Genomic DNA, 71,488 nt, shown 5'->3' with positions numbered 1-71,488 from the left:
GCTGCTGTGGCAGCAGGAGCCTCTCCTGATCGGGACTGATTGGGCGAGAGCCCACGGCAGGCACAGTGGAGCTGGGATGAGCAGGAGTGGAAGCAGCAGGTAGGAGCTGCAGGCGGCGTTGGACTGTGGGTTTCGGCCCGATCCCTGCAGGCCACTCAGAGAGACCCCACCCTTGCACGAATTTGTGCACTGGGCCTCTAGTTTAAGAATAAATGATTTACACTTCTCCCCAACCAGAGGGTAAATAGCTTAAATCACCCTACTCAGGGAGACAGCAGAAATCTAATTAGTGCCATTTGCCAACCATACCCAAGGACACATGAAGTTAAGAGAATAGCCCTGGCTGGTTTTCTCAGTGGTTAGAGCATTGGCCCACTGACCTAAGGGTTGCAGTATGATTCCTGATCAAGGGCAGCACCTCGGTTGCAGGCTTGATCCCCTGCCTTGGTCAGGGCAAGTATGGGAGGCAACCAATTGATGTGCCCCCAGCCCTTTCTTCTTTCACTGTCCCCAGCTTTAATGTCACCTGGACTCATGTTGTGAAATTTTCTGCAGGAAATCAAGAACCCACACACTACCCGCTGGCCCTAGGCAAACCCATTTAGGGCCAGGTTCCCTTACCAGTAACAACTCTACCTTAAATATTTTTCTAGACTTCAGTGTTGTAATCTTTTAAAAAAAGAAGTCAGATTCTAGCTTTAAAAATATTGTGCTAATGCCTGGCCAGTGTGGTTCAGTGTTTGAGCCATGACCCATGAACCTGTCATCTGTTCAATTCCTGGTCAGGGCACATGTCCAGGATGCGGGATCCCCAGTAGGGGGCATGCCAGAGGCAGTCAATTGATCTCTGTCTGTCCTCCCTTGCTCTCACTAAACTCAATGCAAAAAAAACATATTAAAAAATATGCTATTTACTGAAGATGACTCCTATACTCTGGACTCCCAAATTAGAAAGAATTGGGAAATACCTTCTAAAGATATTTAAGAAAGGCAATACAGTCATCCCTCAGTAGCCACGGTGGGTAAGGGGATGTTGGCTCTGTAGTAGGCAGTTAGACATGACCAGTATGGGAGGTCCCATACCTAGCAAGGGACAATTACAAGGTGAGATGTCTCCTCCAGGGTGACCTTTCCTCCCCTAGCATACCGCTGGTCATGTGATTTAGACACCCCCCCCCCCCCCCCCACACGCACCTTTCATATAGCTGGTCCCGGAGAATAGCCTCCTACTACTTCCATACAAGCCCTTGCACTAGCACTCCCTTAAGCGTTAAGCCTTAAAGATAACATCTAGATGCCAATTGTGTTTCAGCTCCAGACCCAGAAATGCAGCAAGGCCAGGCAGGGCAATGCCATGGCTGCCATAGGACTGGCTGCCAGCAGGACTGGCTGCCATGACGAATGACCCCTTGCCCCGGCACCTACCAGTCGGAGACCAGGACCCTGAAAGGACACCCCTGGAAAGCTGATGAATATTCTATTGAGATCCTCCCCTGGGACCGCCAGATAAAAACCCTCAAGACACGTAAGAAACATTCAAACCTGTGAAGAATTTTTTGTGAGTTTGTTTGAGCCACACTGTCAGCAAATGCTGGGAAGCAGAATCTCAATGGATTGAGATAATGCTCTGGAGAATGGCAGTTTTGCACTTGTTTTATAACTACAATCAAAAGAGGAGATGTAGGTGGGTTACATGAAATCCACTGGTTATCACCAGATTAGGGAAGCGAGAGAAAGCAAAGCAGGAGGGGCGAGGGGGGAACCTCTGGGGTTGGGTGAAAAGTAAAATGATAGCACATACTTCAATGAGGGGATGTGTGGTCTCTGCAGAGTGGTGCCTGTGCTTTGAGGGGTCCAGTAAAAGAAAAATTACTTTGACATTCCAACGATATGTTATTGTAGATGCAAACAGACAATAGACAGCCCTAGCTGGTTTGGCTCAGTGGATAGAGTGTCTGGGGACTGAAGGGTCCCAGGTTCGATTCCGGTCAAGGGCACATGCCCGGGTTGCAGGCTCGCTGCAGCCTATCAATGATTTTCCTTATAAATCGATTTCTATTTCAATCTCTCTTTCTCTCTCTCCCCCTTCCTATCTGAAATCAGTAAAAATATATTAAAAAAATAAAAAAGACAATAGACAGGCTCAGTTAAAATAAAGATTGACCTTTGTCAGGGAAGATACTGGCCTAGGACATGACTACTTGCCATAAATTGCTTTTAATTAAAAAGTTTTAATTTTAGACTATTCTTGTGGTTACTTCAGGTCTCTGAGTTTGCAAGGCCACCAGGAAGGCCTTCCCTGAGCTAGTCAGCATGTGGCCCATTTGGTCCACAAGACAAAGGTCTCCTTCTGGCACATACCTTTCCCCACCACCTTCTTTCTCCAGGCTAGAGCTCTCTCTGGACCAAGCTGGGATCTTTCTCCCTCTCCTTCCCCCAGGCGCATTTTCCTTGCCTTTCTTTCTCCTAAGCCCCAAGGACCCTTCTTTAGCCTCTGCGACTTGCTTCCTGAGTCCAGGCAGCCTAATTGGCTCACTTCTTCCCTGGCTCACTTCAACATTGTGACTTTCTAGATAAACTTTCACTTGTATTTGAGTTCCTTGGCTCTGGATTGTTTTCTTAGCCAAACTCAAGGACGGAAGTCTAATATCTGGTCCTCATCGCTGCCAACAGTTTCAGGACTCCCAAGGACACCAACGTCCACAGATGCTCAATTTTCTTATATGAAGTGGTGTAATATTTGCATATAACCTATGTACAACCACTCATATACCTTAAATCATCTTTATGTTACTTATACCTACTACAATGTAAATGCTGTGTAAATAGTTGTTATACTGTATTGTTTAGGGAATAATGATAAGAAAACAAGGTCTGTACTTGTTCAGTACAGATGACCATTGTAGGCCTAACTACATAGTATGTTTCAGCAACAACGTAACATCCCCTCCCCCCATATATTTGATATGTTTGAATTTACGGATGTGAATGAAGAACTGGAGATACAGAAGGCCAGCTACAATGGTATCTTAGTTTTAGGTACAGCTCTCTCTGGAGGTGAGGGAGGAGCCTCACTTAAAAATTATCTCTCAGTGCCCATATTCTGCTACTTGGTGATTAGTCAGGGTCTGGGTCCTGTCTTCCAGCTGAGTCTGAACTCCACAATTTTGAAGGCTGACACCCATCTCTTCCATGGTCCTTGTTAGTCTTAAAAAAAAAAAATCCTTGCTTATTCTCATAGTGAAAAAGTATGAAATGATTTTATTTTTCAACAGTCTTATTCTTGGCAAGGAATAAGATTTAATAGTGAAGATCAAGCAAAGCTAGTTTTTCTCTTCTTATATTACTGTTTCCACTAGCCCCACCCCTGCCTCTTAGAGTTGCATTGAGTTAATGCCTTCAGCTTTAACGCTTTTGTCTGCAGTGAACATTCTGCAGTGTAATATTTAAATGCCAGAGATATGTCCTGACAGGGAGGAAATTCAAATCATAGATGTTCATGCACTCATTGTAAAGCTTGCTAAGGCCAGGACTTGAAAAGCACTATAAATGGTGTAATTCCTGAGTTTCCCCTGTGTTCCCCAACTCAATCCCATTATCTTGTTCTGGTCACTCTGTCTGACCTGGCAATATTTAAATAATCAAATTGTACTTTAAAACCTCTGTTTTAATCAGATGAACCATTAATTCCTGGAAATGCACTGGGATGCATGGCATTTGGAGATATTTGTGCTAGCTATTTTTATTTGGAAGGATTTTATTAGTGTTTTGAAGTTTCTGTAATTTCTGTCCCCCCCTTTCTTTCTCAGCCCTGTTCTCTTTCTCTGCATTGTTCATTAGCAAGGGCATGAAACTGTGCTCCTTGTGACTCATTATTACTCACTATATTAATCTATTCTTCCTTGTGAGACTAAATTTGGAAGATGCTTGAGTTGCCATTCCTGAGGAAAGCCAGTCCTAAGAGCACATCCTGTTAACTCTCAACTCTCCATGCTAATGCCAGGAATCAGTGATAGAAATCACAGGAAATGGAATAGCTGCTGCATTTGATTCTGGCTAAGCCTAGAATTACCCCAGAAAGACTTTCTACAGTCAACAAAGCCAGGGGTTTGATTGAAAAAAAAAAAAGGAACTCTAGATTGTAGGGCCCCAATGCACAAAGCAAAAAAGTCAAACTATATTTATATAGCCCTTTACAGTTCATAAAGTATTTTGTGCTGCACTAACTGGTGCCCTTCATGACCAGTATCAGAAGCAGGTAAAGCAGCTGTTGTTATATTCATTTTGCATGTGAGGAAGCTGCAGCGGTGTGGTAACTTATCCAACACCACCAGTTTTTGAGAACTCCCCATCATCCACACCACTGTTCTGTGATGTGTGCTTGTTCACCCTTGAAGTTAGTGTGTCCTGTCCAGGCCCCGGTGCTGTGCTAGGTCTGAACAGGGAGCATATTAGCAGTCACCACCACAGTAGACCTACATTCGACGTAAATCACCCCCCTCCAACTGAGTGGCTCAGCTCATCTGCCACTCAATTGATCTCTCAGTGTCCGTGTTCTGCAAGTTGGCACTCAGTCAGGGTCTGGGTTCTGACCTTTTACTGTGTCTGAACTCCCACAGTTTTGAGGGCTGACACCCATCTCCTCCATTGCTGAGTCTCAAACCCAGTAGTCCCTGGCTCTCTAGCTGGTTCCTTGATCCCGGCTGCCTGATCTCAGTTATGTACCTCTACCCTCCTGTCCCCACCAGCCATCCCTCCTGGACAATGCTGCTTACTCCTGCTTTGCCAGTGTTAATTACTCCTGTCTCTCATCTTTTGAGATTCTGAAGCCAACTGATCTATTTAATAATAATCTTAGCTACCTCCTGGACTTTCTAGACCCTTTTTACTTCCTGTTGGACTCTGAACCTGAAACTCCTAAGAACCTCTTATCTGTTGTGTAGACCAGGCAAATGATAGATATAGGCCCTTTCTACTTACCTGTCAGTCCCCTGTAATCTATATGAAATTCATACTTTTTAATATTTCGTTGCTTAGAATTTCAAATTCTATTGACCTTCTAAGCCTGTGTTTTCTTGTCCCACACAATCATTGATTGCCATAGGTTCTACCCTAGTTGAAATAGGATATCTAAAAGCACTTTGTTTAAGCCATAACCCTTGTACAAATATACTCTACTGCTGTTATTATTAGGCAATTCAAGCCAAATGTGACCTTTTTTAACCTTCCTGGTGGAGGGGAAAAGGCCGTTAGCTGAAGTAGGACCTTTACAATTATTGTCCAAAGCCCAAATAAGACAAGTATAACAACAACAAAAAGTGTAATAACTATGATACTACCACAACTGGTTGAATTATGTAGACTATTCCTTCTGAGAAGGTCCCCACCCTAGGCTTTTAAGATGTGTCATAGGAAACAAATATTCTAGGCGATTCTAAAGGCATCAGAACCTTTCTTCCAATCAACTTGAAGATACTGAGTTTTCAGATGGTATCTACCCTGATTGGCAATAATTCTATAGCATTTAAAAATATGTTTTTATTGATTTTAGAGAGAGGAAGGGAGAGGGAGAGGGAGAGGGAGAGAGAGAGAGAGAGAGAGAGAGAGAGAGAAACATGGATGGGAGAGCAAAACATTGATTGGCTCACCACCACCTGGGGATCAAACCTGCATCCTGATATGCCCTGACCGGGAATCAAACCAGTGACCTTTCAGTGCACTAGATGATGCTCCAACCAACTGAGCCACACAGGCCAGGGCTATACAGCATCTTACGTCATAAAAAAAATATTGTGGGGAAAGTAATTTCATCATTTAAAATTTTTAGATGGGACGACTGAGGCCAGAGATCTTAATTAACTTGCCCAAGTGCACTAAGTGAGTTGGGGATATCTTGTATCGAACTCAGGTTTTTCTGACTCCCAAATGAACTGCTCTTTCATTTCTCTGGTCCATGTATCTCAGAACGGTAATATTTCTGGGGAAGGAAACTGCCCATATATTTCACAAGTAAGTGAAGCTATAAAAACAGGCATCCACTCAATAGATCACAGAATATGCCACTGAGGGGTATGTTCAAGAACCTGGCCCCACCCGGTTTTCAATAATTGTACAATGCTGCCATCTTGTGGATATGCTCATTTGGCGTTACTACTTTGGCCCGCTTCTGTAACTAGATGCATGGCCAGAATTGCCTAGTTGAATCTGAACGGTCAAGTGGTAAATGCCCAGGAAAGGGCTGGAGTCAGGGAACTTAGAATAATATTTGAGGGGCTCCCCAATTTAACTGTGGAATTTCCCACTCCCTCCTGCAACGGATACTCTTGGCAGCCTACTCAACAGCATTCCCCCCTGTCCTTCCTCTTTCCCAACAAGACTCTAATTTTGTTAAGGCTACATGATTATATGCTTCAGAGGGAGGCTGGCTCAATGTTAGGTCTTCATCTATGCAAGCCAGTCAGTGATTGGTTTAGATATGGTTAGGTATGGTCGATGGGACTGGAGGAAGAGATGATCTTTTTGGTCTTTGGTCTTCTAATGGACATTATCATTTCTGGGTGAGTTGGATTTCTGGCACTGGGATCAAAGGAGTACTTACTAATCAATGATTATGGTAAAAGCAAAGAAGTTCCCCTAAACTGGGCTAAAAAGTCATGATGGTAACAGGTTGTTGGGTTGCAACTTCTTCCAGAGAGAGAGAAACATCAACAATGAGAGGTATAATCTGAAACCAGCCCCCATGCATAGAGAACAGGGAGAGACTGAAGAAAAAGGCAGATCACTCCACATTGGTAGGTGGCAGGTTTAATAAGCAAGTAAATTTATGAGGCTTATCTTAGGTGACTACAAGACTAAGAGTTTTCTGTATCTGCCCACTAAATATTTTTTTAAATTTATTGGAGAGAGAGAGAGAGCGAGAGAGAGAGGGAGAGAGAGAGAGAGAGAGAGAGAGAGAGAGAGAGAAAGGAGGGGGGAGAGAAAAAACCCATTTATTTGTTATTCTACTTATTGATGCATTCATTGGTTGGTTCTTGTATGTGCCCAATTAGGGATTGAACCCCAACCTTGATGTATTGGGATGACATTCTAACCAACTGAGCTATCTGGCCAGGTCCCATCACCAAATCTTAGAAGTTTATGTGAAGACCTTAACTGGGGTCAATCATGTACACAGGAGGCCTTAACAGAGTTTAGTCATGTACCCAGTCTAGATAGTCTCATCACCACATTACTATCTCAAGGCTGTGTCCTTGGGCAGCTTCTCTCTAGCTCAGGGAAGGCAAGTAGAGTGCACAGGGCGGGGAGTGGGGAGCCTCCAATTGCAGGTCCAGCTCATAGGTCAAACTAGTGGTCATGTCTTCTTGATGACCTTAAAGCTGAATGCTAGAACAGAGGCATTTATTCAGTAATGGAGTTCCAGCAAAGTAAACTTAGAGGGAATCTCCTAAACTTCAGAACTAAGGCATGTAGTAACTAGTATCTATTTTTATTACTGTAGAAATTAGAGTGGTAGATTTCACAGAGTTGCATGAAAAAATAGATATGATCCCAAGATTGAGACTCTAAAAGAGGTAGGCAGTTGTTTTTATTTCAGAGAGAGGTAGAGAGAGAAAGAAACATCAACAATGAGAGATAATCATAGATCGGCTGCCTCCTGCACGCCCCCCATCGGGGATTAAGCATGTGCTGTGACTGGGAATCTAACTGTGACCTGAAAAGCTCAATTCCTGAGCCACACCAGCTGGGTAAGGTAGACAGTTCTCATTTTTATTTTTTAAAATATATTTTTATTGATTTCAGAGATGAAGGGAGATGGAGAAAGAGATAGAAACATCAATGATGAGAGAGAATCATTGATCGGCTGCCTTCTGCATGCCCCCTACTGGGGATCGAGCCCACAACCCAGGCATGTGCTCTTGACTGGAATTGAACCTGGGACTTTTTTAAAAAAAATATATTTCATTGATTTTCCACAGAGAAGAAGGGAAAGGGACAGAGAGTTAGAAACATCGATGAGAGAGATCGATCAGCTGCCTCCTGCACGCCCCCCACCGGGGATGTGCCCGCAACCAGAGTACATGCCCCTGACTGGAATCGAACCCGGGACCCTTGAGTCTGCAGGCCGACGCTCTATCCACTGAGCCAAACCGGCTCCGCAAACCTGGGACTTTTTAATCCATAGGCTGACACTCTATCCACTGAGCCAAACCAGCTAGGGCAAGGGAGGCAGTTTTTAAAAAAATTTATTAGAAAACAAGTTGGATTCTTTAGTCTCATGCCCTGCCCCCCTATTGTTCTGCTAAGTACACATTTGGCACAATTTACCTCTTTCTTCTCCACTTTTCTTTGCTCTACTCTGCAATTGTAAGTGATTCCAACAGGAAAGAAAAGGAGAGGCTTGGGAAGAAAATATTGGTGTAAAGAAGTTCTTAATGAGCTAAAAATTTTAAAGAGTGAGTAATAACCAAGATAGGCATTCCCTCGTTTTGTTGTTGTTGTGTTTTGTTTTTTAATCATCACCTGAGGATATGTTCATTGATTTGAGAGAGAGGGAGAGAAAGACAGAGAGAAACATTGATTGGCTGCCTCTAGTAAGTGCCTGACTGGGGATCAAATCTGCAATCTAGGTATGTGCTCAGGCCAGGAATCAAACCCGATGACAACGTTCCAACCAACTGAGCCACCCAGCTGGGCACCTTCTGGTTTAGAGAGTTCAGGTCAGGTATTGTATTAAGTACTTTATATAGATTATACTCTTTTTTAAAATATTTTTTTTATTGATTTCAGAGAGGAAGGGAGAGGGAGAGAGAGATAGAAACATCAATAATGAGAGAGAATCAGTGATCGTCAGCTTCCTGGACACCCCCTACTGGGGATCGAGCCTGCAACCTGGCCATGTGCCCTTGACTGGAATCGAACCTGGGACCTTTCAGTCCACAGGCGATGCTCTATTCACTGAGCCAAACCAGCTAGGGCTAGATTATACTCTTTAATTCTTTCTGTATGGGGCCTATAAATTATTAGAAGACTAATAGCCCCGTGCACGAATTCGTGCACATTCAAAGGAAATTAATTAGAGGAAATATTTTAATATCACTATTCACCCTTTCTCTATAATAGAAATGTCAACCAAATTCACGATCGACAATGACAGATGGAAATAGACATGTGTGATTGGTGCCAGCAAAAGCTTTATATGTATCTCGCATGGTCGAGTCAACTTAACTTTTTATATATATAGAATAAACTTGCTTATTAGACCTGCTTTCTGATTTAGCTAATCTTTTTCCAGCCCAGTAAAGCACCCCAACTTCTCTTTCGGGTAATTGTCAGAAACACAGCAGTAAATATCAACATGAAGCAGATTATTATTGTAGATCACACAAGGAGAACAAAGGGTAAAATATTTAACTGCAGCAGTGTTTGACTATATTCTGCACAGTGAGGAAACCGGAAATCATTTTCAAGGTCCACCATTTCTTCTTTTCAGTCTGGCCAAGTTTCTAAGCTTTCTATATCTCCATTTTCCAGCTAATGAAAAGGAAATAGGATTCCACTGAGTCTCTTATCTACCTACTCCAGGACTTCTGTGAGGATCATATGAGATGAAGCATGGGAAAATGCTTCACAGACATTTGGTTACAGTGTAAAGTGTTTGCACCTGCTATAAAGCAAGTCGTGTTCCTGGGCTGAAGAAACTGCTAGGGAGAGGAAGCCAGATGTTGCTATGTGACATCATCACCCGGTGCCCACAGCGAGCGTTTCTGGGCTGGCCATGGGGTCTCAGCAGTGTTGGCTGTGATTTGGTGGGCTGTTGCTCTGGGGTGGTGGCAGGGCCTGTGTCGCACTTAGGGGAAGCCCAGTGTTGCTTTGTTGGCCAGGTCCGTACTGCTGTTTCACTGTAAATGGCAAGTGTGTGTCACAGCAGCTCCTATGTTGAGTGTCTGCCCCCCTGGTGGTCAGTGTGCATCATAGTGACCGGTCAAAAAGTAGGAAGGACACTTAGCATATTAGCCTTTTCTATAAATAGATGACTGCATAGTGGGCATTTGTCATATTTCTGGTTCCCCAGCCCCCAAATTTCCTTTAGAAGTTTGAGGAATAGGCCACTGTGTGAAGCAGGACCCTGGTATCAGTTTTTCATGATCACTGACTGTTTGGGACTCACGCATGACTAGTGAGCCAATCCCTCCTGGATTGTGATGCTGGAGATAGGAGTCGAGAAAAGCAGGCAATGTGTAAAATTTATGCTGGTAGCAGTGACATCCAGTATCCTGTAGTAGTGACAGCAGCTGGGTCAGCTATGGCACTCAGTCCCCAGGGCATTGCTAGTGTCCAACAGTAGTATCTCATGGCATGGTTTCCTCTGTGGGTCTGGCCACCCAGCCTCCCTTGCTGCCTGCCTGTATTCCTAGCCTGGCTCTCTAGCCTTTTCATTGATTCTTTGAGCTCCCACTACTCTTTAAAAAAATTTATTTTCTGCTTTAGTTAACTAGCTTCAATTTTTGTTGCTTGCAACCAAAAGACTAACACATAGTCTGGCTAACACATAGTCTTTAAATAATTTTCAACCCAAAAGAGTATGATGCTACTGGATAAAGCCATGGTCAAATTTGCAACTGGGCCCTGGCCGGTATGGCTCAGTTGGTTGGGGTTCGTCCTGTGCAGCAAAGGTTGCTGGTTCGATTCCTGGTCAGGCCATATGCCTGGGTTTCTGGCTTGATCCCGGGTGGAGGGTGTGCAGCAAAGCAGCTGATTGATGTTTCACTTTCACATCGATGTTTCTTTCTCTCTCTAAAAATCAATAAAAAATATTTTTAAAATTTGCAACTGGTCTGGGAGTTTTGCCTGAGCTTCCTTTAAACTCATGCTCCTCAGATAAAATATCTGCTGCCCCACCCTACACCACCTCTTTCTCTGTCTTCCACAACTTCTTAATTCACACTCACTCAATAAACACTTATTCAGCACCTACTGTATACAAGGCAATATGCCAGGCACTGAGAGGACTCCAAGGCCAATAAGCTGTAGCTCTGACAATACTTTCAAATTTGAACCGGGTAAATATACTTTCTTTTCAAAAAGTAAATTTAAACATTGACCTCTCTGTTGAGAGTAGAAGTGACAGGGAACTCTTTTTATCTTTGAGTTAGTGTCACTGGGGGCAAGATGATGTCCATTTCTTTGTAAACGTTCCAGAAATAAATCCCAAAAGGCAACTGGATTCCTTTATTAGGTGTTTCCAGTAGAAAAGAAACAAGTAGTTCTCTAGAGCACCGAGAAAAGAATACATTTAAAAAAAATTGCTTTTAGAGAGAGAAAGAGAGACATCGACCAGCCACCTCCCTTATGTGCCATGACTGGGGATCAAACCAGTAACCAAGATATGTGTCCTGACCAGGAATCGAACCTGCAACCTCTTGGTGTAAGGGACACACACTAATCAACTGAGCCACCAGCCAGATAAAATACGCCTCTTCTGAAGTTGACAACTAGATTGCTGCTCATCAAAATATTTGTGATGAGGATGAGAGATGGGGAATTAGTGCCCGTGCATTAGAAATTTAACTCCAGGTAATGCAGAGTCCTAACACAGAATCAAAGAAACATCAGTTTCACATACAAATACTACCCAGTTTGTCTCCTTTTCCTTAAATTACCAAATATTTCTCCAGGGAAGTGGGGACCCTGTTACCCCTGGGACCTCTTATAATACAGGAATTTTGCAGGAGGGTTGACACTTGTATCTGAAAACAGAACACTCAGCACAATCCAGGAAGAAGGGCACACATTACTAATGTAAAGCGGGTAAAGCAGGTGTTCCCACACATCCAAGAAAAGCCTGGTCACAAACACCACACTGACTTTACAGGAGCTTACACCAGACCCTCACCCACAAACAGGAAGTTTGATCTAGAAGTCAGACTTTGTTTGGGGATCAGGTCTGCACTCCTTGGGTGACTTTGTTTTTTGTTTTTTTTTTATTTTATTAAATCTTTATTGTTCAGATTACATTGGTTCCTCTGCCCCCCCCCCCCCATAACTCCCCTCCTTCCAGCTCCCGCCCCACCCTCCGCCCTCACTCCCCACCCACTGTCCTCATCCATAGGTGCACGATTTTTGTCCAGTCTCTTCCCGAATCTCCCATTCCCCTTTCCCCCCCAAGAATAGTCAGTCCATTCCCTTTCTATGTCCCTGATTCATTATAATCACCAGTTCATTCTGTACATCAGATTATTTATTCACTTGATTCTTAGATTCACTTGTTGATAGATGCATGTTTGTTGTTCACAATTTGTATGTTTACCTTTTTCTTCTTCCTCTTCTTAAAGGATACCTTTCAGCATTTCGTATAATACTGGTTTAGTGGTGATGAACTCCTTTAGCTTTTCCTTATCTGTGAAGCTCTTTTATCTGACCTTCAATTCTGAATGATAGCTTTGCTGGATAAAGTAATCTTGGTTGTAGGTTCTTGGTATTCAGCACTTTGAATATTTCTTGCCATTCCCTTCTGGCCTGCAAAGTTTCTGTTGAGAAATCAGCTGACAGTCGTATGGGTATTCCCTTGTAGGTAATTGAGTCTCTTTCTCTTGCTGCTTTTAAGATTCTCTCTTTGTCTTTTGCTCTTGGCATTTTAATGATGATGTGTCTTGGTGTGGTCCTCTTTGGATTCCTTTTGTTTGGGGTTCTCTGCACTTCTTGGACCTGTAAGTCCATTTCTTTCACCAGGTGGGGGAAGTTTTCTGCCATTATTTCTTCAAATAGTGCCGGAGGCTGGTCCATCCTTGCTGCTTGATGCAGTCACTACAGGAAAGAGGCATCTGCACAGCATGTGTTTCAGTGGACCTGGCGTATGTAGCATACAGTTTTTAATATGTTTGCTCCCTTTAGCGCCATGTGTTTTAACCAAGGTCACCTCTCCGAGAAAGGTTGTTTCCCCAGGTGGGGATGTTTCCCTGAGGTTAGGGAGGGGATACAACCCCTTAATTAAGTGCCAGGCGGGTAATTAAGCTACATGGTCTTTACTCCCTGGAATGGAGATGAGAAACACCTTAACCCTTGTAATAGAAATTGACGGGATTGGAATCGGCTGGTATAAATACAGATGTAATAAGACAATAAACGTCAGATCCTCATCAGTTCCTGACCAGAACTCCAACCAGAACTTTGGCTGGAGATCCTGGCTATAGGTCCTGACTAGGCTGCTGACCAACTGAAGGCTGTCTTTGTGTCATTCCTTCTTCGCTGACTCCGTCCACACCTTTGGGGACCCCTGGACCTGCTGGGATTGGACCCCAGCAAAATAGGTTTTCAATATCTTGCTGTCTCTCATCTTCTGGCACTCCTATAATTTTGATATTAGTGCGCTTGAAGCTGTCCCAGAGGCTCCTTACACTATCTTCACACTTTCGGATTCTTTTTTCATTTTGCTCTTCCGGTTGGGTGTTTTTTGCTTCTTCGCATTTCAAATCTTTGGCTTGATTCTTGTGCTCCTCTGCTCTGCTATTGGGTATAATATTCTTTATTTCAGTCCGTGTATGCTTAATTTCTAGTTTCTTTATCATAGCATCGAGGGTCTCATTAGTTTTCGTGAGGCTCTCCTCAAGTTTATTGCAAGCCCTCAAAATTGCGTTTTTTAGCTCTATATCCTCCATTTCTGTCATGTTTTTTTGTCTCCGCATTTTTTATGCTTTCTTGGTGCACCCCCTTGTGGTCTTTGTGCGCAGTCTTGTTCTAGTTAAGCCTTGATTGTTGTAGTTAATACTAGAGGGATTTGACCACCAGGCCGACTGGCTGTGGGAATCAGCTGTGGGAAAACTTCTGTCCTCTGGGGAGGTGCTAATCTAGCCTTTGCCTGAGGCGATCCGGAAAATGGCTCTGCGTAGGGCTTGGGTGGGGCGGGGTCAAAAGGGCGGGCGGAGGGAGCAGTTATGGCTGCTCTCAGTCCGTCCCCAGGGGCTCTGCCTCTCTGTTCCAGCAACCGCTGCAAACGTCGGAGGGACCGTAGCCAGACAGTCCTGCTTCTCCCGTTTGAGTCTGGGTCCCTAGAGACTCACCAGATCTGGAGCTCAGAGTCTGAGACTCCCTCCTGATTGAAAACGACAACCGCGCCCTCAGCCACCAGCCCGCTTTGCGCGCGCACCTCCGTACCTTTAAATTTTCCACACTGCGCCTCCTCTGAGCCTCGGAATGCTGTTGTCTTTCCTTCTAGTTGAAGAGTCTCTCCTCAGCCAGCCTTCCTGTGGTTCTGGGTGATGTCCGTTCCGTCTTTTAGTTGTATTTTTGAAGTGGTTGTTTGCGGCAGCAGTCTCCGGTGTTTACCTATGCCACCATCTTGGTGGTCTCCAGTCAGTCCCTTGGGTGACTTTGGACAAGTCATTTAACCACTATAGGACTCAATTTCCCTTCATACTTCCTTCCGAATTGGAAGGAAACTTGGAGACGATCTAAATCAGTCCTTAACTTTTACTTGACTTTTCTTTGAAGCATCCCCAACCTGCTTGAATGCTGACATTTATTAAATGTGACAGATGTCAATTTTGAAATGCTCTGATTGTTAGAGAAGTTCTTCCTCACATATTTGCAATGTGTCTCCCTATAGCTTTCTTCATGGTGGTAATCTCTAAGGTCAAGGCTAATCCGTGGACAGTTCTTTAAGAAAGCTCTCAAATTCCTTTGCTTTTCTCCTCTACAGGCTACAACCACCCCCTCCTCTTCCGTTGTTCTCATCCATCACATTCAAGATAACACCACCACTCTGGGCTTCATATTTTTATGGATATGGAGTAGAGGTTCAGCACTCTGAGGCCTCAGACAGTCGGGATTTGCATACTGATCCTGTCACTTAACTATTTGACAGTGGGCAAATTACTTTCATTTCTCTAGCCTGATTTTCTCTCTAAAAGGAGGATAATAAAAAAGATAATAAGCAGCAGCACCATACCTATCTCTTAGGGAAGTTGTTAAAGAGATAAATGAAAAAAACACAAGTAAAATGCTTAGTATAGTACCTGGCAATATTACTGCTGCTGTCACTAATAATAATAAATATATAAGCTCTAATAATGAAAATAAGAATAAATGTTAGAACCCAGAGGATTTAGAAATGTTAATCTAGCCTAGCCGGTGTGGTTCAGTGGTTGAGCGTAGATTTATGAACCAGGAGGTTACCTTTAGATTCCCAGTCAGGCAGGGCACATGTCCAGGTTGTCTGTGATCCCCACTAAGGGACATTCAGGAGGCAGCTGATCAATGATCCTCATCATTGATGTTTCTCTCTCTCCCTCTCCCTTCCTCTCTGAAATCAATAAAAAAAAATTTTTTTTAAAAGAAAAGAAATGTGAATCTATTCAATTCATGACTCCATAAATAAGGTTTGGCTGCTCTGATATGAAACTTCCCATACATTTCATAGTAATTATCACTTTCAGTTGTGTCTTCAATGTCTGACCCATCCCCAAGAGGGCGAGTTGACTGCTGAATACTTAGTTTCCAGAACAGTATCCCATTCACAGAGAATGGACACCTTCATATCATAGAAAAGGAAAATGGGGGGCAAGGTGGGCTGGCAGATTTGTCTAAGATTGTGCATAGGGCTCCCAGGAGAGCTGGGACAAGAACCAGAGGTACTGAGCAGGTGGCGCGCAGAATTAAATTAAGGTCCAGCCCTAACGTTTGGCAATTCGGGCAAGAGAACAGATATCTAGTGATCCAGGCATCAAGTGCCCGCCCCTGTTTTGGGGGTGACGACCAAAAAAAAAAACAAAAACACCCAACGACAAGGCTGCTTAATGAGAAGCCATGGGTGGGTGTGCCCCAGGGCGCGGCGGTAACACCCACTTGCAATGCCGCTGGCCGCTCAGGGGTGTTGCTGCTGCAGCTGGGCCATCTCAGCTGAGCCAACTCTCAGGAGCCGGAGAGGAAAACAACCTGGGTGCACTTAGACAATTAACAAAGGCGGGGGACCGGGCCGCCCCTTCCTGCCGCACGCACGCGCGCAGCGTGGGCAGAGCTGTGTCGGCCCGCGCCCTCCGTGGGGACAGCGCTCAGAGGCCCGGCGTGGCGGGGTCCCGGCAGCCTGACGCCCCTTCCGCCCTGGCTGCGCAGTCACCCGGGCGGCCGAGCTCCGCGCGCGTGAGCTCCGGCACCTGGCACGCGCGGTGAGTCTGCCTGGCAAGCACGGGGCCCGGGAGGGGTGCGGGCGAACAGCTGCTGTCAGATCTGAGAAGGGTGGTGGGGGAGCGCGGGAGCTACGACGCCCAGTCCCAGGTGGCTGTGAAGTTAGCTTTGTGTCTTGAGCCTTAGGTAGCGCGAGCCACCTGATCCATGCGACCCAACCGAGTCACTTTCCAGGTGGCAAACTGAGGCCCTAGACAGGGAAGCTGGTCTAGAAAAGACTCATCATTCCTTGTTTCTGTTGATCCCTGCCTACTTCAGTAGGATATGGGCCGACTTTTAGTAAGAACCCATGGAATAATACAGACAATGCTAAGGAATCCCTGCCAAGGGAAGTATAATTATAAATAGACCGGCAAGGCCAGGGGACAAGCGAACGGGAAATCTGATGTTCACTGGGTGAGTTGCCTTGGCCAAGGGCCTTCAGAAAAATAGTGCCAGCGCTGGGACTGGAAGCCAGAACGCCGGGCACTAGCCCCTGGACCTTAGAGGGGAAGGGAGAAGTGAGCCTGCCCAGGCACTGGTTTTTAACCTTGGGATCACTGACCCCTTAGAAATCGGGGTGCCCTCTCCCCAGAGGGACTCACACATAACTTTGCACACAATTTCAGACTTGACATGAAGCGTTCCTGCTGTCAGGAATAGCTAAAGGCTGTCACTCAGCTGCCCAGTTTCAGAACAGTTTATCTTCTCCTTTAAGGGGAAGCAGCTGGTTACAGAGTATCTGCTGTGAGCCCAGACAGCGTCCTGGTGTCACCAGCTGTGTAATCTTGGACATATAGTTTATACTCTCCAAGGCCCAGTTTTCTCTGTAAAATGGAGATAAGATTGTCCGCTTTATACTTCCAGCTACCGACAGACTTAAGAATGAATGCAGAGTACTGAGCTCGTAGTAAGTGCCCATCGCCCTGTGAATCACAGCTGTGCCATTTGGAAAGGGTGATGACCTGGAGAAAATTGGTCTGTATCCAAAATAAAATAAACTTGAAAACGTTATAAACCTGCGAACACAAAGTCAACCTTGTTATGACTTACAAATGGCAGCACATACGTTGGTGGTAGTAATCTAAATGAGAGTGCACTTATTTAGGATAATGCAGTAGACTTAATATTTGACCCAAGGTCACATGCTGAAAGTAGAAACTACCAGACATTAAAAAGAAAGAGAGGAAACAAAAGAAAAGAAAACAAACAAAAAACCCATGAAGCTACCAGACATTCTAACAAGGACTGTTTATCGGGCCCCACTTCCCTCTGTGAATGGGTCAGCACTTATAATTATTAAATGAGAGGAAAGAGAAAGACATAGGTGGGAACCTGGGTAATACCCAGTCTTGCCCGGCAGTGAATGTTCAGCGGAGTTCCTGCCAGGATACAGGAGTTGCTGGCATTTGGCTCACATCCCTTTTGGGTCAGCTGCTTGCTATGGAAAACAGTGCTTTGGTTGATTCCCTTCTAGATCAAATAAATGGCTTTTTATTTAACTAATGGGAGGGGGGTGTCTGTGGATGTTGCAACTGAGGCAAACTGGCATTTGTTGACCATGATTTTCCCAAGTCTATAGCTTGTTTATTGACAAGCTTAAGAATTTAAAAATCTGTGGATCCAAAATTGTGGGCACAGGGCCTGGGCAGGCCTATCTATAAAAAGAACGGCTTTTACTAAATGCAGTGTTGTTTCTTTTCTCTACCATTTTAGGCCTCATAATTATAGCCAGGGAAAGCTGGCTTAGGGCAAATAGCTAGGGATAAGAATGTGTATGCCTAATAAGTGCTCCTGGTGATTCCTGTACACCTTTGGTTACATGTGTTGGGCAGTGGGGATTAGTAGTGGGATACTATTAATTCTTTTAAATTTCTGTATTCTTTGTCTAGTTATGTAATGAGTGAGAGCCTCTTTTGTAATTTCAACTAACAAATAAGCAAACCGCCCATGATGTCCAGTGAAGATGTATGGGTAGCAAATAAGTACTTGAAAAGATGCTCAAGATCATGAATCATTGGGGAAACACACACTAAATTTATGATGAGATATCACTTCATACCTATTAGGTATGGCTAAAATTAAAAAGACTGACTGCACCAAATGTTAATGAGGTTGTGAAAGAACTGGAACTCATACACTGTTGGTGGGAATGTAAAATGGCACCACCACTTTAAAAAGTTTTATATTTTCTCCTTGGTTGGTGTGGCTCAGTTGGTTGGAGTGTCATCTTAGGTTGCGGGTTTGATCCTTAGTCAGGGCACATGCCGGGGGGGGGCGGGGCAACTGATTGATGTTTCTTTCTCACATTGATGTTTCTCTCTCTCCCTCTGCTTTCTTCTCTCTCTCTCTCAAATCAATAAAAACATATCCTCAGGTGAGGTATGAAAAAAAGTTTTACATTTTCTTAAAAAGTTAAATATGCACCTATCATGTGACACAGACATTCCATTCCTAGGTCCAGCTTTATTGTAAAAGAGAAATGGGAAACGACCAGTGGATAAACAAACTGTGGTATATCCATATAATGAAACTGCTCAGCAGTAAAAAGTAATGAACTATTGATACATCCTACAATATGGATGAGGATGATCCTCAAAATAATTTTTTTGAAAGAAGCCAGGCCAAAAAAATAAAAGAGTATATGCTGTACAATTCCATTTATATAAAATTGACTTCAAACTTTTGGTGGCTTTCAAGAGTTATGTGTATGATCATATTAGTCTAACTCCACTTGTAATAGTGTCATTGGCAATTTAATCATTATTCTGCCAAATGTTTATCCATTTTGTTCATGTATTAATTCAACTAGTTTAGCACATACTATGTGCTAAAGCTATAGTAGACACTAGGTAATGTGTTGATGAATAAAAGAGACATGATCCCTGGCCTTGTGACCTTACATTCTACTGAATGAACCAGTAAAACAAGTAAAACAAGAAAAGTAACTATTGATGGAAAGGAGTAGTTCTTTGGAAGGGGAATGGGAGTCAAGGAAGACTTGTCTGGGTTTCCAGCAGAGAAGTAAAGCAAGCAGTTCCATGTTTTTGAATGACCACTCCACGCTTGGGCTGTGCATTCAGTCAGGAGAAAGGTGATAGAGGTTTAGACTCAGGTGGTCTTAGAGATAGAAAGCACTAAGGGATATCCTTAATAACACAGGGCAGATCCCAGAGGTTGATACTGATCAATGCTCTTTGAATTTGGTAGTTTTATCCACTAGTCCACATTACTGTCCTATTGCCTCTTCCACCTTCAGCCTTCTTTTCCTTATTCCTTATTCATAAGGATGCCAGGAGAAACTGACGTCAACACCTTGCTGGTCCAGTTACACTAGCTTACAGCATTCCTTTGATCTACTGATCTAGTTAACTTTAAGTAAAGAAATCAGGATAGCTTAGCATGACCTGTTTTTGTTGTTGTTATCCGCTATGCTGGCTTCAAGGGCTCTGTTTCCTTTTCCAAAGGTTGACAGACCATCTGTTTTAATTAGGTGACCAAAACCCAACTCAGCATGGATTACATCAAAGCAGGGTGGGGGATGAAAATATTAAAAAAAATCCAAAGGGAATCAGATTTCATCGTGGCTGGACTGAGTAATGCCATCAGGGCTCAGTCTCATGGTCCCTCTATCTCTCAGCTCCATTTCTTTGGTGTCAGCTGTGTTCTCAGTCAGGCTCTGGTGTGTCGTTTTTATTATTATCGTCATGATTACCTGTTCTCACCATCTGCTTCAACATGATCAGTCAAGTGTCCTTAAACAGCTTCTTCATTCATCTGATCCATGGTAATGTAATGGTTTCCAATCTCTATATAAAACCCAGTGACTGGAATGCCGGAAAACCAGAATGACCAAAACGACTGGTTGCTATGATGCCCACTGCAGAGGGCCAACCTCCCGTGGCCCCTCCCCCAAGCTGGCCCAACTCCCAATTGCCCCCCCCCCACCCCGATGGGGCGGGGGGGCTGGCCGGCCAACCACCTGTGGCCCCTCCCCCCAACTAGCCCAGCCCCAATCGGCCACCATCCAGGCAGGCTGGCTGGACCCCACCTGTGCATAAATTTGTGCACCGGGCCTCTAGTTTAACAATAATAGCAAAAGCAACAGTTACTATTATTGACAGCTTACAATGTCCTGGGCACTCTGTTAGATGCTTTACATGTATTATCTAATTATAAGATAGGTTATATAATTATCCCAGCCAGCCAATTGATTAAAGAATCCGAATTTGAAATCAGGGTTTCAGGCTCCAGGATCTGGGCTCCAAACCTTCGCAGTGCCTCCTGCTATCATGATGCTTGAACTTTATTTTTGACAGCCTTCCCTAATCCCTAGAGTCTCAACCTGCAGGGGGGTGGGGGGGTACTTCCTTTATTCCCTCTTAAATGTTTAAATTGACCTACCTCTAAAACTTGAGGTAGGAGGATGGATGTTCAACTTTCTTTGCCATGACATTTTACTTTCTAAAAGAACTTCAAGATGATGGTTTCACTTCTCCATGTAGATCCTCTTACTTTCATTTCTCCAGTTCTTCCAACTGGTTAGAATTGGGTTAGGAGTATTACTTTCCCGTTACTTCCTTTGTCTTGAAGGGATGAAATAATCAGGATGTCCATTCTATTTATTTGGTTCCTCTTCTTTCAGAGGAGTGAAACATGGAACAAATAGACAGATATTTTAAATGGTTACACCTTTAAGGATTTATTGTAAAGTCATTGTTTTTTTGATCTTTGTATCCTCAGAATCTAGGACAGGGGTGGGCAACCCCTGGCACGCGTGCCAAACATGGCATGCCAGTAACTTTTGCTGGCACGCGAAACCCTCTCTTATAATCTTCCATTTACAATTTTTTTCTTAATATGAACTTTTTTATTTTTCAGATAAATTCAGTGTAGGTGCATCTTAGGTAAATAAATAATTTTACATAACAAGTTATCTTACAGACCATAGGCATGGATTCATGAGAGAGGGGAAGAGCAATTTCAATAGTGTTGAAAACGAACTATTGAGGACTTGGAATGCCATTCCAGAAAATTTTTTCTGTTTAAAAAACTTTGCAACAGCGTTACTCTCCATGTTTCCATCCACATCCACCTGTGAATCTTTGTTCTCAGTGATGAATTTTTTTTTTTTTTTTTTTTTTTTTTTTTTTATATCTTTTTTTTTTTTTTTTTTTTTTTTTTTTTTATTTTCCTCTTAAAGTATTACAAAGGGTATTACATAAGTATCCTTTCCCCCCCCCCCCCCGCCCTTGACAAACCACTACCCTCCCTTACCCCCCAGTGTCTTATGTCCATTAGTTATGCTTATATGCATGCATACAAGTCCTTCGGTTGATCTCTTACTCCCCTCCCTCCTGCCCCCCAACTCTCTCTGGCCTTCCCACTGCAGTTTGACAATCAGTTTGAGGCAGCTCTGCCTCTGTATCTATTATTGTTCAAAAGTTTGTAATGGTCTTTATTATCCATGAATGAGTGAGATCATGTGGTATTTTTTCTTCATTGACTGGCTTGTTTCACTTAGCATAATGCTCTCCAGTTCCATCCATGATGTTGCAAATGGTAGGAGTTCCTTCTTTTTAACAGCAGCATAGTATTCCATCGTGTAGATGTACCACAGTTTTCTAATCCATTCATCTACTGATGGGCACTTAGGCTGTTTCCAGATCTTAGCTATGGTGAATTGTGCTGCTATGAACATCTGGGTGCATATATCCTTTCTGATAGGTGTTTCTGGTTTCTTGGGATATATTCCTAGTAGTGGGATCACAGGGTCAAATGGGAGTTCCATTTCCAATTTTTTGAGGAACCTCCATACTGCCTTCCATAGTGGCTGCACCAGTCCTCAGTGATGAATTTTGTTAAGTCTCGTAATAGGAGTAGCCTAAAGGATGAAAGTAGTAGCTTGTGCATATCTCTGAAGGTCACAAAATATAAACCTGATGTAAAATCTCTGTCATCAGTGATGCAGCAGCAAAAGTCCCACTGATAATATCAAAAGGAGTCATAAAGTTTTCTGTCGGACTATCAGTGTATATGTATACATTAAAAAATAAATGTATTTTTCATCATCATATACTGTGTTTTTGTCGCTCGAATGAATTTTATTATTTCTTCAAGGTTCTTCACATACGTACACCTTAAGAGATATCAAGTAGGCGTAACATGTTCTCAAAAAATTAGGGTTGGCACGCAGAAGAATTTTGAGTCAGAGATTTTGCTGGTTTTGGCACGCACTCACAAAAAGGTTGCCCACCCCTGATCTAGGAGAATGCTTGGCATCAAGTAGCTGCTCCAAATATTTGTTGTGAATGCCCAAATTCTTCTGTGCCAGTGTGGACAGAGGAGAAGCCAGAGGAGGAGGGAGTTAATTGTTTTATCCTGTCTTAGAGTCAATAGCAGTTGCTGCCAGGCTGATTTTAGTTCCTGTTTGGCTCTCACAGGGCATCAGGGAGATCTCAGGATGGCGCATGGACCGGACTATAGGGAAAGATGCGTTTCCCTGAGTGTGTTCTCCAAGGCAAGCCTCCTTACCAGGCCACCAGGAAAACGAACAAGGGCACCCAGCCTGCTCTCCCGGGCTTTTAAGCTGCATTTGTCCTGAGAATGTTGTAAAGATAGTGGATCACTTAAGCTATATACGATTCTGTTTATTTTTAACTTCTTTTGAAACAGTTTTAGATTGACAGGAAGTTGTAAGGCTGGTACAGTGAGATTCTGTGTACTCTTCAGCAGCTTCCTCCAATGGTTACAATTTAACTATAGCACAATATCAAAACCAGGAAATTGGTATTGGTGTACTATATGGGTATGATGGTTCTATGACATTTTATCACGTGTGTAGATTTGTGTAACCATCACCTCAGTTAAGAGAATAGATCTGCTCTATCATCACAAAGTCCACTCTGGCGCTGTTTTTTAATAGAATAGTTACCTGCCCTTCACCCTCATCCCTAACCAGATGGTCACTAAGCTGTTCTCAGTCTCTATAATTTTGTACATTATATGTATGGAGTCACACAATATGTAGCCATTTCTGACTGGTTTGTTTCAGGCAGCATGATACCCTCAAGAGCCACCCACATTGTTGCTGTGTATCAATAGTTCACTTTACCTCTGGGTATTCAGTGATACTGGATATATCACATTTAAAAAAACAACCACCATTCACCTATTACATTTATCTATAAAAACATTTTGTTGTTTCTAGTTCTTGGCCACACCGGCCAGGGTGGCTGTACCATTTTACATGCCCACCAACAATGTATGAGAGAGCCAGTTTCTCCGTATCCTTGCCAGCAGAGAATAATTTTTTGGTAACAGCTTTATTGCAATATAATTCACATCCTATAATTCACCCATTTATAGTGTACAAATCAGTGGTTATTAGTATAGACACTGAGTTGTGCACCATCACCACAAGAGATTTAGAACATTTTTATCATCCCCAAAAGAAACCCTGCACCAAGTAGCCACCATGCCTTAAGCCCCTATCCCTTCTGCCTGGAAACCACTGATCTACTTTCTGTGTTTTTAAAAACGAATAAAGCATTTCTAGAAAATGTCTGGACTAGGCAATTCTATAAAACAGAGCTGCTATGGAGAGCTTTTGCCAGACCTGCTTGAGGGTCTAGCTTGCAATTAACCTAACTACAAATTAATGCTATTTTTAGTATTTAGAAGTTCCCTATAAAGTATTATGTATGTTTTTTGTTTATTTAGCACCAGTTATGAATAGTGGGATCTGAGTAGTTCTCCTGAAATCCTATTGGGATCTTTCTAGAGAAGCTGGGCATGGGGTGGTGAATGCCAGTGTTTCAGGCCAGGGACAGGTCAGCAGACCACAGGCAGTGTTCAGGAGCTGGAATAGATCTGTGCAGCAGACAGATGTGTTCCCGGACCTTTCTAGGCCCTTTGCCTTCTGAACAACCTCGCTGTCCCCAAACACTCACTTTACATATTTTCTGATCCATGGGTCAGTGTTTATGGCACAGGACAGAAACTTCTGCTACTAATGCATCCAAAAGGACCATTTATGTATGCAAATATGTAGTATCACAAGGCACAGAGGAGGACACAAGATGAATTGGTGCTCATCTTGTCTCTCAGAGCTTAGTGTCTAGCCAGGAAGGTGAGGCGTAGCCTTAAATAACCCAAGTACAAGGCTGAATGGGATGCATGCCACTTTAAATATTAGGGAATATTTTAACTATCAAGAAAAGAACAAAGAACAATAAACAAACGCTTATGGTCTCCCCACCTAGCTTTGTTTAATTTTAACATTTTTGCCATATTTACTTTAGTTTTTAAAAAACTAATAAAACATCTTAGATGCTCAGCAATAAAAAGGAACTATTGATACACCCAACAACTGATTTAATAAAGTCAGTCCCAAAGGCTCCATACTGTGTGGTTCATATATACATACTGTATGATTACGTACATTCTTGAAATGCAGAAATGAAGAATAGATTCCTGATTGCCAGGGGTAAAAGGGTGGCGTGGGGCTGGAGCCAAGGGTGAAAGGCAACATTAAGGATCTTTGTGATGGAACTGTACTGTATTTTGACCATCAATGTCAATCTTCTGGTTGTGATATTGTCTTTTTAAAATAGTGTGTTATTTTTCAAGTACAATTGACATATAATATTATATTAGCTTCGTGTATACAATAGTGATTAGACATTTATATACCTTATGAAGTGATCACTCTGATAAGTCTAATACCCATCTGACTCCATACATAGTTATGACAATATTATTGACTATATTCCTGTAGCTGTACTTTACATCCCTGTGACTGTTATCATAACTGGCAATTTGCATAGCTTAATCTCTTATTTTCAGCCAGACCCCTAGCCCCCTTCCCATCTGACAACTTTAAAAATGTTCTCTGTGTCTTTGTTTCTGTTTATTTATGCATTTATTTTCTACATAAAAATGAAATCATATGGCATTTGTCTTTTTCTGTCTGATTTCTTCCACTTAACATAATACCCTCTAGATCCATTCATGTCGTCACAAATGGCGAGATTTCATTCTTTTCTATGGCTGAGTAATATTTTATTGTGCGTATGTACTACATCTATCAATGGACACTTGGGTGGCTTCCATATCTTGGCTATTGTAAATAATGCTGCAATGCACATAGGGATGCATATGTCTTTTCAAATCAGTGTTTTGGGTTTCTTCAGATAAGTACCCAGAAGTAGAAATGCTGGGTCCTTCTTTGTCTCTTGTTATATAGTCTTTGTTTTAAAGTCTATTTTGTCCGATACAGGTATTGCTACCCCTGACAGTGTGTGCATTTTATGGATAGTGCCAATTTGCTCTTTAGAGTAGTGTAACAATTTACACTATCATCTCAGTATATGAGACTTCTCACCACTGTCAGGCCAAGGAGTTCTACTCCTAGATATAGCTTGCCTTCAAGAAACTTCTCCAGAGTTAAACAAAGAAGATACAAGAAATGGTAGCAATGTTGATAATGACAGAAAATTAGAAACAACTTTAATGTCCCCAGGGGAGTGGATAAATAACTTGTGGTATAGCCATGTAATGGAATTCTGAACAATAGTGAAAATGAATTCATGAATACTGTATTCATGTATCAACATGGATATACTCATAAACATTGCAAAGAGAGAAAAAAACAAAAACCAAGTCCCAGAGGGGTACATAGAGTATGATACTATTTTTTGAAGTTTTAAATATGCAAAACAATGCTACTTATTGTTTAGTGATATATACGTGCAGCACAGGCATTAATTTCTTTGTAAAAATTCAGGATAGTAGTAACTTCTGGAAAAGGTGACAGAGGAATGGGATTAGGGAGAGTATCAAAGGGGATTTAGTGGTATCTGAGGCTTTTTAAAATTTTAATTTGGGGATACTTATAGACACATATGTTGATGCAAGAAATAATACAGAGGTTCCATGTACCCTTCAACCAATTTTTCCATCTACAGTCTCACCAACATTTTATTTTTATATTTTGCCAATTTGATGGGAGTGAAATAGTATCTTGTTGTGGTTTTAATTATTTATATTTGTCTAGTTATTAGTGAATTGAGTATATTTTCAGCTGTGTGTTAGCCATTTAAGTTTTTTCTTTTATGTATTACCTGTTCTTACCTGTACTAATCAGGGTTTAGCTGGAGAGAACACAAACCATTCTATTTTTAACCAGAAAGGGGTTTACCGGAGGGCATTACGTGTTTACCAAATTAGTGAGGAGCTGGAGGAGCAGGCCACAGAGTGGGCCTCTAGGAGTGAACCCCAGAGCAGTACTACAGGAAGGGCCTGTGTGGGTGGGGGGATGGTTGTTGTTGTTGTTTCAGATCCACCATTTCACCGGAGTCCTTGGGGACCCCAGTTCTGTGAAGGAGACTATCTCCCGATCCTGTCTGGGCACTACTGCCCGAGTCCCCGCTTCAGTGAGCTCAGCTATGCCCTCTGCCCTGCCCACTCCAGCCACTGGGACAGCTGCACGGCTCAGCTCTCCTGCTCTGGTTTTCAGTTCCCTCTGTTTGGGGGCCCTGCTGATTTCCTTTACTCTCTTAAGCCCTGCCATGCAGTGATAAGGGAACTTGTTATAGCTGATCTAGCATTTTGATATTTTGTGGTAGGGAGGATTTTCAGGCCATCTTGTCGATTGCCATTTGTATTTTTTAAACTTTGAGATAAAGAAGGTACATCTGGCTGGGAAGATCAGGAAAGGCCTCAGAGAAGATGAGTGTTGGAGGATAGGGACACAGGAGGGCGCCCAGCAGGTGCAAAAGCAGAGGCCAGAAGTGACCATGCAGGTATGGAGAAATGCATGTAACTTTTCACTGGAGTGGTCCAGGAAGGGGAAAATGAGGTTGGAGCGGGACCCTGAGCCACAGGGGGCATCTCACAGCAGAGACTACTGTAGTCACAAGCTTGCTTTCAGGAAATTTAAACTGGAACCATGTCCAGGATGAACGAGTGTGGGTGGCAGCAGGTGGGAGAGGGGTTTGGATTTAGGAAGTTGATCTTGGAGGCTGTGGAAATAGCCCAGATGACATGTAGTATGGCCTGAAAGGGGAAGACAGGGGTCAGAGAGAAGAGGGAACCACTGGGGGTATGGGTGGAGGGGAGAGAGAGAGAGAGAGAGAGAGAGAGAGAGAGAGAGACACTGACTGACTCAGCTGAACCAGATACAGAAATCTGGGTCAAGAGCTGGGGCAAAAATAGAAGAAAAGCCAGACAAGCACGTTGTCCTGGGCTATGAATTTAAAATGTCAACAATTTCCTGAGTTGTGTTCTACCTTTTAAGGTTGTTCAGATCCCACCCACAAATGCTAATACACGGTTCATCTTGACTCTGAATGCAGCTAAAGATGTTTTCTGGCTGCTGGGTGAATAGTTACCTTTGGATTAGGGACAGCCTGTCCCAGTAGAGCCCTTGGCAATGAGTTGGCATGTGCTTGTCTTCCCCAGAACCTGCTGGCATGGCCGATCGTGGGGCCGATGAGCCATCCTCCAGGACGGAGAGTCCGGATGGAGAAAGTCGGGTCTCTGAGGACAGGTGGTCGCTCCATCAGAGGCTGGCCATCAGGGAGCTCATTGACACCGAGGTCTCCTACTTGCACATGCTCCGGCTCTGCGCCTTGGACATCAGGGGCCGCCTGAAGCAGGTACCTGGGCGGAGCCGCACACAGCCTGTCTTTCTAGGGGCAAAATGGGTCCTAGGTTCTCACATTGGCTTCTGGAACAGGCTTGATGGACGGAAAGTCATAGTGGATGTGAAGTCACCTGGATGTAAGCCCTGTACTTCCATTTATTGGCCATGTAACCTTCAGCAAGGCCTGGAGCCTTAGTGTGTTCATCTGCTGGATGGGGAGAGGGGTAATCACCTCAGGGATTAAGTGAGCTGATGGGTAAAATAGCCCTTTATCAAGTTTAGAGCAGATACTTAAACTGACCTACATTCTCATTGTCTCATTTGGGGGATGGTGGAAGGGAGAGGTTATTACTATGATAGCTTTCTATTTTAGTACTCATTTTTATGCCTTTTTTCTCCCTGACTGCAGAAATAATACAAGCTTTCTCTATAAAACTTCAAGAATTCCCTAACATGTAAGCTCCTTGAGAACAAAGACCATTTAGTTCAATATATCCCAGTTCTTTTTAAAAAAATATTTTTATTGATTTCAGAGAAGGAAGGGAGAGGGAGAGAGAGATAGAAACATCAATGATGAGAGAGAATCATTGATTGGCTGCCTCCTGCACCCCCCTACTGGGGATAGAGCCCGCAATGGGGCATGTGCTCTTGACCGGAATCGAATTTGGGATCCTTCAGTCCATAGGCCGATGCTCTATCCACTGAACTAAATGAACTAGTGCAATATATCCCAGTTCTTGACATATATATAATGGGCTACAATTAGTGTTTCTTAAATGAATGAAATACTAAAGTAGGTAATATAGAAGGTGAAAATTCTCTCATATTTTACTCTCCAGAAATTAAGATTTTTTTCTGTAGGCATTAAACAAACAAGAATAGATTGTTACTTATTTTAACAAAAATAAGAGCATACTCTAGGTATTTTTCTATAGTTCGTTTTTCCCACTTGGTCCTGCATCCAGGACATCTCATCTCTTTCTACATATCTATCTCCTGTGTATATCCCTGCACATAAATACAGGATATCCCCCAAAATGTACACACACTTTAATAGCTGAGAGCTCAACTTTTAAAATGAAATGTATTTTAATAAACACTGCCTTTATAATTATTCAAAGTGTGTATACATATTGTTGGGACACCCTATAGATGTCCAGCATCCTTTTTAAAAAATTCTCACATAAGGATATTTTTCCACTGATTTTCAGAGAGTGGAAGGAGAGAGGAGGGAGAGAGAGAGAAACATCGATGTGAGAGAGAGACAGACATCGATTGGTTGCCTCTCTGCACGTGCCCCCACTGGGAATTGAATCTGAGACTGTTTGGTCTGAGAGTAGATGCTCCAACCATTGAGCCAATTTGGCCAGGGCCCCACATCCTTTTTAACAGTGGTATAGCCTAGTTAATAGGGGCTGGAGTTCAGAATACATCTCAAGGTCACGATGGAAGGTGTCATGTATATCAGAGCTGGAAAGAAACCCAACTTTCCACCCTTTTATGACAGATGGGGAAACTGGGGGAAGAAAAATGATAGTTGGCAGCAGACTTAGGGTAAAACCCCAGCTTAGCTTTCCATTGTAGAATAATGGAAATAACCTAATTTATAAAATTTCAAAGTCCTTGCAAACATTCCACTGGGGCAATCTTCCCAAGAGTGATGGGCCCCTGGGGGCATGAGTGTTCTGGACTGTTCCCCAAAGCCTACAAATCAAGTCACGCCACTGACCTCCCAGCAACCTCCCATGGCTTCTTTGTTCCTCCCAGCTGCCACAGGGAGATCTGGATGTCTTGTTCTCAAACATTGATGACATCATCAAGGTGAACAGCAGATTTCTTCAGGATCTTCAGGGGACAGACGCCATGGAAGAGAAACAAGTGCAGCTAATTGGTAAGCAAAAGACAGGGCAGCTGTCAGCCTTAGATTCCTGTGGAGTTGTCCTCAGCATGGGGTCCTTACTGAACTGTGTCCAGGGTTCCAGGGAAATGCAGCTTAATGGGAGCCTGGGTTTGGGACCCTTGGAACCTAGCATGTCAGAGCTGGCAGGACCCTCCAATAATATCTAGTCCAACCCACCATTTTACAAAATGGAGAGTACAAGTACCTAACATGTAGTAGCCCTTTTCATTCTCATGACACCATTACTTATTGATGATTATTATCCCTATTTTACTAAAGAAAAACCCAAGGCTCTGAGAGGTTAAGTAACTTTCCCGGGGCCACACAGCTTGACCAGGGAGAGTGAGGATTTGAACCCAGCTCTTCCGGACTCTAGAACCCTAGCTCTTGACCATCCTGCCTCCCTTACTCTTCTTTTTCACTAATCCCAGCTACAGGTCGAGTACCCTTTGACACTGGGAGTAACTTCTTTGTTGCTGTTACTCCTTTACAATCTGTAACTGGAGAAAGACAAGAGGAAAGGAAATAAGTCTTTACTTTGTTGTCCTGGGCATTCCTGCTACTTTGGACAGTCCTACTCTCTGAGAGTTTGTCTTCCTCTGCCCCTCAGTTACTGGCATGCCCCTGTCCCTGGCCATGCTGATAGGATACAGTTCCTTTGGCATCAGTCACATTCCTGTGGAAGCATCCATGTTGGGGAGAATGTGGGAGCTCCCTAGGTCTCACGGCTACACCCAAGTTGTCTCTTAGTGGAGATCTCTGGTAAAAAGGCTTCCTGGGAGCCTTCCCTAGATAGATCTCCACCACTCTCCAAGGCTTTTCCTGGCTTTGTCTTGGTTCATGGCACTCATCACTACCTGGCATATGTATGATATTTACTTATTGTCTGTCTTCTTCTAGAACAGCGGTTCTCAACCTGTGGGTCGCGACCCCTTTGGGGGTTGAATGACCCTTTCACAGGGGTCGCCTAAGACCATCGGAAAACACATATATAATTACATATTGTTTTTGTGATGAATCACTATGCTTTAATTATGTTCAATTTGTAACAATGAAAATACATCCTGCATATCAGATATTTACATTACAATTCATAACAGTAGCAAAATTACAGTTATGAAGTAGCAATGAAAGTAATTTTATGGTTGGGGGTCACCACAACATGAGGAACTGTATTAAAGGGTCGTGGCATTAGGAAGGTTGAGAACCACTGTTCTAGAATATAAGTCCCATGAGGCAGGGGTTTTGTTTCATTCACAGAGCTTAGAATAGTTCTGGGCATATAGTCAATAAATAAGCAGTTGGTAAATATTTGGTGAATGAAATTTGTGTAAAATGCTTTACATGCATTATTTCATTTAATCCTCATTAAAAAAAACACTTGGAGTTGAGTACTATTTTTAAATTTAAAAAAATTCATTGATTTTAGAGAGAGGGTGTGTGTGGGGAGAGAAAGAAAGGGAGAGAGCGAGAGCGAGAGTGAGAGAGAGAGAGAGAGAGAGAAAGAGAAAATGAGAGAGAGAGGGAGAGAGAGAAACAGTGATTTGCCACTCCACTTATTCATGCATTCATTGGTTGATTCCTACATGTGCCCTGACCGGGGATGGAGCCCACAACCTTGGCGTATTAGGACGAGCTCTAACCAACTGAGTTACCCAGCCAGGGCATGAGTACTATTTCTATTCCAATCTATAGATGGGAAAATGGAGGCTTGCCCCAGGTTGCACAACTGGGAAAGGGTTGACTGGAAATCTGGCCTTAGTTCTCCCTGAGCCTGAAACCCATCCATGCCTGTCACTTCCTGGGCTGTGCTATAGCATGTGTGTGCTGCATAGCATGCTTATTGGGTTAGTGGTTGTACTTGGCACACACAGTCACTGTAAAGACATAACATGAACACATTTTGTCAACTGTAAAGCACTGTACAAATATGAGCCTTATCAATACTATTGCTCTAATTATAGCTACCATTTATTAAGTACTCATAGTGCATTAGCCTGAGCTCTACATCATTCTGTCACCCAGTCCTTCTGGCAAAATGATGGGAGTAAAATGAAACAAATGGAAACTCAGGAAGATGAGGTAACTTGCCCAAGGCGAGAAAGTGGATTAAGCTGGCAGTTGTCTTCCTCACTACCTCCCTGTCCCAAGCAAGGGGCCATACAGACATGCCTTTGTGAACTCCTTATTGCTTTCCCACTGTCAGGTAACTTATTCCTGGAATTCCAAGAGGAATTGGAGCGAGTCTATAAGGTCTACTGTGCCAACTATGACCAGGCCTTGCTGCTGGTGGAGTCGTACCGAAGGGAGCCAGAGCTGCAGCGGGAGATCCAGGCCATCATTGAGGCAGTGGTGTGAGTAGAATGACCAGTGAGAATTTGCTCCTGGTGCATGGACCCCAAGGTCAGGGACTGTTGAGGTCTCACCTCCATTTGGTGCTGTTCACACAGCTTCAGGAGTGTCGCAGCAAGGGCTATGCTAGGCTATGCTACAGAAACAAACAACTCCCAATTCTCAGTGGCTTCAGACCACAAAAGTTTATACCTTCCTTTTCCTCCTTGCAGGGTGACTTGGGGCTCTTTGCACTATCCTCACTCTGGGATCCAAGCTGACAGTAGCCAATGGTCAGAATTTTGTCACTAATTGTGGCAAGATATGCATCGCTTCTCATAATTCATGGGCCAGAACTATTCCCATGGCTTTATCCAAGTACCAGGAGGCCAGGATGTGCTATCCTGCACATGTGTCTAGGAGTGGAGAAGCAGAGACATTTGGTGAACAGCTTTGATGACTAGCATAGGAAGGGCAGTGAGGTCGGGGGGAACCACATGCTGTCAGCAACAGTGTTAGGAGGCAGGTGTGTAACACCTGGGGAGGCCTCTCTACAGATGGCTGAAGTTCTGCCCCATGGAAAAGGCTCAGAACTGCCCCAGGTGGCATCACAGCCAGAGCTGGCACTGGTGGGTGGAAGTCCAGGTAGATATATGTAGAGAACAAATTTTTAAATTGAAATTTTGAATGGGTAACATAGTTACATGGTTCAAAAATCTTTAAAACACCCAATTTTATACAATAAAAACGATCTTCCCAACCTTGCTCCTTTATTTGCTCAATTACAACTACAATCCCCAAGGTTAAGGTAACCACTTAAAAATTCTAATGGATCTTTGCATAATTCCTTTATGCATATATAAGCAAATTTATATATATATATACATATATATATACATATATACATATATATACATATATATATATACATATATATATACATATATATATTTAATAGCTGCATAGAGTTGTTTTCCAGGGCAGGTTTATGGTTTATTTAACCATTGTCCTGTTGGTAGATATTTGGGTTGTTACCAAATTTTTATTGTCATAAATGTAGTTGCTGAATAACTTCTACCTTGCTCACCTGAGTTGATATTTATGTGGGTAGATTACTAGAGTAGGACTGATGGAACAAAGGGTTTGTACATTTCACATACTGCCAAACTGCTATCCAAAGAGGTATCACCAATTGATACTCCCACCAAGAGGGTCTGTTTCCTCCCATTCCCCTAGTTCTGGGTATTATCTTGTCATTTTTGTTGCCTATCTGAAAGGCTGCATACAAATTTTTCTCCCAATTACCTTAGAAAGGCCATACAGGTAAGAGGCTGCTGTTACTCTGCAGTGACAGGGTTACTTGATAATTGTGGAGAAGAGATCTGATCTTCTCTTTGAAGACCCCCTGCCTCTGATTCGTGACTTGACAGTTGTCCCCATGAGCAGTTGGCCCCTTCCTGTGGAAAATAAGCCCAGAGGACAGATTTTGCCAAAATCTGGCAATTGCTTCCACCTTCCTTGGTCAGCCAAGCACTAGGAAACCTTTGGTGAGAGCAGATGGTCGGCGTAGGTGTGTCCTGAAGGTTTGATCCTAGCCCTGCCTGCCCACTCCCTGCAGGGGGTGGAGGGGTTCTCACCTGCTCTGCCTATTTTTAGCCTCATGGCTGATCTTTCCTGGCCATTTAGTCTGGAGCTTTTTCCTTAGGAAAAAGAGCAAGAGGCTAGGATCTCATAGAGAGGGGGGCCGGAGAGTGGTCATGAGCAGCACTCATGTGAGTCTTCATGGAGGAGGCGTTCTTGGACATTGAAGTTTGGAACTCTCTTGGGTTTCTCGAAAGCCAGGGCTGAGGGCTACGGGTCATGGTCAAGGAAGGACTGTTGGAGATTACCTAGATGTCCCAGTCATGAACCAGGGCTCTAGAAGGGACCTTGACACTATTAGTTCCTGTGCTTTATTTTTTACTTTTTTTTTATGACAAATGTCAAACATATAGAAAGATAGAAGAATGGAATGAACACTCACACACCCACTACCTGAAATGAACCAGTGTTAATCTTTTGCTGTTTGCTTCATCTATTTTTATGCTAAATGATTTAAAGGAAGATACAGATGTTATGACTTTTTTCCTTACATACTAAATACTTCAAATGCATCTCTAAACATTAAGCTCCCATAATTTTAAAGCTTTTCTGTTGCGAAGTAGCAGAACCATTTTATTAACTGAAATATCATGTGGATGCCCAATATAGAGAGTCGTGCTTGGGACATATCCAAGTGAGATATTAAATAGGCCATGGGCGTCTGGAACTCCGGACAGAAGTAGAAAATGAAGATCTGAGTTTTGGATGTGTTTAAAGCCATAGGACTAAATGAAGTCAGTAAGAGAGTGGGTGAAGAGCGAGGAGAGGAGGCCCCAGAGCACCCAGCATTGGAGAGAGGCCAGCAGAATCGGCCAAGAGAGCGGTCTGTGGAGTAGGAGACGGACAGAGGGAGTCTCTGAGGCCAAATAAAGAAAAGTGTTTCGGTAAAGAGGGAGAGGTCTTCTGTGTTTGCTGTTGGGTGAATGAATAAGCTGAGGGCATAAAACTGATCATTGGGTTTGGTACAGATGGGGAACCAAGGTCCATAAAGGGGGTAAAATGAGAACTAGCAGCTTCCATCTAACTTCTAGACCTCACACATTACAGATGAGGAAACTGAGAGCCACAGAAGGAGGTGACTTGCCTGAGATCACTCAGTGAGTTCAATGACAGGCCCCCTGGTGTCCCCAAGGGTGGCCTTTCCTACCTAATACCAGCCTTCTCCCTCAGGCCACAAGCTGGACCCTCGGGCCTCAGTTTCTTACTGGTCATCCCTCTGCAGAGGATTACTAAGTACCCACTGCTGCTGCAGAAAATTCTGGAGAACACACTTCCCGATGCCAGTGCCTATTCTGTCCTCCAGAGGGCTACTTCTGCCCTCCAGGACGTGAACACCAACATCAACGAGTACAAGAGGCGCAAGGAAGTGGGTAAGGACTTGGTTAATTTAGAGGATACATCAGTGAGCATACTTCCAGTTATAAAAAGCTCATATCAGATTGGCTTCACCAATGAAGGAGAGGTAGTAGCTCATGTAACCACAAGTCCAGAGGTAGGTGGCCTTTGGGTAGGGTTTGATCAGGTTGCTGGGTCAGCTTCCCTATAATTCTCTTGTCTCTGTTCTTTACTGTGTGTCACCTTCATCTTCATACAGCCTCCCTCATAGTACTACATGGCTGTTGCTATTTCAAGATACACATCTGCATACCACACCCCTCAAGATAAGACAGGGTCTTTTTCCTCTTAGCCATCAAAATTAAACTGGAGCTTCACTCTGATAGGACCCACTTGGGTCATGTGCTCACCCTGAACCAATCACTATGGTTAGGGGAATGCCATGAGCTGATTGGCTTAGTTCTTTGAACCAATCACTGTCACGAGGGGGATGGGATTATATGGATTGGTTTATAGCATTTAGCACCCACCCCTTGAACTAAAGTGGGAGCGGTTCCATCCAAACCACATGGCTGCTATACTGTGGAGGAGAAATGATGGCAGGGGGAGGGGATGGTGGTGAGGAGGGCGGGGAGGCAAAGGGCTGTTTATATACCTCGGCAGGGAAGGGGGATAAGTGGGGATCCTGCCTCTCAGATTGTTAAAACAGAAAGGTTTAGGGGAAAAAATAAAGCAATGTCCCAAGGAGAGAGAAACTGATTTGCACAACCGAGACAGTATAATAACGATAATTTAGCTAATGTTTATTACTAAGAGCTAACTAGGACGTGTTTTTCATTTACTATCTTGTTTGATCCTCTGAGGCTGGCACTGCTAGTCCTATTTCACAGTTGGGTAAACTGGAAGCATTAGTCATTTGCTCCAGGTCACAGAGCTGATAAGGGACAGAGCCAGGTTTAAAACTCAGGCTTGGGGTCAGGCAATCAGTAAGAAGTTCTGAGCCCAGTTTGGCCTGGTAACAGTGACTGAGGGACCGCAGGCAAATCACCTCTCACTTGGGTTCTTTAGAAAGTAGATCTGGACCTATCATCTTAGGTGATCCTCCCAGCAATCCCACGAGCTGGCTGGCCTCATTTACAGATGAGGAAACTGAGACCTGAGAGGGGCGACTTATTCAAGTCAAGCAGGCTGTTCAGCCGGGGCTCACACCTGGGAGTGAGGGCTCAGCCCTGTGCCTGCGCTCCCTGACTCACCACCTCTCTCATGGGGGTGACCCTGACGTTGAGAAGAGGGCCCACTCAGGTGCCTAGCCAGCTGTGCTGGATGCTGGCTCTCCTGGGTCAGCTTCTGTCCCCACGCCCTCCCTCTCTGTCGGCGCAGCTTCCAAGTACACCAAAGTGGAGCAGCTCACCCTCCGGGAGCGGCTGGCCCGCATCAACACGCACACCCTCTCCAAGAAGACCACCCGGCTGAGCCAGCTGCTGAAGCAGGAGGCGGGGCTCGTGTTGAGGGTGAGCATGGGCAGGGGGAAGGGTCACATCTCAAGGGACAAGCAAGACTGTGCAGGGGTGGGCCAGGGTGCTTAGACTGCCTTCGGAGATGAGGCTCAGGGAGGGAAGTGGTTCCCAGCAGTGATAGCGGGCACAGGCGGAGTCGGCAACCCACTTGATTCTGTGGAGCCTGGGGAGGGCTTTCTCCGCTGCACCTTGTGCCACTTTCTCTCTGGGACCTCTTTACACAGATAGCAGAGCTAATCTCTGGGTCTGGGCACGGACCCAGCTTTGATTGATGGCTACCAATAGCAGCTCAGGCTGATTAAGTACTTACTGTGAACCAGGCACTACTTGGTCCACACAATGAAGTTGGTGTTCCTATTCCTCTCCCCCCCCCCCCCCCCGCCCCTTTTGCAGATGAGAGGCTCAGAGAGGGTCAAACACTTGCCCAAGGTCACACAGCTTAGAAGCAGGGGAACCAGGACTCATATGCTTGTGTATTTGATTCTGTGGTCTGAATACAAAACCACTAAGTTGCACTCCCTGCCTCTAATTGTCCCACTCAGCTTTGGGGCAGATCTGAGGAAAGGTGGTCCCCAGTGAAGACTTGGGGATGCAGGTATATGGTGCACACTGCCCCCTTGTGGATTTTCATGGCTCTCACGAGAATAACTTGACTCTCAGACAGAAGACAAGGAATTTGATGACTTAGAAGAGAGGTTCCACTGGGTGTCGCTGTGTGTGACTGAGCTGAAGAACAATGTGGCAGCTTACCTGGACAATCTGGAGGTGAGGATCCTGCAGTTAATAGTGGGTGGGGCTGGGTTGGGCTCCCTGGGCAGAAGACGTGCAGGGCCCATCTGACAAGCTGGCAAAAATACCAGCTGCAGGAACCAAATGGAAGAGGTCTTCCCTGGCTGCAGGCCAGAAGAGGGCCCTGGGGCAGGCACTCCTCGGCCGACAGGCCATAGGACAGGGGCAGCTTCTGAGCCCATTGAGCTCTCAGGGGTTGGGGTTCCAACTGGGCAGGATAAAAATTCACTGGGGTCAGAACCCTCAGAAGAACCCTGTCAGACTGGCACCCAGGGCAGGGGCGGCAAACTCGGGTGCTTAAAGGGGCCAAGTAGGTAGCATTACTGAGTGAAATGTCCATGTATACAAAGCCTAATGTCTGTTTATGAGACCTTTTTGGTAATTAAATCAACATGTAATAATATTTGGAATTTGAATGACTTGAATGAATGAATGAATGAATGAATAAAATCTAAAGGGGCAGTTATTACTTGACTCAGGGGAGTGGTTGCTGTGGGCCCTGGTCAGCCAGTTCTGATTTTAAGGGGAAAAAAAGAAGACTGGAAATTCAGACTTTTAGGTGAAATCTCACAATGTGCCCATGAGAACAGCTAATGAAATGAAAATTTAAGTGTTATTCAGGACCAAGGAAATATATTTCTATAAACTGAATTCAGCCTACAGGAACAGCAGCTTGCATTCCCATCCAGCATGTTATTTTCCTTGTGCCAAAATCCCCTGCTCATTCTTGTCATCGATGCTGACTCATTCCATCTACTGTGTCCCTCTTACGTGGCTTTGTTCTCAGGCATGTCCATTTGCGCAAACCCAGCTTTGGTCACACGATAATGGGCTATTTGGATAATGGGACTTGGAGTGGCATTACCGGAAGTACGTACAAGGAGGGGGGTGGTCGTTTCAGACTCCTCTGTAGACACATATCCCTGCTTGTTCCTGCTTCATCCTGGCCCCCCAGTGGAAGGATCTGAGCAGCACAGGGAGAAGGAAGGGAAAACACTCTGGCCATGAGGGAAGAAGCCAGAGGCACAGGAGAGACGCTCTGGCTTTGTCGAGGAGGGTGATGTTTGGAGGCTTTCAGGCTGCATTTTCCTAGAGGCAGGACTTACAGGACAGATCCAGTGTTACATGGAATCCCACAGGGACAGAGTGGTTCCCTCTGTTCATCCTCTGAGTCCAGGAAAAGCCTCTTTGGCTGGCAGGCTGCTAACATGGCAGAGGCAGTCTTGGGCTAGGAGCCTTCAGCAGGCAGTGACATCAAGGCAGAACTTAATGATTTTGTTTTCACAGCAATTATTCTTCCATGACTATTTATGGCAGTTATTACTGGCTTTCCCTTTATGGTAGTGTCATAAGATATTTGTTTTTTTAAATGCATTGTTTTAAGTAGGAATGCTTAGTTGATTTAAAGAAAAGTTTTAATAGAACACGTGGAATATAGACATGGCAAAAAACTCCTAAGGGAGGAATGCAGATGTGTGAATTTGGGAAGCGCTGGAATAGGGAGAAAGATGTCGGTTTAGTATCTCTATTTTTTAAAAATATATTCTTATTGATTTCAGGGAGGAAGGGAGAAGGAAAGTGAGATAGGAACATCAATGATGAGAGAGAATCATTGATCGGCTGCCTCTTGCATGCCCCCTACTGGGGATCGATCCTGCAACCTGGACATGTGCCCTGACTGGTAATTGAACTGTGACCTCCTGGTTCATAGGTCGACGCTCAACCACTGAGCCACGAGAGCTGGGCTCAGCTTAGACAGTGGTTGGCAAACTGCGGCTTGGCAAACCTCGGCTCGCGAGCCACATGTGACTCTTTGGCCCCTTGAGTGTGACTCTTCCACAAAATACTGGCTTTTCCACAAAATACCGACTTCTGCGCATGGGCCACGAAGTTTCAATTACACTGTACGTGTGCACCCGCACGTGGTATTTTGTGGAAGAGCCACACTCAAGGGGCCAAAGAGCCCCATGTGGCTCGAGAGCCACGGTTTGCCGACCACGGGAGGAGGAACTGTCTAATCAACCAAGGTGTCCAAGGACAGAATAGGATGTGCTTCCCTGTCACAGGGGATGTGCAGGCGGCCTGGACAGCCTCTTCAGGGGTCTGCTGCAGGGGATGCTGGTGTGAGATGTCCATGACGGGCCATGATTTTCTGTCTCTCATTTGTCCTGGTCCAGGCTTTCCTCCGCTTCCGGCCGCAGCAATATGACCTGGACATGCCCGCGGGGCCTGTGGGGCAGTACTGTAACCTGGCAAGAGACCTTCAGCTCCAGGCCTTTCCTGAGTTTGTGAGTGGAATTTCTCCCTTCCTCTTTCTTTTTTGGGCAGGTGACAGAACCTATAAGGATAATATTTAGGTGCCAGGTCCTTCACACATTGTCACATCCATAACTACCCTGGGTAGTCAGCAAGGCAGAGATTATTTTTAGTGTTTTACCGATAAAAATAGCCCCAGCTAATGTTTACTGAGCCTCACTGTCTGCCAGGCACTGAGCTAAGCACTTCGAATTCTTCACCTCATTTAATCCTCACAGCACTGTTTACGGGCGTAGGGGCAGGTACTATTAATAGCCCCTTCTGCAAATGACAGCTGAGGCTCAGAGGGGCTGGCCACCCACGTTATTCTGATGGTCGGTGGCAAGCTTGGATCTGAGCCTCAAAGTCTATGCTTTTGACCACCACTCTATACCACATCTTTTTCATTATCCAAGCACAGTAACGATATTAAGAAGCGACATATTAGCCCTGGCTGGTTTGGCTCAGTGGATAGCGCATCAGCCTGCGGACTGAAAGGTCTCAGGTTCAATTCCAATCAAGGGCACATACCCGGGTTTCAGGCTTAATCCCCAGTAGGGGGCGTGCAGGAGGCAGCCAATCAATGATTCTCTCTCATCATTGATGATTCCCCCCTCCCTCCTCCTCCTCCTCCTCCTCCTCCTCCTCCTCCTCCTCTCCCTCCTCTTCTTCTTCTTCTTCTTCTTCTTCTTCTTCTTCTTCTTCTTCTTCTTCTCCTTCTTCTTCTTCTCTCACTCTCTCTCTCTCTATCTCTCTCTCTCCCCCCCTTCCTCTCTGAAACCAATTCAAATCTATTTTTTAAAAAAAGAAGTGACATATTAAATACCTATTCTGTTCCAGGCACTCTGCTAACCTCATTACCAGCACTGTCCCCATTTTCCAGATGGGCACACTGAGACCCAGAAAGGTTAGATAGCGTGCTAGAGGTCACAGCTAGTCAGTGGGGGCAGGACTGGAGCCCAGGCCTGCCTACCTTCAAAGCTCCCTTTCCCCGGTGCCCACCCGCTGCCACCTCTTTCCTGGGCTCTCAAGCTCCCCTCTCCCACAGAAGCAGCGGCTGGAAGGCCTGGTGGGGCAGCCGCTGTGCAGCCTGGCCAAAGCCCTGGCCGGTCCTCAGAACCTGATCAAGAAACGTCTGGACAAACTACTGGACTTTGAGCGGCTGGAAGAGAAGCTGCTGGAGGAGGGCAGCGTGACCTACGAGGAGGAGGAGGCCCGGCACACGTACCAGGCACTCAATTCCCTGCTGGTGGCTGAGCTCCCGCAGTTTAACCAGTTGGCCGTGCAGTGGCTGGGCCAGATCCTGGGCACATTCATGGCTCTCCAGAGGGACCTTGCGAAGCAAGTGTTGCAGAGGGCAGAGAGCAGCCTGGCCCAGGTAAGGCCTCCAGGACGGGGGGCACCTCTGGGGAATAGCCAGGCAAGGCCATGCAGCCCCTTCAGCCATCTTTTGCAGGAGCAGAGAGGGAGTTTGGGCCTTCCAAACAGGCCATCAGGTGCTGAGGAGGAGGCTGTGTGGACCTTCTTGATCTCTCTCATGCCTGTTTTCCTTCCATTAGTAGAGTCAGATCATAAAAGCAAGGATGAAGCTGGAACTCCAGGCCATTTCCAGGCTCTGGAGCTCAGAAGCAGAGGCTCTGCTGGGAGACTAGCACTTTATAGAGCCTGCCTCCTGGGGTGATGGGTACAGCTGTTTCTCCTCTTTGAGGGGGGCTGGGACTATAGGCTTTTCTTCGTTTTGGCCCTCACAGCATTTAGTACAGAGTTCTCTCTCAGACACTCCTTTTGAATTGAATTAGGCCTGAACCAACTGCAGGAAGAAGCATTTATCTTTCCTAAAGGCAGAGGGGAAATCTGATTAGAGGATATTTTCATTCTCCTCCCACCCTCTAGGGTTCTCTCCAGACACCGTTGTATTAGGCTAGGATGTGCCGGGCTGGGGAGTGTTACAGATGCCGGTAGGGGAGGTCAACTCTATGAAAGCAGAAAGAGGGCACGTCTTGGTGGGTCCTGTAACGTAGAATGTTAGGGCCTGTCAGTGATTGATGGGCTCATCCATGGAGCTTGGGAAAGACCTGCATGGTAGAAACTCAGTCTGTCTGCATCCTGGGGACAGGGGAAAGGAGGCACTAAATCAGAATCAAGAGCAACGAGTTTGTTAACAGAGAGGACGTGTCTTTGTTAGCTGCGGGGTCTCACTCACTCCTCGGTTATCTGATCAGAGTGCAGGAGATGCCTAACAGGGCCAAAGTCTCTGGACAGAGTGTTAGTCAGAACCCCTTGAGTTCAAGACCAGGCCAGGTGTAAAGAAGAATGTATTGTCTTGCATAACTGGGAGACCATGAGGGGACGGAGCTGGAGACTCAGCTGCATTCAGTACGAATTCAGTACCCAGCAGGGCTCGACTTCACTCCACCCCTCACTCTGTCCCCTCTGGATTGGCTCTGTTCTCAGGCAGGCCTCTCTCTGTGCGGTGGGAGAGGTGGCTCCTAACAGCTCCAAGCTCTTACCTTCCCATCTCAGAATCCAAAGGAAGAATGACCTTCTCATTCCCAGCCTTCACGGCCTAAATCTGATGGGAGGACTCCGATTGGCCCCACTTGGATCCATTGTCCGATCCTTGGACCAATCATGGGGCCTAGGAGAGGGGGTGCCGTGACTGCCACTTCTGTGGCTAGAGCACCACGATGGGCAGTTCTGCTGGACCCCCAGTGAAGGACACTTCCTCAAAGGAAAGTGGGGCGCTAGGCAGACAAAAACGACAGCTGACCAGGACACAGAGGCCCATCGTAACGCACCTGGGTTTACTGTGGGCTGACGGTGTCTGTCCCTACCCAGCTGCCCCACCACCACCTCTCGGAGCCGGCCTTCAGGAAGCTGGTGGAGGACGCACTGGGCCAGACCGGTCACCAGCTTCGCTCCTTTCAAGAGAACTTCGAGAAAGTGCAGACACCGCCCACTGTTCAAGTAAGTGACCTCCTTGACCCTCTGTAAGGGGGTGAGGCTCAAGCCCCTTCTTCCTCCCCCTTTTATAGTTTCAGTGTTTCCTGTTATCCAGGGACACATTCTCCCTTTCCCTCTCTCCTTTCTCTCTCAGAGCTGGGGTGGGTGTGGGAGGGATTCACATTCCCATCCACACATGCTCTTCAAGGCCAATAAGCATCAGAGAACAGAACTCATGGGTCAAGAGTAAGAAAGCCCAAACATTTTGCGATTAAGTGAAATTAGGAATAATAATGAGCAAGTGGCATTTAACACCTCAAAACCTGGAACTTCTTCAAAATTTTCATAAAAATTTACCATGTCCTTATCACCTTCTCACTGAACCTGCTTCAAATACGAGCATTCAGAATGAGTAAAAAGTTTAAATAAGAAGTCATTTAAGTCCTGGCCAGTGTAGCTCAGTTGGTTGGAGCATCGTCCTGGATACTGAAAGGTCAAGGGTTCGATTCCCAGTCAGAGCATATGCCCAGGTTGCAGGTTTGACCCTTTGTCAGAGTGCATGCGGGAGGTAACCAATCCAGGTTTGCCTCTCTTTTTCTCCCTCTCCCTTCCTCTCTTTCTAAAATTAATAAAAATATCCTCAGGCAAGGATTAAAAAAAAGAAAATTTACAAAAAATTAAGACATTTAAATTTTCTTTTCACTATGGAATTTCTTAAAAATTAAAGTATAGTTGCTCTCGCCAGTTTCGCTGAGTGGGTAGAGCATCAGCCACAAACTGAAGGGTCTCGGGCCTGATCCGGTCAAGGGCACATACCTCGGTTGCAGGCTCGATCCCCAGCCTCAGTTGGGGTGTGTGCAGGCGGCAACCAATCGATATGTCTCTATCACATCAATGTTTCTCTCTCTGTCTCTCCCCATCCCTTCCACTCTCTCTAAAAATCAATGGAAAAATATCCTCTAGTGAGGATTAAAAAAAAAATTAAAGTATAGTTGACATACAATATTATATTAGTGTCTGGTGTATTCAAAATATACATACCTTAAGATATAATCACCATGGTAAGACCATCTGTCAGGGTACAAAGTTATTATGATACTATTGAGTATATTCTCTGTGTTGTACATTACATCCTGTGACTTATTTTAAATGCAGTTTGTATGCTCCATAATGGTTCACAAAACTTTGGATGGCCAAGTGCTGTTTTGGTAAAGTATGTTTCTCTAAAATATGAGGAAAGGGTATCTTTCAGTCAGTCCACTTGACTATACCCACGTAGTGTATGTTTTAAAAGTAACGGAAGTAGCTGAAGGGATACGGGGCTCCCAGGGTTTCAGAAAATGGAAACTGTGTGTTCAATCACATGTGAGATGTGAAGCGAAGGGTCAGGAGACACCCAAGGTTCCCCAGGAGGAAGAGGGGGCCCGGAGACACAGAGAGACGAGGAAAGGGGCCCAGCAGCGCTGGCCGATGCCGGCAGCCTTCGCACCTGTCCACAGGGCAGAGACCGTCAAAGACCATCGGAGATGCGAGTCCGCTCCGAAGGGTTGGGGCCGATACTCCTCAGACCACAGCTGTCCCCCCTCCACCCCCCCGCCCCACACACACTGGGGCTGCCCCAGCAGAGGTCTCTTGGGGGGTGACATGGGCCCTGCAACTCGAGGAGAAGAAGTGTGCAGAAAAGAAAGAATAGAGCAGCCCTCGATGGAGTCACAGGAACCTCCCCCCTCTTTCTACTTAAAACAAAATGACAGGTGAGTGAGTGTGTGTGTGTGTGTGTGTTTACTGGAAAAGCAATCCATGCTAATTGCCCAAAAAAAGAGAAGACTTGGAAAAACAAAAGGAAGAAAGAAATGGGAACATAATAATACCAGTGTGCGTGTTGAAAAGCGCGCACACACACACACACACACACACACACACACACACCCTCCTGTAAATTCCTGCCTTATTTGGCTAAGGGAACAGAGCCCACGGAAGTGAGGTGGCCCATCCGGGGACAGCTGCTGTCCTCTACACAGGTAGGCGCTGCCAGACTTGAGAAAGAAGGCACGTATTTGCTACCCCACTGGCTTTCACACTCAGGTTAGCACCACCCGTCTGAAATAAGAGGCCCCATCGCCACACTTCCGTTTTAGGGCCTGTTTGAAACATTGGGTTCTCCTGGTTCTTGATCCTGACTCAGTGAACCCATTGGAGTATGGGCAGTGGCAGAGTCTGTGCCCAAATGTCCCCGAGGGCATCTCTGTCGATCTCCCTATACCCAGCACCTCCCTACCCAGAAATAACTAACCACAGAAACATGGTGAGTGTAAATACATCCATATGTATATAGTAAGAGAAAGAGAATACACTGTAAACCTATATGCAACATTTTCCCTTTCTTCTTTGTTTTATAAAAAGGGATAGTCACCCCAATCCCCTCTTGTTGATACTTTTGCTGGAAGCAGTGAATGAAAAACAAAGGTCCTGCCAGGAGATTGTGGGATGAGCTGAGTCGTTCTCCCAGCGAGGTGGCAGCCCATCGCTCCTGTGTTTCTGCTGCACCATTCACAAGGCTCACCGTGCCCAGTAAACACGTGTAGGGCCCAGTAAATACTGGTGGACTGAAAAGTCACGGGGTAAAGGGCCGCATTCCTTCCGCCCCACGTGTGGGAGGGCTCCCTGTGCCTGCCCTGTGCTGGCTGAGGTGCCCGATGAGTAAGATCTGGTGCCGCATGAAGCTCACCATCAAATGGGTTGAAAGATCCATACCAGGCACCTCCCTGAGGGTCAACTTAGCCTGGTGCTAGGGGCAGGATTTAGAGCACCTAAACTGGAGCTCTGGGACTGAGCAATTTCAGAACCTGAAAGTAGAACTTGGAAAACTCCAGAAGGTTAGACCTGGGAGGGATTTTATTTTATTTTTTGTTACTCCTCACCTGAGGGTATTTTTCCATTGATTTTTAGGGGGAGTGGAAGAGAGAGGGAAGGACAGAAACATCGATGTGAGAGAAACCCATGGATTGGTTGCCTCCTGCACGCATCCTGACCAGAGTCTGAGCCGAGGAGGAGCCTGCAACCAAGGCATATGTCCTTGACCAGAATCGAACCCGGGACTCTTTGGTCCTCAGGCCGATGCTCTAACCACTGAGCAAACAGGTTAGGGATTTTAGAGGTTAAATGAGGTGCGATCCCTTGGATACTAATTGCATGTGTTTCTCATCTGGCGCAGCTGCCTAGTAGGCAGGGGACTGTGGGCAGATGTTGGCCCCAGCTTTGACACGCTAACTCAAGCACTGCCTCTATCTCTCCTCTCCCCAGCCACTCCTGCCAGGGGCTGAGCGTCAGGTGCAGGCTCTCCTGACCAAGTATGGCCCGGGAAAGCTGTACCAGGTGACAAGCAACACCAGCGGGTCTCGGACTCTGGACCTGTCATTGCCTCGGGGCCAAATCGTGGCCCTCCTTCAAAACAAGGACACCAAAGGCAACAGCAGCCGCTGGCTGGTGGACACTGGGGGTATGTGGGACTTGGTGGGCCCTTCCCCTCCCTCTGGGAAAACCACCCAACAGGACCAGTGGGAGACACAGGTGCCCTCAGAGGTCAGAGTCTGGCCATGCACATCCAAGGTGGGAATTGAGCCCAGGTGAAATGCAGGGCCTGGAGCATAGCCAGGTCAGGGTGGTGCATGAAAGGCCAAAAAGAGGAGTTCAGTCTTTCATTGCCACATCTGCTATCAGGCACCCTGTGTGCTGGACGCTGTGTAAGGGAGACAAGGACCCTGCCTCGGGGACCTCACAGACCAGGGAGGTGGGCAGAACTTCAGCATCACCCTGAGAGACAGAGAAGGGGGTGCTTGGATCCGGCTACGTGGACAGACGTCTGATGTCCAGAATGAGGGCGAGTTTCCTGTGCACTGGTCACACCCTGGGGTGTGGTGCTCAGGTCTGGGTGCCCCCGTGTAGCCGGGTAGGAGGGAAGGACCACCATGAACCCAGAAAGAGATGGACCAGGAGGGAAAGGACACCATGAATCCAGGAAGAGATGGATCTTCCAGAGAATATGTGACCCAGAGGCTGGGGTCACACAGGAGGATGGGAGGGGTCTGTGGACAGTTTCCCCCACCAGACAGTTCATTACCATTGCTACTTAAGGATATTAATTTTATTGGGAAAAATAACTAGGATATAAACCCATGACTTTATTTATTATTGTATAGTACAAGACCAGATTTTAAAAAGTGAGTCTATGAAAACATTAAGAAAACAGGATAAATCCAGCAGAAATGCTCTAAAAACAGTCTCATGACTCAGCTGAAAAGAACTGAGTGGGGATTAAAGCGAGGCTCCCGGGTGGCGAGGACTGAGCGTGGACCCAATCCCACCACTGAACTAGCTGCGTAAAGCGGGAGAAGGGTCGCAGCTCCCCCAGCCCGGCGGGCCCAGCAGTGAAACGGGTGGTTGGTGTGACGACTAGATGGTCAGTGTGGGACCTGGCACTAGGGTGGCCGTTCCTAACGACAGCAGCTAGAGCAGCACTGGAGTAGTTGCCACATGAGAAGGAACCAGGGCACTTGGAAAAGAGAAAGGCCATGTCTGCCTCGTGGAAAAGGCTATCCTGGGCGAGGAAGCAGCTGCCTCAGGGGAAAGGGACCCGAGGTGCAGTTTTCATCCCAGACTGAGGAGAACTTGTTCTCTCTGTCAGTGTTCAGAACCGAGTGGGTCGCCTCAGGAGGGGATGAGCTCCCTGTCCCTGGGGGTGTGCAAGCAGAAGGTAGAGGCAGCGTGTGCAGGGGGTCAGGGGGTGGGGGCTGAGAGGTTCCTAGATGTCCCTTTAGTGCTGAGAAGCTGTGTTGGAGGCATTGACATCCATGCACGGCAGTGACTTCCTCTCCCACTCGAAGGGGTGGAGAAGGTGGCCTGTAGCCAGTTCACGTTTGGTATGTCCGCAGGACATCGAGGGTATGTGCCAGCGGGGAAACTGGAGCCCTACCAGATCGTCCCCCGGGAGGAGAAGCTCAGGGTGCAGGCGGGGCCTCGCGAGGACTCCCGGCATCCGACACCGGAGCCCACCCCAGCCCTAGTTGCCTCTGTCCCAGCCTCGACCCAGGTGAGTTGGGGAGTGGAGGGGAGCTCTGATTTTTCTCCTCTCTGGAGGGGCCACTACCAATGAGTCTGGGGCCTTGATTGGTGGCCACACCAGTGTCCTGGCCAGGGGTGGGACCCAGAGAAAGGACGTGCCAGTGCGTGCTCCCACATGTAGTTAGACGCAGAAAGTCGTGTAGTGTGTGACTGTATGCACATCAAATGTTCAGAGACAGAAAGACCAGTGGTTGGCAGGGGCTGAGGGAGGGAGGGATGGGAAGTGACCACTAACTAGTGTGGGGTTTCCTTTTGGGGCGATGAGGATGTTCTGGAATTCGACAGTAGTGATGGTCGCACAGCCGTGTGAACACATTAAAAACTACCCGTGTGATTTTGAATAAAACCCTTAACTTCTCTGAGTCTCAGTTTCCCTATCTGAAAAACGGGGCAAATAGAGTCATAGAATTGTGGCAGTCAAGACCAGGCAAAGCGCTAGGACAGAGCCTGCCTCATTGTGGGTGTCAGTGGTGGGAGCCCCAGAAACAGAAAGACCACGGATGTGCTTGGGAGGCGATGCCTGCCCAGCAGTGGGGGCTGATGGGCTGGGAGGGATCAACAGCCTTCCTGGGGGGAGGGGGTCTGTCTGTCTTCCCACCCTGACCATGGCTGTCACTCCCACATTCCAGGTGGTCGCCATGTACCCCTTTGTGGCCAGAAACAGCCACGAAGTGAGTCTGCAGGCAGGCCAGCCGGTGACTGTCCTGGAGGCCCCGGACAAGAAGGGGAACCCGGAATGGAGCCTCGTGGAGGTGGACGGACGGAGGGGATATGTGCCTTCCAGCTTCCTGGCCAGGGCCCCGAGCCCGGCTCCCTGGGGCTGGAGTCTGCCCCCCTAGGCTGCCTTCCTTGGAGTCCAAGTTGCCAAGGGATGAGGAGGATTAGAGGTTGTGACCCCAGGAGGGAAGAGAAGAAAGAGAAGGCAGGGTGGAGGGGAGAGCAGGCCAGCGTGGGGTGAAGGCCACCCAGGAGGCAGCCAGAAGAGCTGGGCGCTGCCCTTGCACAATGCCTGGCGTGGGCGGGCACGGAAGGCTCCAGCCAGGACGGCTTATTTGTCTTCATGAGGAGGTTGTTCCAGCCTGGAGTCACAGCATGGGGGATGGCAGGTCAAGTTGATAAGGATTTGCTGTTGCCAATGGCCAGTCCTACTGGGGCCCCCATCTGGGCCTGCCCATGGAGAGGGCCGCCCAGGTGAATGTCACCCGTGTGCTGTGTGGGTGTAGGGAGGGGCGCCGGAGAAGCCCAGGGCTGCTGGCCTGACAGTTCACTTCCTGCATGTGGTCCAGGAGGCACCACAGCCGACCGGTCGGTCGTCTCTATTTCTCCCTGCTGGGAGTGAGCTGTCCTGGGCAGTGAGCCCCTGAGAGCCCTCTCTAGTTGGGAAGTAGGTTCTTGTTGGGGCAGCGGGAGGTTCCCAGGACAGTCTTGCCCAGGCCTGGGCATGGGTGTGGCCAAGTCACAGTTCTGGAATGTGTGTAGGTACATTCAGAGCCCGTGCCAGGGGAGAGATTTGGAGGGTGTGTGAGGTGGGGTGTGCGAGGCTGTTGCCAAGCAGTTGCACACCGTTGCTGTGTTCTCTGAATAGGGCACAAAGGGACATGCAAATCACAGAAGACACTGAAGCAGGTGACTACAGGCCCGGTGGGCGGGGAGGTTAGGTCATGGCTTGGTTTCCTGTTTCTGGAAGCAGGGGACCCCGGTGGTTTCAGGAGGCCACTGAGGGCCTGCGGCAACAGTGGACGGATGCCAGGTGACTGTGGGACCTTCCACTTAGGACACAACCTCAGGTATCCCATCCACAAAGCCCTAACTCACAGGATTGCGGTGAGAATAGCATGAGGCGAAGGGCATGGAAGCAAATTGTGAAGCGCATATAAATGTAAGTTACCGTCGGTAGCAGGATGTGCTGGAAGTGGTCTCAGGTTGGCCCCCACATCAGCATTCATTCTGCTACTTCCCGTGCCCACGGCAGGCATTATTAGTCCACGCGGCGTCCTTTCCCATAAACCCAGGGTCTGCCGCAGGCTCCTTCTCAATGCTGCAGTCCAGTAGCCAAGCTCGTGAACTTGGTGAGATCAAACCTATTGTCATGGCTTCCTAGAACCTGGAAATGGAAGCCCCTCAATAAAAACTGGCCCACTGGGGCAATTCTGGGTGCAGCTGCTGTTGAATCACCTCTAGGATGTCACTGTGGGCGGAGATAAATTGTGAGGCTCACAGAAGAACACAAGGGTGACCCAGCACGATCTTGAATACAAACGACAAAATTTGGGGCCAACCCAAGTTAGTGTGTAAAAACAGGTGGCAGTTGAGACTTCTTTCCAAGAACATCTCTATGTGGTTATAACTGCAGTGCCTGGATTTTAGAGGGCTTTTAAGATGTATATACACGTCTGTGCCAGACAGTCTGCACCTCACCTCCTCTGGGCTTGTGAAAGCGTGAAGAATGCATAATGCAAGGGAAGCTGGTCCCCACAATTCCTTTCCCAGCTCCAGTTCACTTTATAAGATGCTCTTGACTCATTTTCCGTTCTCTCTCCTGCTCAGATTTCCGATACAAATAGGAAGCAGAGGGGAGCAGATAAAATAAGAAATCCATGTGTGGTCCCACCGTACTTACCGAGAGCCTGCCCTGGGCTGGAACCCTGGCTCAGGGTTTCTCAGCGCAGCTGCTCACCGCAGTCACCTGGGCAGCTTCCCACTGTGCCTCAAGCCAGGACCCCACCCGGAGATTCTGATGGAATTGGCCGGGGAGTGGTCTGGGCCTCAGGACGCTCCCCAGGTGCTTTAGTGTGCAGCCAGGTTGGGAACCTCTGCCCTAGGCACGCAGTGGTGGATGGGAGAGTCCTGGGGTCGGAAATGGCCACAAGCTGTAAGCCAGGACGTGCCCCTCTGAGCCTTGTGCCAGCGCAGAGATTCTGAACAGGCAGCTGCAGAGGTGGTGTGAAACAGGACAGCCTGTTCTGTCAGGTCCCAGAATGTATATTTATTAAGTGCCATTAAAAGGGACCTGAACAAAATTGGATGTTCTTGTAGGTACAAGGGAGGAAACGGAAATACACTTGGAACTAAATGGATCTCATGAAGGGAAAATAAAAATGTATCAGTAGCACATGGATATGGTTTCTCGTGGACCAGGGGATGAGATTGAAAGTCACTGAAGGGTGAGAAAATGCATATTGAGAAGATGGAGAATGGCCTGAATTTTCCCCAGGAGACTCTGCATTATGTGCTCCTCCCCCCCTCCCCGCCCCGAATGCCTAGGACCACTGCACTGTGTCTTGTTTCTTTCACTGTTGAGCTTGCTAAGGTATTTGCCTGTGAACGGAACAAATCTTCTAAGAGTGGAAGACTGACCACAGGGGTGTCCCTTGCTCCCTGCAGCGGAGTGACCCCTCTTTAACCTTTTGGGCCCCAGCCCAGTTTTGGACATGAGGACAAGATGACAATATCAAAGGAAGGATGAGTGGATTCTTGGTTCATGTGATGAGCTCTAGCTTGGTGAATAACTGATGTGAACCAATGGGAATAAAGGACTTCAAAGATAAAAATGCCTCTTGAATTTGTGTGACTCTAACCATTGGACAGTCAGATTCCCCTGGGTGACATTTGTTCTCTGAGCACTTGGTACACCTAAAAATGGCACCTCATTCACGCGTGTGTTCACTAAGGAGTGTCTACAGCACACCTTGGGCGCCTCCTGGAGTCGGCCTTAGCTGCTGGGGTTACAGCAAGAAGTCAGACAGATGAGGGCCCTGTCCTCCCAAAGCCCACAGTCTGGTGAGAAAGGCAAGTCAACAGTCAGTTACATGCAGTGTGAGTGTTAGGGCAATAATAGACACCACCAGAGCCCGGGGGGGAAGGGGGAGAGTGGGGTCGGTGTCCCGCCCTGACTCAGACCTGGTGGCAAAGGAAGGCTTCCTGAGAGAAGTGATAGCCAAGCTGAGGCCTGATGGGTAACGAGGGTTGAGTGAAGGTGGGAGGGAGGGCATGTGCCAAGGCCCAGAGGTAAGAGCTAGCACTGTTGGTCAGGAAACTGAAATGCTGTGGCGTGAGAACATGGTGTGTGTAGGGGTGGTGGGTGCAGTGAGAGATGGTATAGAGAGGTCAGCATGGTGAGGAGCTTTGGTTTTCTGAGGGCTATGCAGCGGGGTGGGGGCACTAAAAGGTTTAAAGTAGAGCAGTGACAGGCCCAGGGCTGTATGTTAGGATGCAAGCTCTGGTTCATCCTGGAAGCTCCCTAAGGGTGCACGAGCCTCAGGTAAGAGAGGTTCTATACCCGTTGCTCAGATAAACATGCCAGAGAAGAGGGGAACACAGAAGCCCTGCCTCTGAGGAACCTCCCAGCCAGCTGGAGAGCCAAGACATACGAGCATCACACAGTTACCTGGCCCCACAGGCCAGGAGACAAGAGGGAGGTTTGAGGCGGCTGAGGTGGTCACAGAGGCGTCTTGGAAGAGTTGGGGCAGGTGCTGGGCCATGTGAGGTAAGTAGGACTGGGGAAGGCGAAGGGGAAAAGAGGCCTTCTCGGGCCTGGGGAGGTCGTGTGGCGGTGTGAGAGTGTCCAGAACGTTGCCTTAGAAAACCCGAGTACAAGGCCTACCTGCCCACCGGCAGTAGCAAACGCGCTTACCTGCATGTGAAGATGGATGAGGTCCCCAGTCTCCTCTGCCCTCCCCAGTCGGTTCCAACCTGCTCGTTGTGGAGTTCTGGCTTATCTCTAGGAGTCCTGGTTCCCTTCGCCAGGACCCAACTTCCAGTGTAGAAGAGTCCGTGTAGGGCCTGTTGTGGCAGGGAAGAGACTAAATACCATGGACGAGGGTGCAGGCAGAGCCGGTTTCCACTCCTGGCAACATCACAAGGAGCAAGGATCCCGAACAACCCATTCACTTAACCTTGCTCATGTGTTTCCTCTTACGTATGTATGTATGTAAGTGTTACTTTTTTCAATTACATTTGATATTATTTTGTGCACAGCTTAGTAGTTAGATGATTGTATACTTTACAGGGTGTTCCCCCAGAGCTCATCTGTTTTCTTATTGGTAATTTCTGAACTTACCCTTTCTAATTTATCATCTGTAAAATGGGTACAATTCCTGTTCTCACAGGGTGGATGAGAGGAGTAAATGAAAGAAATGGTATCACATGAGGAGCATCACGGTTGTGCCATGAGGAAATGTGAACTGTGACCACCAGGTGGCAGCAGGGCTCTACAATTCAGCTGTGGGAGGACCCGCGGCTCCATGGAGTCAAACTGGGCAGGTGGTGCAAATCAGAGGCAGGACCAGGTGAAAGACGTTAGGGAGCGGTGGAGACTGTGCTGCTCCCAAGGATACAGGCTCAGAAAGAGGGAGCGGCTTCCTGGCTCCAGCCTATGTTGCCACATCAGGATGAGGGCCCAGTGGTGCCAGGTAGTCTGGCTTTTCGAGAGAAGCCACAAACCAGATGAGAGAGAGAGAGAGAGAGATGAATGGATGTTAATTTGTTGTTTCCATCAGCTGAATGTGTCCTGACCGGAGATTGAACCTGAAACCCCAGCACATCGGGACAACGCTCTACAGCTGAGCAGAGGGTCTACAGCCATACCACCCTGAACTTGCCCGATCTCATCTGATCTCGGAAGCTAAGTTGGGCCTGGTTAGAACTCGGAAGGGTTTTGGTTTACTCTTTTGATGTGAGGGAAGTCTTCTGCGTGGAGATTGTGCGGGCCACAACTGGCCACCTCTTTGTAGCTTCTGCCGGAGTGTGGATCTCTTCTGAAGAACTGGCTTCATATCTTTATATTTCCTGTAAAATGCCTCCCCGTCTTTCCACTTTACTCATCAGACATCCCCTTCTCTACGTTAGATCTCTGGGGAGAACTGTTTCCTTTTATGCCACCATGACTTGTCTCAAGCTTTCACTCGGTTGTGCACCATATTTTCTGACTCACCTGTGAGGTCTCCATCGCACTTATCTTACAAGGCCCTGTTGAGGATTAAACGAGATACTGATGTAAAATCACTTAGCTCAGCAGCTGGCTCATTAGTGCTCAGCAAACACAGTTGTCATTATGATGGGGACGAGAAGAGATGGCCTGACATCGGAGAAAGGTCTGCAGGGCCTTTCTCTAGGATGGTGACGAGGCCTGGCCATTCCCCTGTGATGAAGCCCCTTGGTCTTGGCTCCTGAGGGCCTGGCTGGACTTGGCTGTCACACTCCGAAGACATTCCTGAGACGTTCCCTCCTTGGCTATCACTGATCCTGCCAGCTGGGTCAGGGTGGCCAGGTTTCCCATCCAGGACACTGCTCATGGGTGCCAATGGCCCAGCCTCTCCCGCCTCCTTCCAGCCATAGGGCTTCCTGCTGCCCACTGCACCCGGACATGCTGGGCAGATGCTCAGGAAATGATTAGGCCTTGCAGCCAGGAGCATGCTCTTGGGGTGTTCCCAAGGGACCCAGCAGCTTTGGGGGCCCCCGGATCCTCACTAAGGAGTGAGGAGAAGGTGGCGGCCAGGCTTGTCATAGGTGCTGACTATGGCTGGGCTAGTGAGCATCAGCAGCTGCTGTTCAGTTAATCCTGAGGTCTCAGGCAGCCCCCATGGATCCAGGATATTCGGGTGGTTCTGGGTTCCCTGCCTCGGGCCCACCTGCCTGTCATCAGGGGTTCAGGCATCCTTGGACTCTGTGAGTGGAAAGAGCTCTAAGCAGTGGCTGCAGGTTTGGGAAGCCCCGAGCCCCCAGAAAGTTGGACTAGCGCGGGCATCGAAGTTGCTGCCAGCCTCTGAGCATCTCACATCTCCAGAGGATGGGTATTTGCTTGTTTGCTCTCACAGTCATTCCCTGCCCTGTTCGGCTCAGTAGTTTAGGCAACTACATTTCCCAGGCCCCTTTGTCCTCTGGTTTCCTGGTGGTTTGGCCAATGGGAAGCACTGGCAGGCAGGAGGAGGGGAGAACCCGAGGCATTTCTCCCTCCCTGCTTCAGGCAGCATCTCTGCCTGTGGCTGGTCTTCTCTGTGGCTCTAGCGCAGCCCCTTCCTCCAGGCCTCAGGTCCTGTTGGACAGGTCTGGCTGTGTGTCCCATTTCTGTCCAGTGGCCGCAGAGCCTGGACACGACTAGCACTGCCTCTTCCCCACGTCCCTCCAGCCTAAGAACTGGAGTGTCTTTTTGCTGTTAATCTCTGGGGCACATCTCAGATCTTCATTCACCTGTGCGACCTTCTTCCTGTGTTGAATTCCTTCTGTTCAGAATGAATAGAGCGGTTCTCTTTCTGAATGGACAGTGACTGGAATGCTGCTCAGCAGCTGGGGGTACAGGTGGGACTGTGGGGCTCCCAGGTGCCTCAGGCTGCCCAGCCCTCACGGAGGAGCGGCACCATCTCCAGGTCGGCTGTACCTTCCCTGAATCAGGGGACCATCCTGCTTCCCCACCTAGAACTCGGGGAAGAGTCTTCAGCTGCACACAGCAGCCGAGTGAGTCACACTCCAGGTCCAGTGGCTGCGAGTCTGCTGAGCCGCTCCTGGTTTTGACCAGCTGAGGCTGCTCCTGCAGGGCCCAGCACAGACACACACAGAGGAGGGCCCAGGGCTGCTGTGGGAGAGCAGGGCCAGGTTATGGCAGGGGGAGCAGTTCACCTCCTTCCAGCACGGAGTCTCAGCAGCATCTGTGTCCAGCCCTGGCTCGGGAAGGGGGTGGGCCGTGAGCCCAGGCAAAGGAGACAGGAAGCAGGGCTTCTGGCCAGGGAAGAGGCTGCTGGTCTTGATTCTGGGGTCTCTGGGCTTCTGGGCACATCAGCCCAGCCTCTGGCCTCGGGAGAGGCCGGTGCGTGGACAGCACTCACTGCGGCTTCTCTTCACTGCTCACAGGGCTCATGGGCTGTTGTTACAGGAGGGAGTTACACAATGAACCCAGTGCCTGACACAGTTTCCTATGTGTCAAGAGCTGCAAGCTGAAAAACGAACACGAATCTCTCCATCAGCCCAGCCACCGCGAACCTCATTCCGGAGGCATTTCACGGGATAAGCTGGTGTCACAGTTGGGATTGAGGTCCTGGCCTCTCCCCTGGAGCAGAGCCAGGGCTGGGGACACAGATCCAGCTGCCAGTCCTACAAGAGGGTCAAGTCAGGTGAAGGAGTTGGGAGGTTGGGAGGCATGGTGATCCCAGGGCACACTCCCCAGGGGCGTCGGGGGCGGCAGCTAGTACCCAGCAGGCAGTTAGAGCCCCAAGGGGGCACTTGATGACAAGAATCTCTTAGTGTCCAGGCAGGACAGAGATCAAGGTCAGAGAGTGGGCAGAAGGGTCCCATCTTTGTGTTGAGGGTGGAGTACCCGCCCTGGAGACTCCAGGGTCAGGCCCACTAAAGACATGGAGATCATGACAGGAGACAAGATGCAGAGCTGGGCACCAGGTGAGGGGCCAGCTTCTAATGCAGGGGCTTCCTACCGAGCCCTGGAGGTGCTGCCTAGACCCTCCCACCTGAGGCCAGGATTGCAGCTATGGAGCCAGGTGGGCGGGACCTGGGAGAAGGGCTCAGCTAGAGGCTGGGGCGGTCAGAAGCCCAGACTTCACATTGCAAAGCACCTGAGTTTCAATCCTGACTCCACACTGACCAGCTGTGTAACCTCGTTGAACAAGTTACTTCATCTCTTAGAAACCTCACTTTCCTCTTTGTGGGTAAACCAGGAAATAGTCCTACCTCAAAGGGCTGTTGGGATGTTGAAAGGGGATAAGGATGGAAGCATTTGGTCCTGTACTGGGAACGTACGAGCGCTTAACGATGATTGATCCTGGATCACACAGGCCGCGTGGCTCCCTCCCGCCCCCTCCTCCATCTTCCTACCCGCTGTGCCGGCAGTGACCCTGCGCCCAAGTTCTCTGGGCCAACACTCCCCGTGCCGTCAACCTTTCCTCTAATGCCGTGTGCTCCTGACCCTTCACCACCTCAGACTCTGGAAAATAGCCCCTCACTGCCTACGCTCTTTCAAAACTGAAAGCAAGTGGATGTCATAAGAGGCCAAAGGTTGTAACTGTGACCACGTCCTCAGATACTCCCTGTGACTAGTCGGCCATCATGACTTCATTCTTCCAGGGCGCATTTGTGGATAGCCTTCCCGATAAGACCAGCGTTTGTGGGTCTGCCTTCCCCCTGCTGGTCCCCCACCCCCATACATTTCTAAACATTTTTATCACACATTCTTTTTCATCTCTCCTTCCTGATCAAAAGAAAGAAGCCATAGGTCAGAACAGCAACTATAAAATACAAATTTTTTAAAAACATAAAAACAAAACACCCACCTACAATGACACATACACAAACGATTGAAAAAATTTCAACATCCATCCTCTTTCCCCTCATAGCAGCCCCCTGGCCACCTCCCAGGCCAGAGCTCCAAGGTCTGGCTTCCCCTTAGGGTTCCTGTGTCCCCACCCCCAACCGGAGAATCAGGACCTGCCAGAGGTCCAGATTTACTCTCTGTGGTATGTATTGCGCCAATGCTGTGCTCTTGTGTTTCTTCATGTATTACAGTATGCGTTTAATACATTATTTTTAATACAGTTGAATATGGAATTTGAATTACATCACTTCCTCCCCCAAGTCTGTCACACTTCTTGGCCTCCTGTAAGGTATAGCACCAGCAAGTACCTAACCTGCAGCCACAACCCCAAAGCTACTCTGCCCGCAGTCTGCCCCTCAGTAAATGGCGCCCTCATCCACTCAGTTGTTCACATGAAAACCCGGGATTCACCCCAATTCCTCCCTTCCTCTCAGCCCTTCACATTTAGTCCCTCAGCGAGATCTCCAAAACCTTCCCCAAACTGGTCCCCGTCTCCTGCTCCACCGTCTCGTCTGCAGGTACAGCAGCGTCACCTCTCACCCGGCTCCTGCAGGGGCCTCCTGTGGGTCTCTCGGTTCCCTCGGTTCCCACCCTTTCCTTCACCCTCAGCCCACTCTCTGCAGAGCACAGTGATTCTCGGAAAAAGTAAATTAGAGAATGTCACACCTCTGCTTAAAACGGAACAAAACCCCAACTCCTAACCCTGCCCTAAAGGCCCTGTGTGATGGGCCCTGCCTCCCTCTCACCCCTCCCCTCCTCGTTGCCCCCCCCTCCCCCCCCCCCCCCATGTACTGTGGTTTTCTCCCCAATCCTGAGCTCCTGCGGGCTTTCTTCCTCAAAGGCTCTAAGCTGTTTCTGACTCAGGGACTTTGCACTGGCTCTTCCCTTCCCTGGGGCGCTCTTCCCCCAGATCTGCCCAGGCCTGGCTTCTTGTCACACAGGCCACCTTCTCCTTCAGCTTCTCTGTGATGCCTCATTGGCCACTCCGCCTGGGAAGCTTCCCACCTTGATCGCTGTCACTCACTGTCGCATCACCCCGTCTTACTGTCATTATCACCCTATCACTCCCTCTTATTTTCTTGTTTGTTGCCTGACTCACCCATTGAAAAGTAAGCTCCTCAAAGGCAGAGGTTGTATCCATCCTGTTCAATGCTAAATCCACATCCTCTTTAGTCTGTGCCAAATGAAACGTGCTTATGTGGAAAAATTACTGATGGTTTATCTGAAATTCAAATTTTAACTAGCAGCCCTGTGTTTTTGCTGGTCCACACACATCAGCTGTGTTCAGCTCTCAGCCTGGCGGGCCTCTTGCAGAATAAAAGGGATCCCGACTCCCTGTCTGAATGCTTCGGGATTTTGAATAGAAAAAAATGTTGCTCCTTCAACAAGAAAAATTTCAGGCACTAGAGGCCTTTCTTGCTGGCACAGGGAGGAGGGAGAGTTGGGGCCTCAGCCCGGTTTCAGGATGGCCTCACTTGGCCCGGGACTGACTAATAAAGTGTGAAATTGACTTCATCCTCCGCCACATCTCCTCCCCAGCCAGTGTGTCCCTGTAGCACTCCCTCTGCTGCCACTGATGCAGGCGCTGCGAGGTCCCCTCTGTCACCCGCAGACAGGCGGTCATCAACGCCCACGCATCCCAGGGCCCAGCGCTCTGCAGAGCCCACGAAGCGGTTGGCCTCCGGCCAGGATGGGCTTTCAAAGCCAGAAACATCCCGACATGGCCTGTCTGATGCCCCTTCTGAGTCAGCCACGGGCCCCTCCCGTTCCTACTCACCCTCTGGCACTGGCTTCTAAGGGAGGGGTGGGCGCTGGAGGGGAGACAGCATTAGGTGAGCTCTCTGGGACTCTCCTCGCCCTTGCCCTGCCTGTTCACCAAATACAGGGTTGGAATCAGAAGGAAAGGGACTTCAAAGAGCAATGAAATGAGGGAGCTCAGGGGAGCCCCTGGGGACCTTCAGGGCTGCTTGGGGAGGGGGTGATGGGAAGTCCCTGAACCCCGCCTTCCACCAGCACAGGGCTATTTTTGGATCTATTTTATTTTCTGTTTAAGATTTCCTAGGAAGACAAGGGAATTCTGTGGCTCTAAGAAGTCCTAAAACCAGTGTTCTAATCTTTTCCAAATATGCCTGTGCATCAGAATCAACTGGGTGAGTTGGTGAGAAATACGGATTCTGAGCCATGTTTGCCTGCTCAGCACCCACCTCTCTTCCCCTAAGGATGGCCTCTGTGTTCTCTTCCAGAGCCCTCCCTGCCCACACACAACCCATGTGGTTTGGCTGGAGACTCTACTCACTCGGCCTCCAGGGGCGAGCATGGTCCCCAGACCAGGCCAATCAGAGACAAATGATCAGCCCAAGGTCAAAGCCTGGCTGGTGGCAGCCCCGGGACTTGGCGGAGCTGTAGGGGAAGAGATGCTCTCTTTTCCAGATGCCTTAGGTGGTAGCTGTCAGGTGAAACTGTTGGCTAGGAATGAAGCTAACACAGAGGTGAACCATGACCAGGGATGAGAGACAAACAGACAGACTTGCCTCCTGACATGTTGTGAACACCTGGATCCAGCCATGTCGGATGCTTATCCCCCTGGGCTATTCAGACACACGAACCAAAAACTTGCCTTCCTCTCCCCCAACCCCTCCTTCAACCAGTTTGAGTTGGGTTTCTGCCACTTGCAACTGAGAGAATCCTGATTAATTCACAGATCCTATCTCAGATCTATTGAATGTGACCTCCATGAATGGAGTCCAGAAATATGGACTTTTCAAAAAGCTTTTGAGGGAATTCTAATAAAATGTCACCACTTTATAAGTCATTGTTTGGACGTCATTGAGATCCTGGTCCAAGGATATACAGACAAAAGCTATCCTAATTAGCCATACTTAGTAATTGTATGTCAAAACCCAGGCATGGTCTCAATCCTCACAATTTGATGAAGTTGCAGATTATTCTTCCATTTTATAGATGAGAACACTGAGGCCCAGAGAGGTGAATTAATGTGTTTAAGGGCATGAATATAGAAGCATGAGTCTCTGAAGGACATCTTCTTTCCACCATCCTATGCTTCCCAGAATGGCCATGTGGCTTGCCTAGAGCCTCAATAGCTGGTGTTGGAAATTTCAGTCCTCTCTCTTTAGGAACTCTCTCCATAGACAAAGCCTATTTGAGTCACATAATGTGCTATGGCTACAGTAAGAGAGGACACCAATGGGATTGGCTGAAACAATAAGGGAGAGTTGTTGCACTAAATTCTAAGAAGTCCCAAAATAGAATGACTCTAGGGTTGGTTAATTCAGTGGTTCAATGTCATAATCAAGGGGTCAGGTCTTTTCCATTTTTCTGTTCTGCTTTCTTCTGGTTTCAACTGGCCGTTTGGGTTGACTCTCTTCTTGGTTACAAGATAGCTGCTCCACTTTCAGATATAACAATGCCCAGCATAGGAGTCTGGTCTGTTTCTTCTTGAGTGTTTCTCTCTCAGTGGAGAAAATGGTTCTGAAAAGCCCTCTGTGTGTCATTGGTCAGAATCTCATCACATGCTCCTAATACCTCATCCAATCATTGGCAAGGGGGGTGGGAGCATCATGATGGGCTTGGACCAATCATGATTCACCTGTGCTAAGTGCACACCTGAATAGAACAGGGCTCTTCAGGAAGGAAGGAAGGAAGGAAGGAAGGAAAAGGTGTTAGGTGGTGTCTGATCACAATATCTCTCCTGCTCCTTAGCTGGGCCCAAGCTCCAGAGGCATCTCGCTTTTCATTAGCCGTGATCCTTGCAATAGGTCACCTTTAAAAGTTCAAAATCCTCCCCATGGCTCCCTTATCCTTTCTTCCAGTCTTCTCCCATAGCCAATGCGGGACTTTCCCTCCAGCACCCAAAGTCCTCTCCTGGATTTAGTTCCTTTACTACCAGTCTACTAGGTTGTTGGGCGGACAGATACCACGTACGCTATGGTGGGCAGGTGCTGTTGCCTGTCCATCACCAGTTTCTCCGGCTCCTAACAGAATGCACATAGTCCCTTAGGGACTCACTCTTTCCCACTCTCAAGCCCTGTGATGTAAGCAACACTGACCCCCTTGGTATCCCAAACTCTTAGGGGGTTTCTTCCCCTGCAGCCTGGGGCATGTGACTTAGGTCTGTTCAGTTACTGTGTTTAATGCCTCTGCCGCGGGACTTGATTTGGGGTGGGCAAATCTCTGTCCTGTCACTAATTTTATAACTTTGGGAAGGTCACTTAATCTATATGTGCCTCAGTTTCTTCTTCTGCAAAATGGGGATAACAATTGTTCTCACAGAACCCCAGTCTGTTCTATGAGAGTCAATTCCCGAGCCTTAGGCTAAAACACGTGGGGGAGAGAAATTTTATTTCTACTTAGGTAATTGAACTGCAAGCTTTTAGCAACCATTTTGCAACTTCTGAGGGGAAAGCTGGTCTGAGAATGAAGCTAACATAGAGCCGAGAGACAAAGACAGAGAGACCCTAAGCTGCTGGATTCACTTGGGCCTGATGCCAGACAGCCCTGTAGATCTCAGTCACAGGAGCCAATAAACTTTCCTTTCTTGGTCAACCCGGTCTGAGTTGGCATTCTGCCCTTTGCAACGAAAAATCAACTAATATAGCCTGTTTTTTGAAGAAGCTGAACTGTGCTCTCCTTTGGCTGAGCTGTGTATGTGTAAATGGAAGATAAGGTTGGGAAATTAGGCTGCAGATACATGGCAGGGGGCCTTGAAGAATTAGAGATGGACCGTGCAGTCTCATAAACCCCTGGGGGACGCAGGATCTCCGGAGGCCAGGTGATGCCAGGAGCTGCCAAACAGGCTGAACCCTGCCCCCGGGGACCGGGTTAATGTTTTTGTAGCTGCTGACAAAGTAGAATTCTTGACCTGCAGCAGGACTCGTTTTCCAGGCATGCTTTCACCAGGAGAGAATCGGGTGGGTTCTATGTAACTGAGAATGTTTGGAAGAGAGAAGCTAATGGCTCTTATCAATTGCTCCTGGTGGCCAGGGATAATAAGGGTGGGGAGAAACCCAGTGCAACTGATGGGAAGGTCTGGGGATACCACCAACTGTGTCCATGTTCCTTTTATTTATTTATTTTTATTTTATAAAAATATATTTTATTGATTTTTTTACAGAGAGGAAGGGAGAGGGATAGAGAGTTAGAAACATCGATGAGAGAGGAAAACATCGATCAGCTGCCTCCTGCACACCCCCTACTGGGGATGTGCCTGCAACCAAAGTACATGCCCTTGACCGGAATCGAACCCGGGACCCTTCAGTCCGCAGGCCAACGCTCTATCTACTGAGCCAAACCAGTTAGGGTACTATGTTCCTAAATTTCCCAGAATAGGATATAGGCTGGACAGAGTAGAGTGAAGGGCATTACCTCCCTCTACCTACAAGACCTACTCCATTAATGCCGCCTGAGATTGCACTCACTTTGGTATTTAAATGATGTTACACATGCTGCTGACATGTCTCCCTGGTCACCTCAAGTCTTCCAATCCCTCATCCATCTTGAGAAAACTGATCCCATTTTCAACTGCTTTTCAAGACTCCATGAGTCAAAAATCTTGTCCTCTTGGGGAGTTGAGGTGGTTAGGGAGGAGACAAGAAATCAGCTCTTATTTTTAAAAAAGATTCTTCAGTGTAGCAAAAAAACAAAAAAGCAAAACACATGTTTACATCTTTGTAGAGTAACAGGCCTCACTTAGGTTTAGGTTCATGCCTCCAAATTATCATCCGTAAATCAGTGCATTTGATCTCGACAGAGCCTCTGGGAATCCAATTCTTGGCTGGTGTGTCTCTCCCCGGTGGCTCCCACCCACCCGCACACCCCCCAGTGTATGCTGCCAGCTTTTATCGGAGGTCTTCATTCGAGTGTCTGGCAAAAAACAACAGTTGTCCACCAACTCCAAAACCCACAATACAAACTTAGTTCTTTATACATATGATTTCACTTTTTATTTCCATAATACTATGTACAGACATGGTCCTGGTGCTCCACAGATATAAACTCATTTAATCCTCAAAAGAAGCCCTAATAACAATTATTATTCCCATTGTACAGAAGAAACGGAGGCATGTGTAGATTAAGTGACCTTTCCAAAGTCACAAAATTAGTGCCGGAGCTGAGATTTGAACCCAGGTGGTTTGCACTTTTAAACCTGTGCCAAGGAGAGGCAAACTTCTCCTGTAAAGGGCCAATAGGATTTTAGACATTGAGTCTCTGTCTCAACTACCCAGTCTAAAAGCACTTGCAGACAGTATATGAATAAATGGGCATGACTGTGGGCCAATAAAACTTTATTTAGAGACACTGAAATGTGAATTTCATGTCGTCTTCAGTGTCATGAGATGTGGAGAGTGGCTACAGCGTTTGGACAGGTTCAAGCCTGGGATTAATGAGAGGGTACGGTCCTCTCGTGGCAAAGCCACGTGTAAGTCCCAGCACAATTATAGCCAAAGGCTATCGTTGTTAGCTTGACCTGATGGTCTGAACCTGTGGTCCCACGTGGCTGAGTGATGTGAGCTTGATAGAGTTCAGGTGCATGTAATTGAGTAGATTCGACCCCCCCGCGCACCCCCCAGAATGTTGTAACCACGCCCTTCCTTTGCCTCATGGAATCTGGCTATAAAATAAAGGCTCGGCTTGCAGGCCATGGTGCTGTCTCTCCATCAGAGAGCAGCATCCCACCCAGACCCAACTTTCTTCTCTGGTCTGTCTTTTCTAAATCCTTCACTGCCCCCTCTCAGGTTCACCCATGGCCGTGTGGGCTCGGCACAATGAGATATTACTCTTCTTTTGATTTTTTCCCTTCTAACCATTTAGAAATACAGACTCTTTTCTTAGCTTGCAGGTCATATAGAAATAGGTGGTGAGCCAGATTTGGCGGGCAGGCTGTGCCCACTGCTGCTCCATGCTACGCTATTGATCAACCTGATCCTTACAACTCACTTCTTATCACCTCCATCCTCCAGACAGAGAAATCGAGGTGAGGCGAGGTTAATGACTTGCCCATGGTTACACAGCGAGGAGGTGTGGGAGTCAGAATTGGACCCCAGAGGCTGCAGCGGCAGGATAGCTGGCAGAGGCCGGGATGGGCAGGAAGCAGGGCTGAGCTGAGGGCATCAGTGTCGCCTGCCTGCCTTGGCTCAAAGCCATCAGTCACCAAGTGCTGGAGAATCCCCCCCCACCCCCCCCACCCCCCGCCCGCCGCCACCCGCCGCTCTCCTCCCCAGGAGCGAAGTGCAGCAGGTTGGGGTCTCTCCCCCATCTGTCACTGAGGTCCCTTTTCCACACACTCCTGGGACGTGCAAGAGACTGAAATGCCCCGCCTTCCAGTCCTGGACCAGAGCCCCAGAAAAACACAGGCTGTCTTGCCTTGGTCTGATCTTGCCAACCACAGCCGTCAGGGGAGGGAAGAACTGGTCTAAAAGGGCCCTAAGCTGCCTCTTGTGAGAACACCTCAGCTCTGGCCTAAGATGGGAAGAGGTGGGGGAGGCGAGGGGGAGGGAGAGAGACAGAGAGAAACATGGAATCAGAGAGAGAGGGAAACACACACACACACACACACACACACATCCCTGAACAGCTGTTTTTCTAAACCAGAGCCCTGTTTCTCAACTTTGCAGACACAGAACAGCCAATATTGCAGCAGCAGATCTCCCTGTGTTACATCTTGTTAATAATTCTTTATCTTGTCTTTTCTAGGATTCCACATTCAAACCGGTGGGCAGTGCAGAGGTTATTTGCTTGAGAAGGGATGTGGGGCTCAGAGAGCTCCAGCAACTTGCTCAGGATCACACAGCAAGCTAATGGCCAAGCTGGGACTAAGGATCAAGACTCCTGACTCACATGTACACGGTCCCTAGAAGCAGCAGCCCCAGCGCTGGCTCTCTCTAGGCTCACTAGTGGGTAGCTCTTGGTTTGGGCCAGTGCAGCACCCATCCCCCTCCTAACAGCACCCCAGTTTCATTAAGGGAAATTGCCGCTCCCTGACTGTCTTAGGGCAGGGGGTCATTCTCGGCTCCTTCCTCCCACGGCTGGCCTCCTCCGGTTGAAGTCAAAGGGGTCAGCTCCCTCCTCTCCTCACCTGGGTGATTCAGTGGGGACACGTGACCTAATATGTTCTTTCTAAAGGTGATTCAGATACACTAAAGATGTTGACTCTGGCAAGGACAAGGGAATGGTTTCTGGCCATTCCGTTGGTGGCAAAAGCAGCTGTGGTGTCATTGATAGCATCCCCGCCTCCATCCCCGTTAGAGGCAATGACTGCTTTGCCTGCTTCCTGCTTCCCGGCCCTCAGAGCTCCCCTAATCCCTGCTGACCCTCGCCTGCTCTTGCTGTCTTTCATCAGCTATGCAGGCTCCCACCGGCCTTCGGAAGAAAGTCCCTGCACTTTCGTTTCCGATGCTCGCACCAGAGCCCTGTCTGATACAACCCCGGGGAGTGGAAGATGGCTCTCCCACTCTCACTTCCAAGCCTCACCCCAATTCCTTCCTCAGAATAGTTTGGGTCCCTCGGAGCTAATCCCCACCTTGCCTGATATAAATATCCATAGAAAAAGCAAACAAACACAAAAGAATATGCTCCCCAAATCTCAGTGTCAGTGCAAGTGGGGATTTCATTTTCCCTTTTTGTGCCTCTTTGTCCCCTGAAAATTGTTTCCATGTCCATCCATTCCATTTATGATTAAAAACAGTATTTATGGGTTTGTTGGTTCAATTGCAATTAGGGAGAGTGAGACACTGAGAAAAGGGCAATAAGGCCCTTTAGATGCTGAAAGAGTGAGTCCCCGTCCCCGGGGCGGGGAGGGGGGGGTGTCCTTGAGAAGGAGACTTGGTCAGTGTGTTGGCACCGCACCCTGGCTGTTATCACCCCACTGGTCGGGCTGTATTTATTGACAGAGCCAAAGGCTGATATCCCATTGGCTTTGATGAATGCGTGACCTAGGACAAGTCCTCGCCCCTTCTTGTCCCCTAGGTCTCCCCACATAACAAGGAGGGGGTGGGACTAAGTGTCCTCTAAGAATTCTGCTCCATTCGGGGCCTTTTTGAAGCTCAGTGCTTGGAGAGAGGCTAGAGCCCCACCCTCTGGAGGGGAGACTCTTAAGTGCCCCCTGTAGTCAGCACTCTAAGTGGCACAGAGCAAAAACCCACCCCAAACTGGCTTAAGCGAAAAAGGGAATTGATGCTCATCTAACTGGAAACTCCAGGCCTGGAGTCAGGCTTGGCTGGAGGGTGTCATCAGGTTCTGGTCTCTCTGTCTCTTCTGCTTTCCTGTGGCTGCCTCGTCCCCAGGCAGGTTCTTCTCACGCAAAGGCAAGCGGTTAGCAGCAGCTCCAGGCTTATGTCTTGTTAGCCTAGTGCCTCTTCCCCAGGGTCCTAGCCAAGTCCCAGGGCTACGCCTCACTGGGCTCTGCTAAATGACAGGCCCCTGGTGAACCAGTCATTCACGAGAGCTGGGAGATGGATGCTGTTGATTGGCCAGACTTGGTCATGTTCCCACTCCTGAAGCTGGGAGGCGGGATGAAAAGGCAGTTCCAGGGGGCATCACTTACACCTTATGACCTAAGAGGTGAGGAAGGGTAGTTCACTAAAGGCAAGTCAGGAGCTCTTACCCGAAGGGGAAAGGATGCTGGGAAGGAATCACCCACAGAGGTCCCCTCAGGTTCATCGACATCAGCAGTTATCAAAGTGTGTTCCCCGGATCGCCACCATTAACATCACATGGTAAGTTGTTAGAAATGCAAATTTATAGGTCCTGCCCCAGACCTACTGAATGGAAGGGGCCCAAGCCTCCAGGTGATCAGATACACTGAGTGGTCTTCAAACCAGTGGCTCTCGCACCCAACTTCAGTCAGAATTACTGGGGCAGCTTAAGCTGCCTGGACCCCACTCCCAAACAACTTGATTAGGATAACAGAGGGGATGGGGCCCAGTCCTTGGCATTTGGAAACATTCCCTTAAGTCAGCGGTTCTCAACCTGTGGGTCGCGACCCCTTTGGGGGTCGAACGACCCTTTCACAGGGGTTGCCTAAGACCATCGGAAAACACATATATAATTACATATTGTTTTTGTGATTAATCACTATGCTTTAATTATGTTCAATTTGTAACAATGAAAATACATCCTGCATAGCAGATATTTACATGACGATTCATAACAGTAGCAAAATTACAGTTATGAAGTAGCAACGAAAATAATTTTATGGGTGGGGGTCACCACAACATGAGGAACTGTATTACAGGGTCGCGGCATTAGGAAGGTTGAGAACCACTGCCTTAAGTGATTCCAACGGCGACCGAGGTTGAGAGACCGCTGAGCTCAGAGGAAATCTCGTTTTCAGCTCCTTCTAATTTAACACAGTGGCGATAGGGTGCGGACCGTCCCTCTGCTGTGAATGGCGATTCATTAAAGGACTTGGGAGGCAGCAACTAACTCAAGTCAAATGAAGTAACAGTGATCCACCCACCTACATGGAGTCTGACCAGCGAGTTCCCTAAATTCATCTTTATACCCTCATAGCTGATTCACCAAGAGGAGAACTAGAGGGAAAAATAATAGGCCATTAATTGTGTGCTTACGTATAACCAGGCAATGCATTTGGCTCATTTAAATCTGACATTAAACTGCAAGATAGGAAATCTTAAATATAAGATCTTATAATCCTGTGAAGCAGATAGCATTAACTGTCAAAGAGGAAGACATTGGTGCTCAAAGGGTAAAGTAGCTAGGCCTCAGTGGCTGAGTTGGGATTTGAATCCAGGGCTGTCAGGTTTGAAAACCAGGGCCCTTAAGTTCCGTTCTATGCTGCCTTCTAGGAGAGGTCATGGTCTCCAGTTAGCAGTAGAGGAGCTCATGGAGGGGTGTAGAGGTGAATCCTTTGATTCCGCACGTATCAAGAAAGAGCAGTGGCTTGGCATCAGAACCTGGGCTGCACGCATAGCTTCACACCGGATTAGCTGTGTGACTCGGAGCAAGTCACTTCCTAGCTGGGGCCTTAGTCTCCTGATGGGATGGCTTTAATTGACACCCAAGTTTTCCCCAGTTCTGTTTGAATGATGCTATGTGGATATTTCCAGTAAAAGAACCTGCTTTCCAGGGTCCTAGGACCTGTTCTGAAACACCCCTATGTTCCAGGCTGACCTAGTCGTTCTGCTGGTCACGAAATGCTCCCTGGACCAGTTGGATTTCTTCAAGGCGTAGAAGACAACACTAGCTTCGTATGAACTAATGTGGCGTGATCTCTAAGACACATCACCAAGTGAGAAAATCAAGGTCTAGAACAATGTGTACAGCATGCGCCCCTCATGTAAAAGTGAGGGGAAAGAACGTTTGTGTACACTTGCTTTTTTGTGGCCAGACCCAGTGGGCACACTACTGTCCGCGGGCCAAATCCAGCCTGTTGCCTGTCTTGGTAGTCAGTGAGCTAAGAGTGGTGTTTAGATTTTCAACAGTTGGAAGACAATAAAAAGAATAATAATATTTCATTACGTGTGAAAATAACCTGAAATTCAAATTTCAATGCCCATAAATAAAGTTTTATTGGCACACGGCCATGCTCATTCATTTGTGCATTGTCTGTCTATGGCTGCTTTCTCAATACAATGGCAGGGTCTATTAGTTTTGATAGAGACCATAAGCCTGCAGAGCCTAAAATATTGATGATCTGGCCATTTACAGACAAGGTTTGCTGACTTCTGGCCTCGCTTATCTGAAGGAACCACTGGACACTGGTGACCTTCACCAGCCACTCTGAGAGACCATGGAATAGCTGGGGTATAGGGTAGGGGAAAGACTTTCCATGGTGTACCCATTTTGGACCTATTTATAAAACATCCACAAAGCAAAAGCACTATATTTCTGCATGTGAACATATTAGGATGTCCATTTGTAGACAAGTATTTGAGGTTACTTATTTGCTGTATAGCTGTTAAAATACTTCTTGAGTATTTTTGAGAAAGGCTGGCAGGAGTTGGGAGTCAAGCAGCTTCAGTGGTAAGTATGCTGTTGGAATATTTTACAAGGAGAATCATGTCATGTGTAACGTGTGCAATTAAAAATAAAGAATGCACACTTTCTAAAGCTGTGTGTTCTGTGAAGCTGTGAGCTGTGCCTGGGGATTTGGTGTAGCTGCAGGCACAGGGCATGGCCGACTGTAGGCACTAATCTAATTGTTGAATGAATACAAGGGTCCAAGAGATGGGTATCGGGAGGGAGGGGAGCACTCAGAGAAGGAATGCATAGTTCAGAGGGTGCTGAGTGGGGTGGGATGGCCTGGGAAGAAGGGGAGGGGGGTGAGAGTGGCTGAGCAGGGACAGTCTCCCTACGGCCTCCCCAGCCAAGACTGCCAGCTTCCCGTGGACTGTGGGTGCCCTGGTTGAGAAGTTCTAGCCTTCGGGGGAGCTGAAGGCATTTTAGCCTCTCCCTACTCCCCACCCCCATTAGGTCGCTGAGTTTTTGCCCTTTACAACCTCTCTTGAAGGACACCAGGTGAATCTAGCTGAGGGCTTGTGCAAACCAGCTGTGCCTGCTGCTCCCTGGAACTGCCTTTTCAGCAAGCACCATCTGCGGTGCCATCGTTCTCTGGGGAGAGACTCCTCCTATCTGCCGTCTGGTGCTGCGACAGTCCCCCACCCAACGACCATGCCTGTGGTGGCCACAGCAGAGATACATGAATGTTCAGGAGCCCAGGTACTTGGCTCCAGACACAGCCGACCACACGAGTGTCTCGTACACAAACTGAGGACACCCCTTGTTATGCTTGCTCTCCTTCCTTCTTCCAGAAACTGGGCCCCTATCTTATTCAGGGATCTCTTTGTGTTCAGTTCATGTAGTTTTGGTGGGGCTGACCCAACCCTGGACACCAGATTGGATGCATGATACAGGCCTGGCCAAGCAAAACATTCCATTTCACTGGTCACAGTGATTGGTTCAGAGATGGGCATGTGACCAAAGTCGAGCCAATAACGGTCAACCTCAGGATTTTTGCTGGAGCAATTGCAGAAGAGGTGCTGTCTCTTTATGGTTGCTACCTGCAAATATACATTTGGAGCTGCTGGTTGGCTTTGGCCACTACAACGAGCAAGTCTGCCTGAGGATAAAGCTAAGACAGAAGGAAGAAGAGCCAAGAACTGGAGATTGGTTTTCGATGACACTGCTTAAGAGCAGATTCAGCTATCCCTGGCCTTTTTTAGTGAAATGAACCAAATATTCACCCCCCCCACCCTTAGGCTGATTTATAGTGGCAAGAATTATGACTGTTATCTAGAGTTGGCAGAGCTGAGCTTCCTATCAGATTCTCTGAACGTTTCGTGGAGATTTTATTTCCATTCCCTTTTGCTGTGCAGTTGGGACCCTATGTTACCCTTTCCCAGCTGCCCCAAGACAGTCTGCTTGTCTGGCCTGCTGGCTCTCCCCCTCCTCTCTGGGTAACCTGTCTGACACCCCTAGGCCTCCTTCCCTCCGAACTAGCCCCCTCCTCTGGGTGTGTTCAATCCCAGATTCTAGCCCCTGATTATCCAGGTCTGCTGCCATTAACCCCCGTGCCCATTTATGACTGAAATGAGGTTCAAGACATGACCATTTCTGTTCTTTAATCTTTATTGGGCACTTCCTGTATGCTAGACTCTGAGCCAAGTGCATTGAATGCTTAACCGCATCTACTTCTCTCCATAACCCTATCAGGTATGTTTTATGATCATTATTTTCACTTTTAAGAACAGGAAGCAGTGGCTTAGGGAGATGAAGTAATTGGCCTAAGGTGAAGAGGAAGTAACAGCCTAAGCTGAGCCACGGACCATGGAGGGAGTGATCCCAAGCCTGTGCTCTTGACCACTGCACCTGCGCTGCTGACCTAGCTGAGCAGCAGTCACCTGTGGCACTGGTGCCCCTCCCAGGCCCACCCCGCCCTGAGTGAGGACTGAGCAGACCCGGGCTGGGATCTGGGAAGCCACCTCTTTAACAAACACCCCAGAGGATGCTGATGCACAAGGGTCCCAGGACCTCACCCTGAGAGTAGCCATTGTCCCCCCATCAAGGACTTTGGCCCTTGAAAGGAATTTGGCATTTCCAGAGCTATTCTTACAGGAGCTGAATCTCTGCCCTGGCTCAGGAATGATTACAATGTGAGAAAAACTTCTTTGCTGACAGACAGAAAAGAGAGATCAAGGGCATGTGGGACGAGGAACTCCGGGCTGGGAGAAAACAAAAATTCAAAGAACAGCACCAAGCCACTCTTGGAGGAGGTGTAGTTGTGAGGGTATGGACCCTATGAGGAAGAGGTTTAAGCCAGGGCCTGGAGGAAATTCAAATTCTATATGCTTCCTTAATTTATTTCCTGAAAGGAAATGGCTCGCACTTCTCCCAAGGATGGAGTTCGAAGTTCTTAACGAAGCCTAAAGCCCAGTGTGAGCGGGTAGTGCAGTCTTCATGCCTGGCTTTTAGGCATGCTGTTCCCTCTGCCTGGAAGGCTGTCTCTTCACTCCCTCCCC

At 47.4% G+C, this 71,488-nt stretch overlaps 1 protein-coding gene across 2 annotated transcripts; it reads left to right on the top strand.

Annotated features, from left to right (window-relative positions):
• Nucleotides 1-15,909: 15,909 nt before the first annotated feature.
• ARHGEF37 (Rho guanine nucleotide exchange factor 37) lies at nucleotides 15,910-51,228 on the top strand. Of its 2 annotated transcripts, none has more exons than XM_070414623.1 (13): nucleotides 15,910-16,160; nucleotides 27,622-27,818; nucleotides 29,573-29,696; nucleotides 31,912-32,059; nucleotides 34,848-35,047; nucleotides 36,393-36,523; nucleotides 37,190-37,294; nucleotides 39,496-39,606; nucleotides 40,665-40,991; nucleotides 42,452-42,580; nucleotides 45,860-46,055; nucleotides 47,488-47,645; nucleotides 48,307-51,228. In XM_070414623.1, the coding sequence occupies exons 2-13, from the start codon at nucleotides 27,633-27,635 to the stop codon at nucleotides 48,514-48,516; spliced, it is 2,025 nt and encodes a 674-aa protein (XP_070270724.1). In that variant the 5' UTR covers nucleotides 15,910-16,160; nucleotides 27,622-27,632; the 3' UTR covers nucleotides 48,517-51,228. The 2 variants fall into 2 exon arrangements, with proteins under 2 accessions (XP_070270724.1, XP_070270723.1); XM_070414622.1 differs by having other exon boundaries at nucleotides 40,662-40,991.
• Nucleotides 51,229-71,488: the final 20,260 nt, after the last annotated feature.

Source organism: Myotis yumanensis, unplaced genomic scaffold (genome assembly GCF_028538775.1).
Source record: "Myotis yumanensis isolate MYYU_CA2020_CCGP unplaced genomic scaffold, mMyoYum1.0.hap1 SCAF_5, whole genome shotgun sequence".
NCBI classification, from domain to species: Eukaryota; Metazoa; Chordata; class Mammalia; order Chiroptera; family Vespertilionidae; genus Myotis; species Myotis yumanensis.
This window is presented reverse-complemented; position numbering and strand designations above follow the sequence as displayed.

Bases quoted from the DNA above. Each gene is read 5' to 3' on its own strand.
- ARHGEF37 (XM_070414622.1), top strand. From the start codon at position 27,633: ATGGCCGATCGTGGGGCCGATGAGCCATCCTCCAGGACGGAGAGTCCG. The intron at 29,697-31,911 runs GTAAGCAAAAGA...TCCCACTGTCAG, and splicing joins GAAACAAGTGCAGCTAATTG to GTAACTTATTCCTGGAATTC. The intron at 32,060-34,847 runs GTGAGTAGAATG...CTTCTCCCTCAG, and splicing joins GCCATCATTGAGGCAGTGGT to GCCACAAGCTGGACCCTCGG.